At 36.9% G+C, this 72,089-nt stretch overlaps 1 protein-coding gene and 2 non-coding genes across 6 annotated transcripts; all 3 read left to right on the top strand.

The window, feature by feature from the left end:
• Nucleotides 1-24,501: 24,501 nt before the first annotated feature.
• LOC149816966 (NAC domain-containing protein 90-like) lies at nt 24,502-40,058 on the top strand. Of its 4 annotated transcripts, none has more exons than XM_089987831.1 (3): nt 24,502-24,694; nt 34,911-35,206; nt 39,441-40,058. In XM_089987831.1, exons 1-3 carry the CDS (start codon nt 24,535-24,537, stop codon nt 39,528-39,530), a joined length of 546 nt encoding a protein of 181 aa, XP_089843957.1. In that variant the 5' UTR covers nt 24,502-24,534; the 3' UTR covers nt 39,531-40,058. The 4 variants fall into 4 exon arrangements, 3 of the variants coding, with proteins under 3 accessions (XP_089843957.1, XP_089843959.1, XP_089843958.1); XM_089987833.1 differs by lacking the exon at nt 39,441-40,058 and adding an exon at nt 37,782-38,006; XM_089987832.1 differs by lacking the exon at nt 39,441-40,058 and adding an exon at nt 37,674-37,776.
• Nucleotides 40,059-47,575: 7,517 nt separating this feature from the next.
• On the top strand, nt 47,576-47,669 carry LOC149816965 (small nucleolar RNA Z266). Its single transcript, XR_016427767.1, has one exon. It is a non-coding gene; the product is annotated as a small nucleolar RNA Z266 (small nucleolar RNA).
• Nucleotides 47,670-47,850: 181 nt separating this feature from the next.
• On the top strand, nt 47,851-47,946 carry LOC149816964 (small nucleolar RNA Z266). Its single transcript, XR_016427766.1, has one exon. It is a non-coding gene; the product is annotated as a small nucleolar RNA Z266 (small nucleolar RNA).
• Nucleotides 47,947-72,089: the final 24,143 nt, after the last annotated feature.

Genomic DNA, 72,089 nt, shown 5'->3' with positions numbered 1-72,089 from the left:
GCCCACAAAAAACAAAATTTCAATATGAAGGCCGTTGTTCTATGGACAATCAGTGACTTCTCTGCATATGGTATGTTATCTGGTTGGAGCACACATGGGAGGTTGGCATGTCCGTACTGCATGGAGGATACAAAATCTTTTAGATTGACACATGGAAGGAAGTCTTGCTGGTTTGAGTGTCATCGTCGATTTCTACCCAGCGACCATCCGTTACGACGACAAAGGAATGTGTTTCGAGCAGACACAACTGAAATGGAAGGTTCAGCCACAAGTTTGTCTGGCATAGAGATTTTAAGAAGATTGCGATACTTTCCATATGTATTAACAGATGCCCGTAGTTCGACGTCCTTCCTTGGATTTGGGAAGGATCACAATTGGAAAAGAAATCTATTTTTTGGGAACTACCATATTGGCCGATCCTATTGATACGACATAATTTGGATATGATGCATGTGGAGAAAAATGTGTTTGATAATGTGTTCAATACAGTAATGAATGTTAAAGGAAAAACAAAGGATAATTCGAAGGCCCGTATGGATTTAAAAGTAATATATAAAAGACCAGAATTGGAACTCAAAGAGTATAATGGCAAAGTACTGAAACCAAAGGCAAGGTACGTGCTTGGATCTGATCAAATAAAGCAAGTATGTCAATGGTTGAGGCAGTTGAGATTTCCAGATGGATATGTCTCTAACATTGCTCGTGCTGTGAAGATTGACGATGGACAATTATATGGGTTGAAGAGCCATGATTATCATATCTTTATGCAACGATTGATATGTTAGACAAACCTATATGGGGGGTATTGTCTGAGTTGAGCGGATTTTTTAGAACATTGTGCGCATTGGAAGTCGTAGTATCTGATGTAAAGAATCTTGAGGACTCTGTCATCACTACTGTTTGTCTGCTAGAAAAGATTTTTCCGCCAGCATTTTTCGATGTTATGGAACATTTGATCATACATTTGCCATATGAACTAAGAGTTGGTGGTCCTGTGCAATATCGGTGGATGTACCCATTTGAAAGGTATATGTTTTCTTATATTTGTGTCTTCAATGACAGATATTTCAAATTTGAAATGTATATTTTTTACAGATGCATGTTTGACCTCAAAAAAAAAGTTCGTAATAAAGCAAGAGTAGAAGGCTCTATTTGTGAGGCGTACACTTTAGAAGAGATTTCAAATTTCTCATCTATGTATTGTGAACCTCACATTCCAACACGTTACACATGCCCGCCTCGTAACGATGATGGAGAACAAGTAACTGTAGCTGACAAACTATCGATATTTCAACCACTTGGGCATGCATTTGGTAGTTGTCGGTCAAGACTCTTGACAGATCGAGAGCAAAACGCAACACATGTCAATATTCTTTTTAATTGCTCAGCGATCGACCCATACATCGAGTAAGTATATGTAGATGCAACACAATTCTAAATCCTTTTATGTGTTATACATGCATACATGGTTCGGTAATATAAGTATTTGTGGTTTGCAGACGATTTGATATGGAGTTGCAAAGAGAAGTTCCACATCTCACTGATGCAGAAGTATAAAAAGAACATGAAACTAAGTTTGTGGAGTGGTTGAAAGAGTTGGTAAGGACGCTCACATAAATTATGTACTTGTAAACAATACTAAGTTACTTAATTGGTCGTGATCACAATCATTGTTTATGTTTGTGTGTAGGTCCGCCATGGTGATGTTAAAGATGAAAGAATATGTGATTTATAAAATGGTCCAACCAAAGTTGTGCAATGTTACAACGGGTACATCGTAACTGGTTATCGATTCCATATAAAAGACTACGGTATAAACAAATCAATGATGAATAGTGGCGTGTGTGTCAAGGGTAGAAGCTATGGTGAAAATGAACATGATTATTACGGTGTTATAGAGGAAATAATTGAGTTGACTTACTTAGGCATAAATAATAGGGTAACTTTATTCAAGTGTCATTGGTTTGATCCAACTGCAACAAGAGTCGACAAAGCCTCAGGCATTATGGAAGTGAATCACAAATCAAGGTTTGGAACATATGAACCATTCATATTAGCCTCGCAAGCTCAACAAGTTTATTATACTTCATATTCGAGTACAAAAAAGTCAGATAGAAATGAATGGTGTGCAGTTTGCAAGGTGAAGTCCAAACTATACCCTGAGTATGATCAGTTACAAGAAGACAAGTTAACTGAAGAGAGTGATTACTATCAATCAGATGATATCTATGACTTCTCTTATGGTCACGATGTTGCGCATGATATGCATGTCATATCGCCATTGGTCGATGAAACATTCATAGAAGAATGTGATCCGAATGATATAACAAGTGGATGGGCAAACAATGAAAAAGAAGATGAAGAAGAAGAAGATGATGAAGAAGAAGAATATGAAAGTCAAACAAGTGATGAGGAAGAATTATCGAGCTAGTGAGCAAAATCTTGTAATACAAACCTGTATTTGAATGCATTATTGCAATACTAGATTTGAATGATTTGAATGTTGTGAATGTATTATTGCAATACATGATGTGAATGATTTGAATGTATTATTGCAATACTTGATGTGAATAATTTGAATGTATTGCAATACTTGATTTGAATTATTTGAATGTATTAAAATACTTGATGTGATTGATTTGAAACAATTTGAATGTATATTTTAACATTTTTTATTTGTTAGAATATGGTTCGTGGAAGTTACAGTGGTCGATCACCAAGTGGTAGCCAGTCTCAGCCTTCATCTTCACGGGCTCCTTTGATAGGTATATCATTTAACTAATTGGATACTTGATTAGTTGAAATGTGCATTCTGAGAATTTCTAACGTATTTTTTTACAGATGATGTTGCGCCTGTACATAACCCACCTACACCAGTTGATCATACAAGTCAGAAGCCAACACATGATGCAGGGTCTTCTCAGTTTGGCACAAGAAGACTCATTCGAATAATGTATATCGATAATCGACCGTAAGTATTTCATTTTCACTTATTGTATATCTTATAAATATTTTATATTGATATTTACTGTGTATCAATTCATGTGCATCACGAGGTTTGAGCCACAAGAAGTAGTACGCGATATTAGAAATTCACTACTTCAACATCTACCAGGACCGGTCGCTCAATGGAAAGAGTATCCAAAAGAGGTGATAGACAGATTGTGGTCCTCATTCACAGTATATAGTTGTTTGTCATAGTTAATGTGTTTCATATATAATTTTTTGTTATAGTCATGTCTATTAACTTTATGAAAATATATATAGGTTTCGAATCACTTCGCGACTACGATGGAGGAACATGATGCAAGGAAGGTGTGGCAGAAGGTGGTTGCCAATCGATTTGCAGACATGCTGCACAATATGAAGACTGTAGCCAAAAAAGCATCTGGCGGAATAAATAATTCATTATAGTGGAAAGACCATGACCCTATTACTATCAGGAGAGATTATTGGGAGGGAATGCGCGACAAGTGGGCGGGAGATGCATTTCAAAACCGCTCAGTGAAGGCTGCACAAAATTAAGCAAAAATGCCTGAAGCCCATCTACACACAGGTGGATTTAGGACTTTTGAAAGCCACCAGAAGAAAATGGTAACTCATCAATATATATATTGTCAGTTTTATAAGTATTGTTGCAAACCTGTTAACTAAATCTTTTATCATTTCACTTTGCAAGAAGCAAAAAAAGGAGGCACTCTGCCATACAAGGATGTGTTTGTTGAAACACATAAACGTAAGACCACGGGAGAGTTCGTATCTGAGAAGGAGAGAGCGACAACGGTATGTATTTATTTTATTAATAAACATTGTAATAGACAAGTTACTATGAATTACGTTATCACAAATATTGTAATTCTTAATTATTAATTCATATTTTAATCATTACATTGTAGGAGTCATACGAACATCAAATGGTACAGTGATATGGCGATGACTCCACTCAGCATCCGCCTTTTGATCCTACAGCATGGGTGACTGCAACCGGTGAACCCAAAAAGGGTCGTGTGTTCGGGTTTGGGAGTCACATGAACACTACACCAGTCATTGCCTCCTGCAGCTCAGGCTCACAGAGTTCTCCCGCCAGCATCAACTCTCAATGTCCAAATGACCCAGCTATGTCTTGGGATGGTGTTTGTCAGCGTCTTGAGGACAAAATGCAATACTTTTTAGATGAACCCATTCCCAACATTGTCCGTAAAGAGTTGTGCAACTTTTTTCAGGACAAAGGTACTTCGTCTGCATTCAACATGAGCTCCAGTGTCCGACAGGTATACAGTTTTTTTACTGCCTTAGAACACATATGATCATGATAGAATCACATATGAAGTTTTTTTACTGCTTTATAACACATATGAGCATGATAGAATCATGTATAAAGTTATTTTACTGCCTTAGGACACATATTAGCATGATAGAATCACATATACAATTTTTTTATTGCCTTAGAGCACATATGAGCATGATAGAATCACATATAAAGTTTTTTTACTATCTTAGAGCACATATAAGCATGATAGAATCACATATACAGTTTTTTTACTGCCTTAGAGCATATATGAGCATGATAGAATCACATATAAAGTTTTTTTACTACTTTATAACACATATGAGCATGATAGAATCATGTATAAAGTTATTTTACTGCCTTAGAACACATATTAGCATGATAGAATCACATATACAATTTTTTTTCTGCGTCAGAGTACATATGAGCCTGATAGAATCACATATACAGTTTTTTTACTATCTTATAACACATATAAGCATGATAGAATCACATATACAGTTTTTTTACTGCCTTAGAGCACATATGAGTATAGTAGAATCACATATACAATTTTTTTACTGCCTTAGAGTACATATGAGCATGATAAAATCACATATACAGTTTTTTGCCTGCCTTAGAACACATATGAGCATGGTAAAATCACAAATATAGTTTTTTTACTGCCTTAGAGCACATATGAGCATGATAGAATCACATATACAGTTGTTTACTGCCTTAGAGCACATATGAGCATGATAGAATCACATATAAAGTTTTTTTACTACCTTAGAGCACATATAAGCATGATAAAATCACATATACAGTTTTTTTATTGCCTTAGAGCACATATGAGCATGATAGAATCACATATAAAGTTTTTTTACTACCTTAGAGCACATATAAGCATGATAGAATCACATATACAATTTTTTTACTGCCTTAGAGCACATATGAGCATGATAGAATCACATATAAAGTTTTTTTACTACTTTATAACAAATATGAGCATGATAGAATCATGTATAAAGTTATTTTACTGCCTTAGAACACATATCACCATGATAGAATCACATATACAGTTTTTTTACTGCCTTAGAGCATATATGAGCATGATGGAATCACATATACAATTTTTTTACTACCTTATAATACATATAAGCATGATAAAATCATATATACAGTTTTTTTACTGCCTTAGAGTATATATGAGCATGATAGAATCACATATAAAGTTTTTTTACTACCTTAGAGCACATATAAGCATGATAGAATCACATATACAGTTTTTTTACTGCCTTAGAGCACATATGAGCAAGATAAAATCACATATAAAGTTTTTTTGCTACTTTATAACACATATGAGCATGATAGAATCATGTATAAAGTTATTTTACTGTATTAGAACACATATTATCATGATAGAATCATATATACAGTTTTTTTACTCTCTTAGAGCACATATGAGCATGATAGAATCACATATAAAGTTTTTTTACTACCTTATAACACATATAAGCATGATAGAATCACATATATAGTTTTTTTACTGCCTTAGAGCACATATGAGCATAGTAGAATCACATATACAGGTTTTTGCCTGCCTTAGAACACATATGAGCATGATAAAATCACATATACAGGTTTTTGCCTGCCTTAGAACACATATGAGCATGGTAGAATCACATATATAATTTTTTTACTGTCTTAGAGCACATATGAGCATAGTAGAATCACATATACAGTTTTTTTACTGTCTTTAAGTACATATGAGCATGATAAAATCACATATAAAGTTTTTTGCCTACTTAGAACACATATGAGCATGGTAGAATCACATATACAGTTTTTTTTTTTGCCTTAAAGCACATATGAGCATAGTAGAATCACATATAAAGTTTTTTTACTGTCTTAGAGTACACATGAGCATGATAAAATCACATATATAGTTTTTTGCTTGCCTTAGAACACATATGAGCATGGTAGAATCACATATACAGCCTTTTGACTGCCTTAGTGCACATATAAGCATGGTAGAATCACAAATACAGTTTTTACTGCCTTAGAACACATATGAGCATGATAGAATCACATATGAAGTTTTTTTACTGCTTTATAACACATATGAGCATGATAGAATCATGTGTAAAGTTTTTTTACTGCCTTAGAACACATATGCGCATGATAGAATCACATATAGAGTAGGCTATATTTTAGTATATTTTGTTTATCAATACTGACATTTCTTTTCTCGTGTAGGTTGATGGCGATAATCAGCGTAGTGGCGCTGAAGGGACAGATAGAGACATTGAACAAGAGGATGCACAAAATCTTAGCGATGATTAGATTTATGTGTTGAATTTTTTCTACCTTCTTTTTGTTTTGAAAAATGTAAATGTTGAATTGTAAATAATTAGAACTTGCGAATTTTAAAGTGGATCGATTAATTGTTTTAGTTTCCTTTTATATGTATTTTGATGTGTACTTTGTTTTTTATTCACAGAAAATATAAATTGTATAGGAGATATAAATTGTATCACGAGTAATTTTTTCTCGATATTTGTTGAAGATATCAGAACAAGACATTTCAGGATATAAAAGAGTTGATGAGGCATTAAGGAGACAATAAAAATAAATAAAAGATGAATATGAAAAGAAAAAAAATGATTGTGTAATCAATATACCATTTTCAAGCTACCAAGAAAATGCTTAAAAAAAAGAAAAATGGATGTAAGAGGTAGAGGAATGATGCAAACATCATTCAATATATATGAAGGGAGCATATGGATAGATAATTAAGGAGGTATTTTTATTTTATTTTACTTTCATTTAATGCAGCTAAAAAACTTTTTTGAAATGATTTAATTATTTCACTAGCAAATTGTAACTTGAGTAACTATGTACCTTCAAAATCAGGAAAACTATGAACGATAATTCTTGTAGAAGAGAGGATAAATGTTGACATGTTGCTAGAGATTAAGAAACTAATTAATTTCATTTCTTCTTCGCTTAGTGGGCCAGTATTCTTGAAAACAATTGATGCATTTAGACAATATAAAAATGTTAAGTATTTGAAAAGGTTGTTTATAGAAGTAGTAAAAGAAGTGAATAATAATAAAGTAGTACAAATTATCACAGAAAATGCTATAGTTTGTAAAAGTGCATCATTGGGTTTGAAGAATAAATATTATAACATTTTTTGGACTCCCTATGTAGCACATAACTTGAATTTAACCAATATTTGCAGTCTAAAAGAGGAAGAAGATTCACTTGCATGTACTCTATGTTTATGGATTGAGGAATTAGAAAGAGATGACAAAAACATTAAGAATTTTATTGTCAACCACCATCATGCTAATGTCATATTTAATAGGCATTCTTATCTAAAATTGTTGAATGTTGTTGAAACCCGTTTTTTATCCATTATTGCGATGGTGAAAAGAATCAAGTCAAGAATGCTTTGCCTAATATGGTGATTAATGATAATTGTATATTCTATCATGTTGATGATGTTGTTAAGACCCAAGAAATTAATAATTGCATTATTGATGATGAGTTTTGAGATAAAGGTGTGTACTTCTTTGAGTTTACACAACCTATTTAGAAAATACTGATAGAATTTGACAAGGATGAACCCATGCTTCACAAAGTTTATGAAATATGGAATAATTTAATTAAAAAATTTCAAGTTATAGTTTTCAAGCATGAGAAAAAAGATCCTGCACTTTATGATTTAGATTTTTTTAATTATATATATCCAATTTTAGTGAAAAGATGGGATAAGAGCAACACACCTTTGCATTGCATAATACATTCTCTCAATCTCAAATATTATGTAAATAAGTGAAAGGAAGGAGGTGTTGGTCGTGTCCATCCAAATCTAGACAGAGCTATCAAAGCATAAATATATGTGCATGAAAAAACTTTATTGAGAACAATATATTATATATTAAGCTACACAAGATTTTGAATTTTTTTTCTCAGGGAGATTATATGGATAAACATTACTAGCTAGAAAAGAGGATATGGGTCCTATCACATGGTGGTCAACATATGTATCATAAACACCTCTTCTTCAATGTCTTATATTGAGATTGCTATCTCAGCTTGCTACATCATCATGTTGTGAAAGAAATTAGAGCACATATGCATAAATTTACAACATCAAGATAAACAAAAACTCACCAACAAGTGTGCAAAGGATTTAGTCTTTGTTTATTTCAATCTGCGATTACTTTTACGAACCAGTGAGGAATACATGTGCTATTTTTTAATTGATATCTTAGTTATTTGACTATTTCTTAGTTTTCTTATTTAAATATGCATGTATTTAACATTTTAAAATTTTAATTGTAATACAAACAAGGATAATCCAAATTTTAAAATGTAAACCCAGAGGAGTGTGACTTGTACGGAAGTATGATTTCACCATTATAAACATGGACTTAACTGAGTCTACTCTCCATTCTTGTAATGAACTTGATGATGAAGCAAAAAATTATTAGGATGATTACCTCATTGTCAAATACATTGTGTATGATATACTTTTGGTATGCAATTATGCATATTGTTTTTATTAGTATAATCTATCTTTTTTTGCTTGACTTATTTGATTGTTTCTTATTTTCTTAATTCACTTAACATAATCATAATATATTTAGGTTGATTTAATTATAGTGTTATTTTTTATTGATGAGGAATGGCAATTGTAGATTGTTAATTTGATTTATTGTGTGAATTTATTCATGATGAATTGATGATATGATAATTGATTTTATTTCATTAGTGTTAACTTAAAACTGTTAAAAAATTATATATATACTCTCCCTGCACCCAAGTTTATTTAAAGTACAACATCGCTTCATCCACACCTGCACCTCTGTGACATAGGTCATAAAGTAAGCAATACAAATAACCAATAGTAGAACTGCAAATTGCATTTCTTGACTCTATCTAACTCATGCCAGAGCCTAGATGTAAAAGGGGTGTTACCACAGCTAATAGTATACCATAGCAAGGTTTTGCACATGAGGTGTCCAATCATAATTAACAACTTATTTTCTCTTCACCACACCACAAATAGACTATGATAGTTATCATAGATTCTAGAAGCAATCTTAGTTGTCAAAAGCCGTGCCTAAGCTCTACCTAGGCGGGCTAGGCACAAGGCCACTGCCTAGGCTTATGGGTATAAGTGGTAGGGGCTTGTTTTTTGACCTAGGCTGCCTAGGTGGTGCTTAGGTTGTGCCTACCTAGGCTGCAGGGACATGGTTGTTATTTTTTTTCTCATTCTTTTTGTTTTCTTTTTCTTCTTCCTCCTGTCTCAAAAGTTTTTTTTTGTTTTCTCATTTTCTTCTTCTTTTTCTTTTCTTTTTTACCTTTTTATTTTTTTCTTTTCTTCTTGCTTCTCATTTCACCCCTCTAGCTTCTCTTTTTCTTCTTCCTTTTCTCCTTTTTTTATTTTACTTTTTTTCCTTCTTTTTTGTCACATGAACACACACATATAAAATCTTATATATATATATATATATATATATATATATATATATATATATATATAAAAACAGGGTTCATCCTATCCCTTTTTTTTAGGAAACCATTAAGACCCTCCAAATATCAAAGTTTTAGGTGTTTTCAACTTTAATCATGCACAAATGAAAAAAAGAACAAAGATTTTTTTTACCTTAACCCAATTCCTTGAGTGAAAACATGGTGAAAATGAACTCTTACTTGAACAAACCTCAAAAACCCTTTCCCTTGTGCACAGATCAACCTTCAAATCCCACCCACGACTCCTAGAGAGTGTGTGAATTCCCCTCTAGTGACCTCTACACAAATGAGAGAGTCGGCCCTTAAGAGGTATTTAAAACCTAAAATAAAAAATTTATGATTTAGTCATTTTTAGTACATCAAAGGTGTATTGTACGATACAATACAATATAGGGTTGTATTGTACAATAAGCAAGCTTTGTTTCAAGTTGATTTGATGTAAAAGTGTAAACATTTTATCATAAAATTTTAGTACAAATATCAACTGATGATTTTTTTTACCTCTTTAAAATATGCATATGAGCATAAAGATGTTTAATCAATTACATGTTTAAACACATCTAATGGTTCAGATTGAGTATAAAATATCTAAAAACTATGGTTTTTGGAGGGTCCTAACAGTGACATAATGAAACGGGTGGATAATCCCCTCTCTCTCTCTATATATCTATATATATGTGTGTATATAGAGTAATTGGATGGTGTACCCCAAGTTTTGGTGTATGTTCAATATTATGCAATTTTATGAATTATGTGATATGTTACATTGAATTACACACTTCATCCATAGTTACAATCATATGTTTGTTATTAAATTTAACTATTTATTATAATATTTTTTGCTTTTCTTGATGTTTTATAATTTATTTTTTTGGTTCTGCCTAGGTTGAGTAGTCCCACATAGGCTTCGACCAGTCCTTTTAGGGGGTCTTCCGCCTAGGCTTGGATTAGTGTTTTTAACAACGAAGGAAAGCAAGTCAATGTTTACTACAGCTGCACAATGAACGACACTAGCTCGGGATCAACCTGTTTAAGTTCGGCATGAGTTCCTCTAAATACATAAATGAGACGAACTTGAGCAAAGGCTTAGGCTCAGCATAAGCAAATGAGCCAAGCTTGATGAGGTGGTTGAGCTTGAATAAGCTTGATTAGCTCGATTAAGCTCGGTTAGTGTGGTTATGTAAGGGAAAAAACAGGATATATAACACATTTGTTTGTTAAATAAGCAAAAATAATTGTTGTATCCCAACGGTTACGGTGTTTGTCCAGGCTGAAAGTAGTCAGGTTTGAATCCCACCACATATACCACACTTTCTTTCCAAAAGAGCTTTTGAAAATTTTGCCAAGCTCAAGCCGCGCGAGCTTAACTTGAGCTTGACTCAATCCGTGTTCGGAGAATAGCTGATCAAGCTAGGCGGGTCCCTACCGGCTACAAAATAGTTCTCAGAATGAGGGAAAAACACAATAGGGTTCACCCTCTTTAGAAAATGGGCTCGTGAATTGACCAACTTAATCCATCTTATACTCTTAATGTTTAGATCATTTTCCCCATTACTGGAACAATAAGATTTGCATAAATGTTTAGATCATCTTATACTCTTACTTTATCACAATAATCAGCATGAAATGACAACCCACCTTTTAAAATTAAAACTAGAAGACACAGTTTGTGCGTATCATCCACAACAGACAAATCATGGAAGATACCAAAGAAAGTGCATGTGCCAAATAAGAAATTAGGCCATTAATCTACTGCAGAAACCACTAACTATTTCCTCCAATCGACACAACCCACCATTATTTCCCCAAAAAACACATAATGTTTCTGTTCGACCATTTGATTCGATACAGGTATAAGCACTACAGATCTATCACTACTTCATGCGTAAATTAAAGACCAAAATGAAACATAGAGGAAAAAAATCAATTCCAATTGTTTTGACATAGAAGAAAAGGATGCAGCCGTTACTTCTAGTAGCAATAACAGAATCGAAAAAATAAGCCACGGAGAGGGAAAACCAACAACACATTACGAAACAACAGCCCTATGAGCCATGATTCAAGCACAGAGTTTTCTACGAGGAGTCAGATGGATGAGGAACGAATGAACCACGATTGAGAGAGAGCCGAAAGAAATTCAACATTACCACCACTCACGAAGATCAACAAAATGTTGAACCCATGAACTGAACAAGAGCAAAAGCCAAAACAAATAAAAGAAAGTAGAAGAGAAAAAGAACATCAGACAGACAAAACGGACTCACGCAGGAGCCGCTGGGCCAGAGTGCGGCAAAAGAGAAAGAGCGTCAGTAGGAGGGAGCAGAAGATCACTAAGATGCATACGCAGGATCGCATAAACATCTACCAAGATTTTATGCACCAGGTTATGAATGTTAATCAGAATTTGACAAAAATGAGCATCGTTTCGCACCATCCAAACAAACCACCAAGAGGTAAGCAACCACATCCGCTAGATCAACCTCCACCTCATGCTACGCCTAATACAAACCGGACCTAAGATCAGATCTAGCGCAAAGGACTCCTCCTTAACAAATACTTTTGGATGCCTCCAGGTCCTGCTGAAGAGTTTCACAAATATTAGGCAAGACCAGAACAAGTGAAACGTAGATTCTTCCGCAGCTTGACAAAGCACGCACCAACTCGGGGGCTGAATACCCCACTTCTTTAAATTACTGTGGGTCTGGATCCTATCATGCAAAATTAACCAAGCCAGGACTCGAGAACGGGGAGAAGGCCCCTTCGCCCAAAGCACATTCTCGGGCAACCAATCAGCCCCCGGGGGGAGCAACGATCTATAGACTTTTGAGGTGATGAACTCTCTGCTTGGCACCAGCGCCCACTGCAACCACTGACCAAAATTTCTGGAGTCCTCAAAATAGTCTCTAAAGAAGGCTAAAGCCCTCAACCACGATTTACATAAGTGCGAGAACGCCAATCCCTAGGTTCCCAGATGAACCAAGATAAGAGCAGGAGCCTCATATTTAGCAAGAAGCAAACGAGCACAAGGGTTATCCGGTTGGTGGGTCAACCAACATTGCTTGGCAATAAGAACAATGCTCCACAGTCTGGGCGCAGAAATGCCTAAGCCAGCCATACGCCGAGGTATGACCACCGAACGCCAACCAATCAAGTGATGCTTACCCTTAAGTTGACACCTAAACCATAGAAAACCTGCCAGCAAGCGCGTCAGCTGCTTCTCTACTCCCACAGGCATCACAAATATAGACATGAAAAATTCTGAAATAGTGGAAAGAACATGCCTGACTAAAGTCAGACGGCCAATGATGGAGAGATAAGATGACTGCCACGAAAGTAATTTGCACTTCACTTTTTGAAGCGTCGGAGCCCATGCAACAAAAGAGAGGTGCTTCACTTGTAACGACAACTCTAGGTACATTATAGGCATGTCAGAAATAGTGCAATTAAAAATCCTCCTCCCAGCTGCAAGCATATTGGACTGAACATTGAACATGGTAAGAGAGCATTTGGTCTCATTTAGAGAAAGCCCAGATAGAGAGAGGAAGAACTGGATGATAAGCTTGAACCTAAGCATCTGTTGAACATTTGCATAACAAAAAACGATCATATCATCAGCATAAGTAAGAATATGACCAGGGAAGTCCAGAACCTGCAAAGGATCAATAAAACATGATACCGCGACCTACTTAAGCAAGACCACGAGACCCTCAGCAACTGCATTGAATAACAAAGGCGAGAGGGGGCACCCTTGCCGCAGACCCTGCCCAGCTTGAACCGGTCTCCTCTAACACCATTGATATTTAACATGGCCTGGGCATTTGAGACCAGCTCCCTCACCCAACTAGAAAAATGATGACCAATACTAAAATTTGCTAACATTTAAAATAAGAAGGGTCAATGCACAAAATCAAAAGCTTTATGAAAGTCTAATTTAAGGACAAAATAAGGCTGACTGCTATGCTGCAAGGAATGAACAACCTCGGATGCCATGATGAACGAGTGTTGCACCCTCTTATTACGGTTGAAGGCGAACTGAGAGTCTAAAAAAATCTGGTGAACCACCGATTTCAGCCTATTCGCCAAAACCTTGGCAAACATCCGACAGAGAGCACTCATAACTGAGATTGGGTGGAACCAAGAAATATCAGTGGCCTCATCATCTTTCAGAATGAGCGAAATAATAGCTACATGACAATGATAAGGCAGTCTGGAGTTATGATAAAACTCATCAAACATGCTCACCACATTCGATTTAACACAGTCTCAAAAGATTCTAAAAAAGTTGACATGAAACCCATCAATGTCGGGCGCTTTCCAACCCGACAGATCCTTAATGGCCCTAAAAATCTCATCTTCAGAGAACCTTCTTTTGCATAGATTTGACTTGCTCATGCTGAATTGACTCAACTAGGACATTACCAAAGACACCCTCCGCAGTTAACGAAGCAGAATATAAAGCTTTAAAATATAGCAAAACTGTCGAATTAATGTGTTGATTGAGATAAGAAACACCCCCAATGGAGATAGATGAAACAACCTTCCTCCTATGACGATGGGAAGCATATGAGTGAAAAAATTTAGTGTTGCCATCACCAGTCGCAAGCCATTTCACCCTAGACCTCTGCTTCCAACGAATTTCTTCTTTGACCCTCCAGCTTTTCAAGAGCATAGTTAATTCTAAGGACCTTGCCTGACGACTGAGAAGTTGCAAATCAGAAAGAGAGTCAGGAGAAGACATAGACTGATATAACGCAAAAATCTCATGATCCCATGCAACCATTTGCTGAAATTTCTCTACATTACGACTATGAAGCCAAGCTTTGATATCCTTAGCTAGACGAGAAAGCTTCTTTTGAACCCAGAACGCTGCCCAATGCTCATCAGAAGGTTTGTTCCAAGAATTAGCAATAACCAAGAAAAAAATTGGCTCCTCAAGCCACCATTCTTCAAACGCAAAGCTCCTAGTGAGATGAAAGTCATCCCCCCAATGAGTGATGATCTGCCCATGATTTGAGAGTGAGGGAGCAAGCAACACACACTTAACGTCAGGAATGAGGTCCAATAAATTAGGGGTGACAAAGACCCTGTCAAGGACCCTACAGCACGGGCGAGACTGCCTATTCGACCAAGAAAAATGCTCCTCAGTTAAAGGAATAGGGTAGAGGAGATGCCGATGAACAAAGTCTAGGAAACCTCACATAGAGGGATTAGGAATGACGAGGTTATTAGAGTCATGAATCGATAGCAAACAATTGAAATCCCGCATAAGAATGTGACACTCTACACTAGAAATGACAACCCTATCTAAATCATCCCAAAATGCGGGCCTCATGAGAGCAAGATCAGGGCCATAAACAACATAAACCACTACCCTTCTACCAACTGCTTGCAAATTGAAAGCAACAGACAAAGAGAAAAGACTCATATGCAGCTGAGATAAATTTAAAGATAGCTTCTCCAAGATAAGGATACCTCCGGCATGATTGACCGCAGGCTTAAAGAAATAGTCAACTCTCCGCCAAATGCTAGAGGCGACCATGAGCGGGATGACCTCCATTTTAGTTTCACATAAAGCAAGTAGGTCGGGCTTCTCCTCCCTTACCCAATTAGCCAAAAATAGGCATTTCATGGGACAATTTAAGCTCCTAATATTCCAACAAACAGTCTTCATGGCACAAAATCTGGAAAAACCTGGGGCTAGTGGTACCGAGATAACCTTCTTGGGGATCTAGCATCAGTAGCCAAAACAATTGACATAGGCCTCCTCCTTCTTCGCTAACCATTTATGATTTGCGACACTAACAGACGACCTCGAGTGACCATTGAAAATGCCCAGCTGCTCACAGTCTGCTCCACCGAAGTGGCAAAGGGAGTCCTCAATAATAGCAGAGATAGCTGAAATTGTAGAATCCATATCAGCAGGTATATCTTGCAGCTGCGAAGAGGAGAGAGAGATATCCAACAACTTAGCTGCATCAACAACCTCGACACCCAGGGGTTGCAGACTGGGATGCTGCTGAAGCAAAGGCATAAATAGATGGCTACCCTGACCCCATGCTGGACTACTGGATGAGACACCATTTGGCGAAAGACCGAAAGATTTCGCAGATAAAAAACCTTAGAGACATAATGTGATACAGGAAGAGGACGCCGAACCGAGAAGCCAAGCACCATGCATCTGATTGCTAAGTTGGTTCTAGTATTAAACACGATAAGATTGATAACCAAATAATCAGAGCGTCTGTAGGGAAAAATAATAAGGGGCGGTGGCAAAATCATCTTTTGCCCACCACGCGCAAGCATACCTAACTGTGCCTCCAAGCTGAAACGGGAAGGGGTACAAATAAAAGCAGACACTGGCCCCCCAACATGAGAAATAATGAGCGACTGAACTCCAGTAGAGAACACATTGATAGCAGGGCCAAATTTTTGTGAGCCTACCCTTGGCAAAACTTTTGATGGCAAGGACGACAAATTTATTCTATGCTCCCCACGAGCATGCCTACCCAACTGCCAGTCTGTCTCGAGAATCGGTACAAAAAGAATCAAACGTCTAGTTCCATGCAGGATCAATAATGAGCGATCGATCTATAGGAGAGAAAGCATTGATAGCAGAGCTAGATTTTTTGGGCCCACCTCTGGCAGAACTTACGACGGCTGAGAGATGCCATCATACGCCAAAGATGGGGCTAACATAACCGAAGCAGCTGACGGAAAAGAAATCTCGAAGTGCTGCTACCAGACCAAAACCCAGATAGACCCAATCTTGACCGCATGGAATGAATTCGCCGACTTTTGAAGATTGCCAATCTGCGCCCATGGCGAAAAGGATAATTTCTGGGGAGGCCGTTCAGGATTCTGACTTGCATGATGACGCCCCAACCTAGAAAAATCTTGAGTGACTAGATTCTGCCCCGACGAATGGGGATGGGAGGGGCTAGATCGCCTTCGCTTCTAGATTGGGTAACGATGAGAGAGAAAAGATGAGCCACACTTATGACAATCAAAGTGTTTCTGGAAGTTCAGAGAGAAACAAGCAGCACACCACCAATCCCCTAGCCTGACATGACTCAACTAAGATCTAGAGCGAATGGCATGGAAGGAGCTTTGCCAAGGAGATGGGTCATGTTGCCATCCCCGATCAGCAACCCATTTTGGAAGTTCCCGAATGAAGAAAGGCGAAACAAGCATTGTCTTAACAGAGCATGCTTTGAGAGGCTCATGTCTAATCGCTCGCAGAAAATACCTGATGTTTGAAATACGAAGAGAGCCCACATCTAAGCAAGATTGGAGGGACTCTGAAAGCTTAGAGAAGAACCAATATTTGAGTTTGAAAGGCAGGACTATATCCAATCCCCATCGACGTAGCATAAAGGTTGCACCCCAGTCATTCACAGCTTCCTTAATTAAATGGAGGGCTTGCTGGTTGACCCTCAACGGGAGATCAGAAGCAAGCCCCCAAAAACAGCTCGATGAGGGGCGCATAACGAAACCACGAACATCGATGGAGGGGCCTACAGAACTCCGAAAAATGGAAGAGACGAGAGAGAGGCACACCTGCGAGGGTTAGGGACTCTGGCGATGCTCAGCTCTTTCGACGAAACTCGACACAGGCTAGGGCCTCCAGCGGTGTCCATTGCACCCTCTAGATAGGGATGGCAGTGGAACGGGGGAAAGCGGGGCCCCGCCTCGCCCCGTTTGGACAGGGGATGAAGGGTATGAAACGGAAATGGAGGCGGGAACGAAGGTTAAAATCCATCCTCGTTCGAGGATGGAGGCGGGAAGGGACGTACCCTTTTCCCTGCCCTGCCCCATCCCCGCCACTTTTCCCCGCCTCATCCCCGCCCCGCCCCATCCCTGCCACTTTTCTCCGCCTCATCCTTGCCTCATCCCCGTTTGAACCAAGGATGGAGGACATGAAACGGGGATAAAGGCGGGGGTGGAGGTTCTAATCTTGAAGCGGGGCGGGGGTGGAGACCTTGTCCTCCGCCTCGCCCCACTGTCATCCCTACCCCTGGAGAGGGAAAGAGAGATGGCAACAACAACATCACTCACTGTTGGAACTCTGAATCTTTCACATCGGTGGCCAAAATCCTCCAGGCTTTTCGACAGAGACCGACGCGCCCCCGAGTAGAAGGGAGCAGTAGAGATGACGCTGACAGGTTTGACACAGAGGTGTGGGGGGGGGACAGAGAGAATAGTGTGGCCGAGCTTCAAGTCTGCCTCCGGAAACACAGTCTATGATGCCTTCTTCAGTCTTTGATCAAGCCTACTGCCGGAATCTAGTTGTTGATGCCAGAAAATAGAGTCGGAGCGGAGGGGGGGTCGCAGGCGCCGGTGGACCGGCGAACCTAGGAAGAAGGGAGCGAGGGAGATCACAGGGGGAGAGCGTTGTGGAGCCTGGGTTTACAGGGGGTGCCAGCGAGTCGAGGGAGCAAAGAGGCGGGAGACGTAGGGGAGGTTGGCTGGGTCGGGTGTTTAGTGAGGGGGGTTGGAGGGGGAACGGGGTCGGGCAATGGACGCCGGAGAGGGAACGGGGTCGAGCGATGGTCGCCGGAGAGGAATGGAATAAAAAAGAAGGAACAAGGTCGGGCGATGGTCATCGAAGAGGGAGGTTCGCCGGGTCGGGTGTCCAGTGAGGGGGCCGAAGGGAGAGAGAGAGAGAGAGAGAGAGAGAGAGAGAGAGAGAGAGAGAGAGGAACCATTGTTGTGGATGGGATGAGTGACACGGTTGGTTAGCTTTTGCACAATGAAAAAAAAATTGTGGGTCTTAATCGAAACTCGGGTCGGGTTAGGATCTGTTATAAAATTTCACAAACTATACTTGAGTCCATGTATTAATCAGACCTTTGGGTCTAAACTCGGTCTTAATTGGGTCTTCTTGTTTATCAGGGTTCGGTTCGGATCAGGTCAGGTCCAAGTAAACCAAGCATGTTAACACTTCTAGGTGCAATCACATTGCGTGCAGCGGCACACTAAAGTGTACAATGTGTTTGCACTTGATCTGAGAGAGAAAACACGTCCCTGTCATCGATCATGGATATCATTTATGCAAGTTCTGACCTATAGATGCTGGAAGCAGATCACTGAATATGAGTTTTTTGCTCATGAAAACATCGTGGTCGTCTGTTTGCATTTTGGATGAATGCCACATAACATATAACTGTTATGTAGACTTTTTAACTCTTCAAATTACAAAATGGACCGCCACAATATTGGCATGAGCAAAAAAACTCATGTTCAGCATGACCTGATCTGCTTCCATGGATGCTATCCATTCAGTGAATAATGGCACTTAAGTAACCGTAATCTGACCTCCATGCAAGATCTTTTTTTGCAATTAAAAAATCAACCTTATAAAATGTCAAAATAATGCAATCTAAGTGTTGATTCTTATCAAATTGACCATTAAAATCCTTATATGGGTATGATTTCTACAAATAGCTAGCATCAATGAGATCTGGATGGGGTATGACGTTTGGGATGATACAGGTGGAGCTATGTCATAGGAACATGCCATTTTGGTGGTGTGTCCCTGGTGAGACAAGTGGACACACTCGGACACATGAACACTATTATAGATAATGTTTTACCATTGTTTTATTACTTTAAAGTTTTATTTCAATAAAAAATACGTTGTTAACATTAAAATGCCAAAAATTAGTTTTTATTGGTTAAAATTTAAAAAATTTCGTATCCTTGTCTTATTTTCCAAAAAAGTTTCAAACATATGAGTTAAACCCACATCACACGCCCAAGGGGGAGTGGTGCAATGGGGTATGGCCTTGGCTGCTAGACGGACAATCAAGGTTTGATTCTCATGGGCATCGCCCCTCTACACAAACCAATGTATAGCATAGGCCTCGGGGGCAGGGGTCCTAGCCTTAGAATTTTATGTTGTCGGCACAGTAACAGTAGGTATGGCAAGTTGAGCCAGTGCAATCAAGTCTTTTGTGGGAGGTGCGGTTTCTTGGAGTTATAAATTAAAAAAAAAACCACATTAGCATCATGATGTCAATGTGTCTTTGAGAGAGAGAGAATTTACTGTCGTACTTTGTTCATGGCTTCAAATTGAGTGGATTGCTCGGTATAAGTTGTTGGGCTCAATCAGGAGAGGGTGGTGTATGTTCACCCCCGATGATTCACTGAATCCCACATCTATGTTCGGGGGTCCCAAAAAGCACCACGTATATAAGCACATGGGGCTCGTATTCTCATGTATGTTGACATCACTCAACATTGGAGTCTGGTTCGGTTGCAAAGACTTAAGTACCCTTTCTTGCTATTCTTGCCATAAAACGACGATTTGAGAAAATGACAAAAATGTCCTTCATTCAAAAAAGGAAAACAAACGGTTCAAAAAAATGACAAACATGTCCTTCATTCAGAAAGTCGATGATGATGTTGACTCTTCAAAGTCTACACAGTAAAACGAACCTTAGTTGACGATCCGATGGTGATCCGGTGAAACGATAGTGAGCCAACGATCTGATGGTGAGCCGGTGGTCCGATGGTCATCCGGCGAAATGAACCTGAGCCATCAAAAATGTATGTTTGAACTTTTCATCGTCATCTTCTTCTTCTTTCTTCACCGTAAAACACTGTAAAACACACACACTCTCTCTCTCTCTAGAGAAGAAATCAAGGGAGGCAAAGAGTTTCCCTTGGAGAAGGCCATGAACATCAACCCTCTCACTCTCTCTCCCTTCTCTTTCTACTTTTGTGCACATCCAGCAGACGATCCTACATTGCTCCATCAAACACCGACTGATCTGCGCACTGACTGTAGCATCGTTCAACTTGATTCATTATGGAGCCTGATTTAGAGTTTTTGCCCTTACAGGAGGGGGGTTTGGGGGCTCCTCCCAACGTGGGTAGCATCGTTCAACTTGATTCGTTGTGGAGCTTGATTTAGAGTTTTTGCCCTTACAAAAGGGGGGTCTGGGGGCTCCCCCCCGCGCGGGTTCCGCCCCTAGCGGGGGGCTTAGGAGGCAGCACCCCCCGGACCAATTTTTTGGAGGGATTTGTATAATTTTTTTATTTTCTTTCCCTCTTTTAACTATCGAAAAAGAGCAATAAAGTGTTTTGTTTAATCATGGGGCTCATGTTTCCTTCGGTTGTTTCTTGCGCGAGGTTTTCATAACACCCCTTCCCACGATTTTTTTATTTTTCTTTTTTTGTTTCTTTCCCACGATTTTTTCAATGACTCCCCTACAGTGATTTTTAGTGTTGTCGGGTCTCCAACGAGCCCCGCATCTATTTATAGTATTGTTCGGTCTTCCAACAACGATTTTTAGTATTGTTGGGCCTTCTTGCAGCGATTTATAGTGTTTTCGGGTCTCCAACGAGCCTCACAACAATTTATAGTGTTGTTAGATCTCACTACATTGATTTGTAGTGTCTTCCACAAATCACTATAGCGATTTATAATGTTATTCAGTAAGCAAATTGTTGTAAATCGCTACCCGAATTATGACCAACTTGTCAAGGCCATATCTCCCTAACCAAAGGTCATATTCCAAATCCGTAAAAAGTGGTGTCTTTGTTATTGAGTCTAGTTTATTCTTGTAAATTTTTAGTGATTTCTATGGTCATTTCATTTTCCATTTTAACTCAAAACTAGACCCCTATTATTCTATGTTATTTGAGTTGCACAACACTACAAAAGTGTAGGCACTGCGAATGTACATGGAAGTACACTTGACTATATTCTGGTAGAAGGAATGCAGTTTAATATTAAGGAATCTGCACATAAATTTTACAATGATTATGCCTTAAAAGTTGACTTCAGTGTGAGAAGGTTTTCTAGTAAAAAATGGAGATTATGCCTTAATAGGGGTCTAGTTTTTAGTTAAAATGGAGAATGAAATGACCATAGAAATTATTGAAAATTTACAGAAATAAACTAGACTCAATAACAAAGACATCACTTTTTACGGATTTCGAATATGACCTTCGGTTAGGGAGATATGGCCCTGACAAGTTGATCATAATTCGGGTAGTGATTTACAGCGATTTGTTTACTGAATAACATTATAAATCGCTATAGTGATTTGCGGAAGACACTACAAATCGCTGTAGTGAGATCCAACAACAATATAAATCGTTGTGAGGCTCGTTGGAGACCCGAAAATACTATACATCGCTGTAGGAAGGGCCGACAATACTAAAAATCGTTGTTGGAAGACCAGACAACACTATAAATCGATGTGGGGCTCGTTGGAGACCCGACAACACTACAAATCACTGTAGGGGAGTCATTGAAAAAATCGTGGGAAAGAAACAAAAAAAGAAAAATAAAAAAATCGTGGGAAGGGGTGTTACGAAAACCTCGCGCATGAAACAACCGAAGGAAACATGAGCCCCACGATTAAACAAAACGCTCTATTGCACTTTTTCGATAGTTAAAAGAGGGAAAGAAAATAAAAAAATTTATACAAAGCCCCAAAAAAAATTTGGTCTGGGGGGCGCGGTCCCCCTGGACCGCTGACCGCGTAGCGGGACCCGTGCCGGGGAGGAGCCGCCGGACCCCCCTCCTGTAAGGGTAAAAACTCTAAATCAGGCTCCACAACGAATCAAGTTGAACGATGCTACCCACGTTGGGAGGAGCCCCCAATCTCCCCTCCTGTAAGGGCAAAAACTCTAAATCAGACTCTATAACGAATCAAGTTGAATGATGCTATCCACGTTGGGAGGAGCCCCCAAACCCTCCTCCTATAAGAGCAAAAACTCTGAATCAAGCTTCACAACTCATCAAGTTGAATGATGCTACCCATGCTGAGAGGAGCCCTCAGACCCCCCTTCTGTAAGGGTAAAAACTCTGAATTAGGCTCCACAACTCTTCAAGTTGAATGATGCTACCCACGCTGGGAGGAGCCTCCAAACCTGTCTCCTGTAAGGGTAAAAACTCTGAATCAGGATCCATAACTCATTTAGTTGAATGATGTTACCCACGCTCGGAGGAGCCCCCAAACCCTTCTCCAGTAAGGGTAAAAACTCTGAATTAGGCTCCATAACAGTCAATGTGTAGGTCAGTCGGTGCTTGATGGAGCAATGTAGGATCTTTTGCTGGATGTGCACAGAAGCATAAAGAGAAGGGAGAGAGAGAGTGAGAGGGTTGATGTTCATGGCCTCCTCCAGGAGAGATTTCTTTCTCGGATAATCCTGCAGTGCAGAAACCGAGTCTTAAATAATCATCTTCGGGGCACTTAAGTCTTTACAATCACTCCTTTTCTAGAATCGTTATTTTTTTTGGCACCAATGGAGGAGAGAGTACTTAAGTCTTTGCAATCGCATCAAACTCCAATGCTAATTAATGCTGACAAACATAGGGATACGAGACACACAAGCTTAAATACATGGTGCTTTTTGGGACCCCCAAGCATGAGATGCCCTGTTCGGGGGGGGAGGGGGGCATATAACCTGCTTCGCTCAATCAGGATGGGCTCACTAGAGAGGGCGTGCGCAAAAGAGAGAGAGAGAGAGTTTGTGGTTTCTAATTGAGTTGATTGCACGTGGGAACAAGCAATTTATGATATAAATGGGATGGGTGCAGAAGTCTGTCGCAAAAGGCTCAAGCTTAGCTCATTAAGATTCAACTTGGGTTAACTTCTTGAATCAACTTGGGAACAAGCAAGTTGTGTTTGGGCTTGTTAAGGCTCATTTAAGATCAGTTAGCTTCTTGAATCAACTTCAATTATTGAACTTAAATTTATCGAAAAAGATAAAGATTGCTTCAAGGATGAATAAGAAAAACGAAATGTGTTATACAAAAAAAAATCTTGTAGGATAGTGTATATCTCATTGTTTACCATATGTTATATTAACTATACTATATTAACTCCATGTCCATCAAAACAACACAGTATAACACATTGGAACATATTAAAAGTATGATTAGATGCATAAAGGATCAATATGAAGAGACCTCTGACTGTTGGGAATCAGTATGAATATAGCACAAGACTGGTTTCCTTATGGAGAGGTTTCTGATTGGGTTTCACACCTGTAAGTGACTTCTGATCATGAGTTGACCTCTCTGACTGTTGGGAATCATGTGGAACTCTGTACCCACCTTAGATCCGGTATTTGGATATGGATCAGCTGCAGGATTCATTTCCTTAACATTTCCTATACTAGCAGAAATATGGTGCAGGCAACCTCCACGAACATTCCAGAAAAATCTGGTAGAGAAGGTACAGAAACATCTCAGCAAGGAGTGTGGCATTTCCATGTGGTCAAGTCAGAGTAAGATACTGCTTTAGTTATATATACGAGAGAGAAGTTTCATGGCAGTTTTCCAGAGGCTTATATAAGCCGGATACTGTCCACCCCAATGCATGGAAATTGGTTGGGGGTGGGTCCCCTTGAGAAAATGGATTTTAAGCACAAAAGCTTCGAGTGCAATTCTACTCGAATCTTAACCGTGTCAAGGTGTCACAGAGCGTCTGATTAAACACGCACTCAAATAGCGTGTCACTATCTACGCGTCGGTCCGGTCCGTAAGGGGTCTTCACGTAATCTTCAGCGTGTGGATCGTGGTCGTTTCATGGCTCCTTCCAACCGTGAAAGCAACAGCTGCTGTCAATTCATGAGCTGTATTTGAAGCCATCCCTTTGGGTCTTCTTCCTCCCTTTTCTGATCGACCCTCGGGACGCTGAGAGAGAGAGAGAGAGAGAGAGAGAGAGAGAGAGAGAGAGAGAGAGAGAGAGAGAGAGATGGGTGAGCAGCTGTTCCCGGGGTTCAGGTTCTACCCGACGGAGGAGGAGCTGATTGGGTTCTACCTCCATCACAAGCTCGCCCACACTGGAGACGATAGATTCTCACATATTATACCAGACGTCAACATCTACGAGTACGATCCATGGCACCTCCCAGGTTCCAACCTCTCCCTCTCTCTCTCTCTCTCTCTCTCTCTCTCTCTATATATATATATATATATATATATATATATATATATATATATATATATATATTGATGGGTAGGCGGTAAATGAAATATGCTAAATGATACAATTTATGAGGAATCACATCTACATCATGTTTTCGATGAAAAAATTGATATTTGGAGCCTCTAAAATTTATAGAGATTTTAAACATTTGATTTTTTTTAACCTTATAAAAACTCACTCATGGGTCTGAATTGAACGCTTCAAGAGCTGATACTTATAAAATCAAGTACATAGATCATACCTGTATGGTCAAAATTTAAAAATAAAATAAAAATAAAACCTGAAAAACTCATTTAGCATATTTCATTCAGCACCTACACATTACTATATATATATATATATATATATATATATATATATATATATATATATATATATATATATATATATATATTGTTAGGAGCAACTTTTGGTTTTCCGGGCAAGGAGAATTTAGGGTTTCAATATATTCCAGGATACCTTCCACTGCCGGAACAAAACAAGGGTTTTGGATAAAATGATATTGAAAATTACCAATGATAGTGATTTTTAATTTTTTTGCACCGAATCCCAAATTCCTCAAAATTCTTTTGAATGGAGGATTTGCCAACCAGCCCTTGATCTATCAAGATGGGCGATGAATATTGAAAATCACCATTGATCAATGGTGATTTTCAATATCACCTGATCCTATCTCACTATCATTGCACCATTTAGATACATGCACCTCTCTCTCCCTCTCTCACGCACACACGAATGCATATTGGCTCATGCACAACAGTTAAGCAACACCATACACTATTCCCTACCACCTTGTTATTTCATTAAAGGAAGTAGACATGTTAGATGACAACACTAACTAACTTCCTTTCTTGCTAAACATGTGGTTCAAGAAGTATCTTATGTTCTTGAGGTGATTGATTTAGTCTATGTTCTCACCGTCCTCTTCTTATCTTAACATTTTGTTTTCTTTCATTATTAGACAACAAATTCCCAAATAAGAAGCATGTCCACTACAAGAAATCTGTAGATTAGCGATGACTCAATTCGTTGCTAAACAGTTTAGCGACGGATAGCTTTCATCGTAAAATTATAGTCGCTAATTAGCGACGAAAAGTATCTGTCTTAAATTTCATTGCTAATTTGCGACAAATTAGTGAATGCCATGATTCGTCGCAAGGCCGTCGTTAATATATGAAGATTTTGGTTTTGCGGCGGATTAAAATTTGTCGCTATTGTAGCGACGGACTTAGTGACGAATTAAAATCTGTCGCAAAAACATTGGCAGATTCACATTTGCGACGGATTAATATTCGTCCTTAATCTGTCGCTAAATTGGACGCCGATAGTAAATAGCGACGGAAAATATCCATCGCAAACAAGAAAAAAAATTAAAAAAAAAATAAAACATAAATATCAAGAAAAAATTCTTGTGATACAATTTATATTTTTTGTGTATAAAAAATAAAGTACACATAAAAAATACATATAAAAAGCAACTAAAACAATTTATCGATCCACTATAATTTTTGCCAAGTTCTAATTATTTACAAGTGAACATTTACATTTTTGAAACAACAAGAAGGTACAACAAATTCAACACATGAATCTAATCATCGTTAAGATTTTGTGCGTCATCTTCTTCATTGTCTCGATCTGCCCCTTCAGCTCCTCTATGTTGATTATCTCCAGCAACCTACAAGAGAAAAGAAAGGTTAGTATTGATAAACAAAATATAATAAAATAAATTATATGCAATGCACCTAAATTAAGGCAATCAAAGTAACATGAAATCTAACGACATGCAATACATCACATGAAACTTTTATACCTGAGAGGCACCTGCAGACGAAGTTCCCCTGTCCCAAAAAAAATTGCACAACTCATTACGGACAACGTCGGAAATTGCTTCATGTAAATAGTCACGCATTGTGTCCTTAACGAGCTAGCGTACACCATCCCAAGAATTAGGCGGGTCAGTCGGATGCTTGGAGTTGATGCTGACGAAAAAACTCTGTGAGTCGTGACTGGAAGAAGCAATGACTGATGAGGTGTTCATATTACTCCCAAACCCGAACACATGACCCTTTTTGGGTTCACCTGTTGCAGTCACGCATACTGCAGGATCAAAAGGTGGATACTGAGTGGAGTCATCGTCATATCGCTCTACTATCTGTTGCTCATATGACTCCTACAAAGTAATGATTACAATATGAATTAATAATTAAGAATTATAATGTTTATGATAACTTGTATATTATAATATTTATTAATACAATAAATGCATATCATTGTCGTTCTCGCCTTCTCTGATACGAACTCTCCCGTAGTCTTACATTTATGTGTTTCAACAAACATATCCTTATATGGCACAATGCCTCATTTTTCTACTTCCTGCGAAGTTAAATGATAAAAGAATTATTTAACAGGTTTGCAACAATACTTATAAAATTGACAATATATAGATTGATGAGTTACCATTTTCTTCAGATGACTCCCAAAAGTCCTAGATCCACCTGTGTGTAGATGGGCATCGATCATTTTTGCTCGGTTTTGTGCAGCCTTCGTTAAGCAGTTTCGAAATTCATGCCCAGCCCACTTATCACACATTGCATCCCAAACATCGGACATGATAGTAGGAGGTCCATGGCCCTTCCACTCCAGTGAATCATCTATTTCGCCAGATGTTTTTCTTGTTGCAGTCTTCATATTGTGCAGCATGTCTGCAAATCAATTGGCAACCACCTTCTGCCATACCTTCCTCGCATCCTGCTCCTCCATCGTAGTCGCGAAGCGATTCAAAGCCTACAAATATTTTCAGAAAGTTAGTAGACATGACTATAACAAAAAATTAAATATAAAACACATTAACTATGAAAAACGATTGTATACCATGAATGAGGACGACAATTTATCCAACACCTTCTTCAGGTACTCTTTCCATTAAGCGACCGGTCCTGGTAGATGTTGAACTAGTAAATTTTTAATCTCTCATATTACTTCTTATGGCTTGAACCTCGTGCTACACATGAATTGGTACACATTAACTATCAATATACAATATTTATAAGATAAGTATAGGATAAGTGAAAATGAAATACTTACGGTTCATTATCGATATACACTATTTGAATGAGTCTTCTTGTGTCAGACTGAGAAGACTCTGCATCCAGTGTTGTCTCATGACTTAAATGAACAGCTGGTGTAGGTGGGTCATGTGTAGGCAAAATATCATTTGTAGAAAAATGAGTTAGAAATTCACAAAACGCGCATTTAAACTAATCAAGTATACAATTAGTTAAATGATATACCTATCAAAGCAGCCCATGAAGATGAAGGCTGAGACTGACTACCACTGGGTAATCGACCACTGTAACCTCCACGAACCATATTCTAACAAATAAAAAATGTCATGCAATACATTCAAATATTGCAATACCTTTAAATCATTCAAATCATTGCAATACATTTAAATACATTCAAATAATTTAAATCATTCACATTAAATATTGCAATATATTCAAATCATTCAAACACGTTACAATACATTCAAATCATAACTCTATACGTATCGAAGATACATTCTAGCAAATAAAAAATGTCATGCAATACATTCAAACATTGCAATACATTCAAATCATTGCAATACATTTCAATACATTCAAATAATTCACATCAAATATTGCAATACATTCAAATCATTCAAACACATTACAATATATTCAAATCATAACTTTATACGTATCGAAGATACATTCTAACAAATAAAAAATGTCATGCAATACCTTCAAATTATTCAAATTATTGAAATGCATTTCAATACATTCAAATAATTCAAATCATTCACATCAAATATTGCAATACATTCAAATCATTCAAACACGTTATAATACATTCAAATAATTATTGTATATGTATCGAAGATACATAATCAAAGAATAAAAAATGTCATGCAATACCTTCAAATCATTCAAATCATTGCAATATATTTCAATATATTCAAATAATTCAAATCATTCACATCAAATAGAGGTTTGTATTACAAGATTTATTTCACTAGCTCAAGAATTCTTCTTCATCACTTGTTTGACTTTCATATTCTTCTTCTTCCTCCTCCTCTTCTTCATCTTCTTCTTCATTGTCCGCCCATCCACTTGGTATATCATTTGGATCACATTCTTCCATGAATGTTCCATCGACCAACGAAGATATGACATGCATACCATGCGCGACATCGTGATCATAAGAGAAGTCATATATATATCATCTGATTGATAGTAATCACTCTCTTCAGTTAACGTGTCTTCCTGTAACTGATCATACTCGGAGTATAGTTTGAACTTCACCTTGCAAACTACCCACCATTCATTTCTATCTGACTTTTTTGTACTCGGATATGAAATATAGCAAACTTGTTGAGCTTGCGAGGCTAATATGAATGATTCATATATTTCAAACCTTGATTTATAATTCATCTCCACAATGCCTGAGGCTTTGTTGACTCTTGTTGCAGTGGGATCAAACCAATGACACTTGAATAAAGTTACCCTATTATTTATGCCTAATTAAGTCAACTCCATTATTTCTTCTATAACACCGTAGTAATCATGTTCATTTTCATCGTAGCTGCTACCCTTGCCACACACGCCACTATTCATTGTTGATTTATTTACACCGTAGTCTTTTGTATGAAATTGATAACCATTAATTACGATGTGCCCGTTGTAACATTGCATAACTTTGGTCGGACCATTTTGTAAATCATATATTCCTTGATCTTTAACATCACCATGGCGGACCTACAAACATAAACAATGATTGTGATCACGACCAATTAAGTAACTTATTGTTGTTTACACAGAGACAATTTATGTCATCGTCCTTACCAACTCTTTCAACCATGCCACAAACTTAGGTTCACGTTCTTTTTGTACTTCTGCATCAGTGAGATGTGAAAGTTCTCTTCGCAACTCCAGATCAAATTGTCTGCACTTATCAAATACTTATATTACTGAATCATGTATACACGTATAGAACATAAAAGGATATAGATTTGTGTTGCGTCTATATATACTTACTCGATGTATTGGTCAATCGCTGAGCAATTAAAAAGGATATAGATTTGTGTTGCGTCTTGCTCTCGATCTTCCAAGAGTATTGACCGACAACTGCCAAAGACATGCCCAAGTGGTTGAAATATCGACAGTTTGTCAGCTACAATAAATTATTCTCCATCATCGTTACGAGGTGGGCTTGTGTAACATGTTGGAATGTGAGGTTTAAAGTACATAGATGAGAAATTTAAAATCTCTTCTAAAGTGTACGCATCACAAATAGAGTCCTCTACTCTTGCTTTATTTTAAACCTTTTTTTTGAGGTCAAACATGCATCTGTCAAAAATATATATCTTGAATTACAATAAATTTCTCAATAGCATTGAAGAGACAAATATAAGAAAATATAAACCTTTCAAATGGGTACATCCACCAATATTACACAGGACCACCAACCCTTAGTTCATATGGCAAATGTATGATCAAATGTTTCATAACATCGAAAAATGTTGGCGGAAATATCTTCTCTACCTGACAAATAGTAGTGACAACAGAATCCTAGAGAATTTTTACCTCAGATACTACAACTTCCAATGTGCAGCCTTTATATTAAAATTTTGTTTTTTTTGGGCATCGTACGTGAGAACACTGTTATCCCACAGTACTTTCAGTTCATCAATCAATAGTCTTAAATATACATCAAGATTTTGGCCCGGATAGGTCAGACCAGGGATCAATAGAGACAAAAAAAAAATTTGACGCTTCATACACAATCTTGGAGGAAGGTTGTATGGAGTTACAAATACTGGCCAACATGAGTATGGAGTTGATCTACCCCCAAATGGATTAAATTCATCTGTACATAAACCGAGTCTAATATTTCTCACTTCCATTGCAAAGTTCTAGTGAGTACGATCAAAGTGCTTCCAAGCTTCTGCGTCAACAGGATGTGTGATCTTGTCTTCATCATGTCGAACTTTATTTGCATGTCATCTCATGTGTTTAGCTGTCCTCAAAGACATATACAATCGTTGCAATATAGGGGTTAGAGGGAAGTAGCAGAGCGACTTCCATGACACTTCTTTTGACCACGTGCTACCATTGCCTCTTGTTTTTGGCTTGAACCGAGGATGCCCACATGACGGGCATGATCTACTATTTTTCTGATCTTTGAAATACAACATGCAGTGATTTGGACAAACATCAATCTTTTGATACCCCATACCTAGAGCGTTGACCATAACCTTCGCATGATAGAAATTTTGTGGCAATTTCTCATCTTTGGGCAAAATACTCTTCACAATAGAGCACAAACGGTCAAAATATGATTGACTCAAATTAAACTCGAACTTCAAATTCTGTAGTTAAAGAACTACAGACAAGATAGTGTGACTCTCACAACCATTCTAAAGTGGCTCATCAGCATCTCTAAGTAAATCATAAAATTTGTTAGTTGCATCGTTTGGTACTTCTTCCTCTATCTCAGTTGCTACATCACTAGGACCCATAGCAGAACCCAGTTCTGGTCCTGCAGTATCAAATATCAAATCCATATAAGGATTATCGTGCACTACATCCACCCATGTGTCAAAATTATTCATAAATTCTTTACAATGAAACATCCAATTCTGATAATCACTCACAAAACCCTTCCTGTATAGGTGATGTCTAACGCCATGAGGTTCTACAAATCAATTGTTCTTACAAATCTTACAGAGACACCTAATCTGACCTGTGAGATCCACTGTACTAACACTTGTCGTTGCAAATTCAATAAAACTTTCAACACCATCCATATATTCAAGCGATACCTCATTGTCAACTATCCTACGATACATCCATTCACGGTTTGCAGTCATTTTGTCGTATGATGTTACGAATATTATCCTAACCAGTTAAAAGAGAATCATCAGAATTCTATGATGAAGAAAATATCAAATTTATCATGCATTCGTGGTAGATGTAATGATTTGATATATATCACACACACACACACACACACACACACACACATATATATATATATATATATATATATATATATATATATATATATATATATATATATATATATATATATATATATATATATATATAATGTCATACAATCACAAGAACTATGATGCATGCATTGATAACTTAATATTTTCATGTGCAAACTATTTATAGCACGATACATTCATTTGAAGCATGTTTTCATAATATAATTTTACATTGAAGTTATAAACAAATTGAAAGTAACTTCATGCAAGCATGGATACAATCACATCAAGCATTCCAATACATTCAAATCATTCATATCAAAACAATGTCAAACATGTACCTGCAGCAAACACACTCCAATATCCCACTAACTACTACCATGACTAACATGGAATTCGAACTCTAAAAATAAAAACACTTCTATTCTCATACATTAAAATCATGCTCAACATGATCTCCGAACTCCATCAAAGTAGTTCTAGATATCCACAACTAAGTGAGTATGTGAACAGAAAAGTGTTGCATCCAATAAATTAAATAACATGTGATGCGCTTGCATCACTTACTCACTACGAGTATTTACCCGATTTGCAGTTTTCAAAGTCCTCGTGTAGTTTTTCCCTACCTTGTGAGGTTGTGACGTGCTCGAGTGTCTATGAGTGTAAATGATACGGGGCTCGAGACGCGAAGTCAAAAGGCGAATGCTGCATAAAACTGTAAAAGTGTGAAGACTTAGAAGGTTTTAGCCATACTAAAGAACAGAAAGTGACACAGGTACGACCCATGTCCGTCATTCTACTGTCGGACTCCCGGCAACCACAAAGAGAGAGGGAGCAGGGGGGCACCGGCCTGGATTTGCTAGGAAGGAGGGTGTCGAGCACACACACACACACACATATATACACACACACACACACCCCACCACACTCTGCTCTTTTTCCCCTGCCAACCTGGTGCGGCAGCTGAAGCCGCAACCCACCCCCTTCTGCCTCCTATTTTTTTCAGCCAAGAGGAAGCGTTGTCTGACTCTTCCCCTCATTCCTTCACTTTGTGTGAACATAGTGGCCAGACGCCATTGTCCCTTCTCACAGGAGCCCCTCACCTCTCATCCCCCTCATTTTTCTTCCTCCCTGATTTATGGCAGACCGACTTATCGTGGGTCGTGCATGTCCCCTGAGTCACCCTATCGATCCGAGCTCGGTTTGAACTGAGCCCAGCCTGGTTCGCTTAGCTGAAGGGCTCAGTCCCTTCTGAGATAGGGCCCTCCGGCAACCACATGAGAGAGGGGGCGGGCCCTCCGACAACCACAGAGAGAGGGGGCGAGATGCGGCATAGGCCCACCAGCCTCCTGCCGGCCTCCCGGCAACCACAGAGAGAGAGAGGAGAGGGCACGTCAGGGGTCGCTGGCCCTCCGGCAACCCGAAAGAGAGAGAGGGGGGGTGGGCCCTTCGGCAACCACAGAGAGAGAGATAGAGAGAGGGGCGGGAGATGCGGCAGGGGTCGACGGAAGGAAAAAGAAAAGAAAAGAAGAAGAAGAAGATAGAAGGGTGGGGGGTCACTTGCAGTTGTTGGACGGGAGGTCAACATGTGGTGGGCGAGCGACAAGAGGTCGCGGAGCGACGTCGGTGGGCGGGCGACAAAAGAAAAAGAAAGGGAAAAGGGGCTCGCATTAGGGATTTATGGGAAATTTAGCGACAGATTAGCGACGACCAAATTTTGTCGCATACTTCGTCACAACTTTGTGACGGAGTAGCGACAAAAAATTTCTGTTGCTGAGTCATCGCGCATTTGCGACGGAGTTTGAGACTGAATTTGGCCGTCGCTAACTCGCGACGGATTCACGACGCCATGTTTTCTGTCGCTAATTCTACAAATAATTTGAACGTTAGCGACGGATATTTTTCTCTCGCTAATCTGTCACAAATGGGTGACGAAAAAAATCTATCGCAAATATCCGTCGCTAATTGAAGTTTTTCTTGTAGTGGTCTGAATTTGTTGAACAATTTCCCTTGATTCATTGCTGCCTTTGCAAATGAAATTTGTGTAACAAAGTTACTGTATCTGATGCTTCACATGAGTTCTTAAATTTTTTTAAAAACAGGATACCAAGACGGGAGTCACTAGAATATGAGAACTAAAAATATGGGCATTTTCAACACCTTTTATTGTAAATCAAACCATGTGGATGTGATTGTCGTGGTGAATTTGCTAGGAATCAACCATTGAATCATGTATTTTCTATGAAAAAATGTGATTTTTGAATGCTTGAATACTTATGAAGATTATGAGCTATTGATTTTAAAGACTTGAAAAAATACCGTTTATGCATTAAATTTGGATTATTCAAGGGCCAGTTCTTATAAAACCAAGCACGTAGATCACATTCGTGCAGTCAGATTCAAGAGAAAAAAAAATCCATGAAAATTGTGGTTCACACATTACATTAGTGGTCATATTCTAATTCTAGCTACTCACCAAGACAGATTAAAGTTATTTAATCAATAAAACTATTTTTGAAATTTGGAAAAATTACATTATAAGCTTTATTTTTTCCCTAATTCCAAATATAGACCTCACTTTTTTGAAATTTCAAATATGAGCCAAACTTTTTATGAAAGCTCTAACATAGAGACCTCAGGTCGACAACTATCATCTTGAAAATGTGATTCTTTTTTGGTATCCTGAAATGTCCCTTGAAAATTAAAAAATACTCATTCATTCTAATTAAAAAAGAAAAGAAAAAGTAAACAGTTTGAACTCTTAATGATGAAGGTTATTATTATTGTAATTTTAACTGTGATTTAACGAGCAGAACATTTAATAAATGCAGGTCCTTGTTTAATAGTTTCCATGAAAACAGAGGCTCATATTTGGAATTTCAGAAACATGCAGGTCCCTTTAATATATGCAAATGTAATTTTATTGAAACATAATAAAATTTGTTAAAAGATATTAAAAATGGTACAATAATGTTCATACGTGTTCGGGTCATGTAGCCAAAATGGGGTGTCCCTGTAACACAAGATGGAATAGACATCTTGAAAACGTACGATTCCATTTGTCTGGTGTTTTGGTGTCTTCTCAAATGCTATGACAGAGGTTTTGTTGCACTGTTTTGGATGACAGAAATGGCAGGAGTAGCCAACTATACGGACTCAGAACAGTGGTTCTTCTTTTGCCCAAGGCAGGAGAGAGAGGCCCAAGGTGGAAGGCCAAACAGGATCACCACTTCTGGCTATTGGAAGGCAACCGGTAGCCCTGGCTATGTCTTCTCTTCATTTAATAGGAAGATTGGTAAGAAGAAAACACTAGTTTTTTATGAGGGCAGGGCCCCTGCTGGTAGGAAGACTCAATGGAAGATGAACGAGTACAGCTCTATCCCCGATCAACAGCCCAACTCCTCCGACCATGCAAATTTGGAGGTAAGATAATAGTGGCAAATATTAGCTATATATTTGAGAAAAAATGTGGAAAAAAGATATTTTAGTTGTAGTTTTAAACAGCTAAAATATCGATATTTTCGTTTAAATGACAATATCAAGATAGTTACGTTCGTATTGGCTATTTCTTGGGGAAAAGGATCTCTTTTAAGTGACAATGTCATTATTTTATCACGATAGTTATGTTTGTATTGACTATTTCTTGGGAAAATTTCACAGTTTTTTTTTATATTAATTATTATTATTATTCGTTTTAGGTTACTTTTATTGAATTTTTGGTTAATTTATTTTTAAGATGAAAGATCCAAGAAGCACAATTGAATTTCAATTTCTTGTGAGAATTTGATTGCCATTTTTTTTTTCTACTTTTGCCCCTATTAAGATCGGTGCAACCTAAAGTTAGTCTCACACAGAGGTGTCTAAGGTTTTCCTACCACTTTGTTTACAACCAACCATGTTTCTATAAACTCAATTTGCAAAATTAGGGCATGTTTGCTTGCATCTCAGGTGATTTAAAATCACATGGTGAACAATATGATTTTGAATCGCATGGGAAGCCAGTAAAATGGCCCCTAGTGTAATTTTCTATCATATGAGAGATTCTATACCGTGCAAGCTTGTAGGTAAAAAATGGGGGCAAATGAGAGTCATTTTCTCATGATAGAGATCAGAAAACAAATTCCCATTTGGAGCTAAGCAAACGTCAGTATCATGATGTTTCAAGCCCAAAAGGATAGAAGCCTAACTTTTGACTGATTCAACCCTTGCCCAAATGCATTGGTTTGCGTGTTTCCTACTTAAAATTATCATGGATTCCTTACCGAGATGTCAAGTTATGAAGATCAAGACTTTGGTCTGACAAAGTCCCACCTTGGGGAGCTGTGGGCAACAAAAAATGATGTGAGGTATTGAAACATGCATCATGACATGCATATTTTTTTTGTCCAATGTGTAGTCAATGTTGGTTGTATCGGAATCGGAGCTGTATAGTTTGGCCAACGGTTCAGGTATATTGGTCCGATATCGATACTCAAGTGTTTCGTCCTGAATCGGTAAAAAAAAATAATTGAAAACTATTAATCAAAACGTGACACATGTTAAAACTATTAAAATAATATTAAAAAAGAGAGATACGTACTCTGCCGGGAGTACCTACTTTCACATATTAAAAATCATGGTTGTAGGTTGTATCTTCGCAATTAAACCTTATGGATGTACTAAACATAGTTTATTTGATAGGAATCATGCTTTGAATCATGTTTTTTGACATAAAGTTAGGATTTTTTAAGTCATGAAATTTTGATACATTGTGAGTCATTGATTTCTAAAAGTCTTAAAAAACATACATATATAATTATTATATGATCCAAAAATTTGTTTTCTACTAAATGATGCTTATAGATCATATGTATGGGGTCTGATCAACTAAAAAAATTTCAAGAAATTTGACAATCTAAAGCTTCTATTAGGAGGGAGTAGGTACTCCAAGAGCAGGGGCGTAGCTAGGATTCATGTGAGGGGGGGGGGGACAGGGGTGTAGCAAAAAAAAAATGGTGTGATAGTTGGGGGTTCAGGAGCAGCGCCCCCAAAATAAAAAATTAGATAAAATAAAAAATGGCTACAATTATTAATAAAAATCTATTTCATATGGACAAATCAAACTATCTGCTGCAGTCTTTCTCAACCTCAACGGAAAGTTCTTAAACATTTTCAAATGGAAATATATAACACTGGTGCGATAATTTGAAGTTCATAACAATGCGTAAATTTTATTTATGACAAAATAAATCAAAATACAAAAGCGCCGCACCAATGTGACATAGATGAGGAGAGAAAACTCTTGGTTATTGATTTATGTTTCATAGTTGCTGAATTTTATTTGTTATTAATGTTTCATAGTTGCTGGGAATTCTTGCTTTTCTCATTTCCTTTTTCTTTCCCTCAGTTTTTCATAGAGGATCATTTCTGTATAATTAAACTTTTTTCAACCTAAGGACCATCTTGCAAAAGAATAAAAGCTGAAAAGATTGCCAGAGATTTCTGCAACATGATGGCTTCTTCTGCAAAATTGTAAACTATTCTAGCATGATTTCAAAGCATAAAGAGATAAACCCTTACAAGATCATTGCAACCACATACGCACACAGAAAATGTACTCTAAAATAAACAAGCATAGTGGGTATTGTATCTAGATTTGCAGCAAAACTATCTAGATTTCATAGGGAATACTTAATTAACATCAGAGAAATCACAACCATTGACACCTCATACGATTGTGCCATCACAAGTGTAGATCCTTTTGTAGTCAGAATTATCGTTGCTTGATTGTACCAAATTCTTATAATAGTTCAAAATTATTGTTGTTTGATTGAAACAAATTCTGCACAGAATGATTGTTAAGCAAGTCTGACTTGCATCTCCAGTTTGATAATTTGTTTTTTCTTTGTAGATAATTTATGTTTCCATTAGCTTCAACATTTAACACAACTTGGTCCTTAAGATCTCTTTCATACTCGATCTCCTTGTTCTTCTCATCATTGTCTTTCTGCATTGACAGAACAACTGAATAACTAGGTATTTCTGCAACTGCAGCACCACAAGGGTATTTCTTTTTGTGATTCTAAGAGTTCCTGCAACTGGATAACTAGGTCATCCTCTGAATATATATGTCTATTTGTGGACAGTATTGTTATAGATTTTATTGTTATTCATGTTTATATTCTTAATGTGTATATTCTTTAATGTTTTCACTATAATCTTTTATTATTTTCACTTTTATTATTTTGCATAAGTCATAGCCCCAGTAATGTTGCTTTTACACGTGACATTTTTTCCCTCCTCATTAGGGCTGGGCTAGGACTGTTTTTTTTTTAATTTATTTATTTTTAACTGCCCGCCCCGCTCCGCCTATGTCCGAGAGCACCACATCATTACTAATTAAAAATTAATTTTAACTTATTTTTACATTTATTAAAAAATAATCTGTCCAGATCAGTATCTTGATGAGCCGCTATACATCACATGGCACACTTTAGTGTGCCGCTGACCCGACTCACCCTCCATATTCTATTGGACCCTACGGATGACAGGTTGTACCTCAGAAGGCAGTCATCTGCGGAGGTACACTCAAAGTGTGAAATGTGATTGCACCTGATCCACCCTCTCTTTTGTCAAGCACTAGACAAAAATCAAATGAATTGGTTTCCAGAGCCTATTTTTGTTTCAATCCAGGTCATCTCCCAACTTAATTTTTTATTCCTTCCTCACGTTTTCTAGTCAATTTGATAGCAATGCAAGTGGACCTCTGGATCCCATACGCCATCAAATTTACATCATTTTGGATATTCAAAGCCATCCAAGTCTCCCAAGGTCAAAAAGTTTTTTTTAATGGAAATTTAGATGACGACAAATCCATGTTAGCCGGTTCGTACTTTCTCATGGATCATATTTTCATCATAAAATGGATAAAATTATATAATTTCTTAAGGTAGTAAACAAGTTCTATGCATAAATGATAAGAGGTTAAAAGATGATTATTAATTTTTAAAACCTTTTTGTCATGCTCATAAAGTGTCATAAGTTACTTTTTGATACATAAAAAGGTTAATGAAGCAATCGGAAGATGGTTCTGAATTATCAGAGATCATGTGCAGTGGTTCTCTATGACAAAACCTAAAGAGACATGCTGTCATTGTTTATAGCATAGACTCATGTAAGGTATAACGTAAAATTCTTGGCTATCAGAAGCTTCTGACAACCATGGAAGCTCATTTTATAAGACCCACCACATATTTCTTTCAAGCTTACAAAACTTTATGAGAAACTCATTTCATAAAAATAAAAATATTTCTTCTTTAAATATGAAAATGAACTTTAGTATTTGAGTGTTTCTCATGTTAAAAGAAGTGTCCTTTTCTTTCTTAACATCCATGTTTTTCATAGTGAAATCTACTTATCAAGATTTATGCATTGCTTCTCTTAGTAGCTTCTTAGTCTGGTAACTACAGAATAAGTAAGAGAGAAACACAACGGGGATTGGTAATTAAGCATCCCACTGTAGAGGATCTGCTTCCAGGTTTGGAATGAAAACAATAATGTGCTACTTTCTCATATATAGTGTGAGATGGTTTTACTGGTAAACTTCTTCAATGGTAGTATGTTAACCACAAGAAATTTATGTTAACCAAAAAAAGTGAACTCTGCTCGTCTTTCGCAGATCCAACATGATGAGTTCAGTCTGTGCCGAGTGTACGTGAGTTCAGGATGCATGAGAGCCTTCGATCGACGACCAGCCATTGGTGAATGACGTGCAAATTCGAAGATCAAGATGAAGATGAAGATGAAGGTAAACTCAGACAGTGAAGGGCTTCGATGTGACAAAGTTTCTAGGTGAAATGCAAAGAGCAAGATGGCACATGTGCATGCCAATCTCATGTTGAAGGTATTGACATAGTATTAGGGATCATTAATTGATGCATGATTTGGTTATGATAATCCATCACCATATATAGTCCTAATATAGCAGGCAACCAACATCATCCACCTTATAGATGCCCAATACTCGAGTGGTAGATTTTGATTCTTCCCTATTTTGTGCACGGTCCAATATTCACTAGAAAAAAAAATTTGTGGATGGGCAAACACATGCATAACAGAACTCCATTTTGGGCATGGATCATGAAATCGGCACTACAATGTAGAACTCTTTAATATATAAGATGATGGATCTTTTTAGAAGTTTTGTGACTATGTCCATCGATACAGATGCAGACAAGGATGTGATATGGACAGAGACATGAATTCTCGATTTCTATGGAAATTAGGAGAAGAGACCGTATGCTTTTGTTGACTTTAATAGATAAGAAATCCTAAAAAAAATTATTGCTAGATAATATTGACTTTTCAAGTATGCCCATATGACTTAATATGTAAACTCAAACTTATTAAGAATAAAAAAACAATCATAAATAAATATAATAAATCTTAAAAAATATTAAATATCTCTGAGGCTAAAAAATACTACCCTTTTAGATGTGTCCCTAAGGGCATACTTGATGGTTTGTTTAGTAATAATTTTGCCAAGTTCAAAGTTTGTTTGGACTCGGATGTTGTGTTCCAAATATCCACTATGGCGATAAAACCAGACAGCGATCGCCACCCTTACCTACCCTTACCTCCATCGGTTTGTGTGAATCTATTTCTTTCTATTCCTCTGGTTTTTTCTCGGCTTTTTCTTCCTTCTTCTCGACTTCCTCCTTTTTGGGCAGAGGGCTGGGGGAGATGATCTCAACCTTCTTCTTCGTCTTGGATTCCAACCCTTCCTTCAATTTGAGCCCGTCCATTGTTGCCCACCACTGTTTATCTTATTGCTGCTGAAATCCACCTTCACGTCCTCCACCCCTAACTCAACACCAGCACCCCCAAAAACCGTCAAAAATTTTAGAAAAAAATACAAAATCAAGAAAAAAAATTCTTATTTTGGGGAGGAAAATCTCGTCATTACCATCGTTTTTCTTGATGTAACGCTCCACTCGTCTTGCACAGCATTCACAATGCAAATCCATCTTCATGACCATTGTGAACCCTGCAACTCCCTCCTTCTCCTTGCCCTTCTGCTCTTTCACCTCGCTCTTCTTCTCCTCCTTCCCTTGCTTCTGCATTCACAAACCCAGACAAGAAATTTCTCAACTCTCGAAAAAGAAAGAAGAACTAATTAACTAATCAAAACAGGGATTTTCTCACCAAATCTTAGTTTCCTTGGTAAATAGAGAAAAGGAAATGCAAAAAAAAAGAAGGAAGAAGAAGCGAGATCTGAGCCATTGACCTCACCCATTTCTTTGTATTTCAAAGGAGAAGAAAAGGCCACGTGATTCCGATCGCCGCCCTCACCTCCGCCGGCCCCTTGGCCTGACCGCTGCCCCTCCGCCTCCTTGGTCGCTGCACAGGAGAGAGAGAGAGAGAGAGAGAGGGGGCGCCTGTTGATATATTGTTTTTAACTTGTTTCTCCCGTTCATCTACTGTTGATGACCATCCATCTCAACACTTATTTAGAAGGACACCACACCCATCATCTCAAGAAATCCTGGGTGCTTGTCAAGCGGTCGCTGCATGCCCACCGTGCAGCAACGCTGTATATAATGTGTACTTTTTCTTTTTTTGGCTCCCACTGAGTAAAGGTGTCAACGGGTCGGGTTTGGTTCGGACACAGGTGAAATCAGACTGGGCCCCGATATTCGGGTATGATATCGGTTCCAGACTCAAGACTAATAGGATCTTTCATAAGATAAACCAGACACAGACCCAATATGAACTACATGAACCAGACCCGAACCATGCCTGATAAAATCATATTTTTTTTATCATTAAAATTTATTGGTTTTAGTCAGTACTCGGGTCGGTCCTGGGTCTGGTATAAAATTTTACAAACTATACCCGGGTCCATTATTAATCGGACATTCGGACCTATAGAGTTTGGTTCGGGTCAGGGTAAATGTGACCCATTGACACCCCTACTTGTGAGCACCACTAAGGTGGAACACCTAAAAGGTATCGTACAGGAGCGTCTGTCTTTTGGGTGAGGCGCAGACAGTAGAGTTGGCACTGCTGCCCGCACAACCAAATGGCCCTTCCAGACCAAGAAGTGCCACATTGACTGCACCTCTGATTTGGATGGCTGTGCTTCTTCCTCTAAAGGCAAAGTACTGGTGTTCCGTTTCACTCATCCCCTATGTCATCCCCATCTTTATACTCATTTTAAATCTTATGACCTTATAGATATGGATTCAGCATTGTCGATTTAATAAAAATTGACCCTCGAATCATATTTTTTTAAAGAAAAAATATATGATTATTTCAATCACAAAAAAATTGTGTTTTGTAGACTGTACATTGATTTTTTAATCATCAAAAAATCTCGCACACAAAGCCGATGATTTAAATATTGATTTTCACTAAATATAGACCCAGATTTGATAAGCTTGCAACAGTGAAACCCAAACTAAGGGTACAAAGATAGGGATGACATAGGAGATGAGTGTAACCGATTTCAAGTACTGAGGGCGTTGAATCTTTTACGAGTTAAAATATTAATACTTCATCCCGTTTCTGAGGGACCACAACAATTTCTTTTTTGTTGTTGTTATCTCCAATCACTCGTTCAAGTCGCAGGAGAGGGTGTTGTGTGTTCTCCCCCAAAGATGCATTGTTTGCTACAGTGCGTGTTTGGGGGTGTGAATGAGTGCCACGTATATAAGCACGTGGGGCTTGTATCCCTGTGTATGTCGGCATCACTTAGCATCGAAATCTGGTGCGGTTGCAAAGACTTAAGTATCCTTTCTTGCTATTCTCGTCAGGAAACGATGGTTCGAGAAAAAGACAAAAATGTCTTTCATCCAAAAAAGAGAAACGATGGTTTGAGAAAAGAACAAAAATATCCTTCATCTAAAAAGTCGAGGATGATGCGTTTTATTTGCACCATCTGCTGTAACAATAGCTTCATTTGACGACACACTCTTTACTGTGGTCTGCTGTCGTCGGAGCACCCTTTGTCGTCGTCTCGAGTCCAGGTTCTAGCCTTGGTTTTCAGCTTGTATTACAACACATTGCCAACTTCTTGTTCATGCATTGTGTTACAAAACATTCTCGGGTTTGTTCCTACCTCATGGAGATAACTATAAATCGATCGACTGGTTCGATCATTGGTGGGCGTCATACGAGCATTTGTCGACCATCTCTTTTTACAGTCTTTTCTTATTTTTCAACTGAGTCTGAACCATTTGCATACATTGTTCATTGAAGACTAGGCTTGGACAGCTGGACACCGGCCATGATGTATTGAGTTTAGGGTTCATGCCCAGTTTAGAAACCCGATCAACTCCAGCCTAGCCTGGCTGTTTTGTGTTCAGGTCCGGTTTAACCCAGCCCAACTCAATAATACATGCAGTTGAGTGGGGAGCTAAATTTATTGGACTTGGGTCAGATATCATCAGACACAGCCTAATCAGATCCAGTGTTGGATCCAGAGTCAGATGGAGAAAGTACTTGCCAAACTCTGATCCAATTAGCTATATATCCTCATTGGATCCAAATTAATATGTACTTGAAGTCGGATATGACAGATCCAGTGTTGTATCTGCAGGGGATGTCGATGGGTCAGATGTAAACCGACATCTGAATTGAATCCAAATCCGATTAATCTGATTTAGTGGCCAAATTTGGATCCAATTAATAATGAGATCCAGACTCAGTGTTGAGTTTTGCACCCTAATTTGATTTTGAAACTGATTATGCATAAATATTGGATTTTAAGCTAGTCAGATCCGGATTCAGTTTTATCTGATCCCATCTGAATCCAATTAGGTTGGACTCGGTAATGCCTAGATCCGGATTGAGCCCAACCCATTCACATCACTAGTTGTATCTGGGTTTGGACTCGAACTCTGATGCAAAATCACATAAACAAGTCCAATAAACTAATTGGATCTGCTTATACTAATTGAATCTGACAAAGGATTCAGATTGGAACAGATATCCAACCCAAACTCATACAGTTTACATCCCTACTGGGTCTTTGCCTTGGCCTGATAATATCCAGACCCGGCCCAAGCCAATAAATGATTGGGGCTAGGCCATGCTTGTGGTGGGTCAGGCCATCCTGACGGGTCTACCTCTAATAAGACTAGTGCAGTCGCTAATAACCAACCCAACTTGAGCCCAACCCACCCAAGTATGTCGACGACAGATCCGGTCCAATAGTATTTGGGTCCAGACACACTAAAGCAAGTCAAAGTAGCTAATCAAATTAGATTCACAAATCTGGGCAACAGATGGATTTGGGTCTGCTTTTTACGCAGTTAAATGGATTTCCAGTTCCCACTCAAATCTGGTCTTATCTAAGCAAGGTCCGATCTGAATAGACACTGTCCCACTTAGAGATGTAACTGGGTAAGGTATACCCAACCCGACCTGACACCCGAACTAATTATACCCGTCCAAACCCGATTTTAGTAGACCTATGGGTTCCAGTCAGGTTCAAAATATGGACCCATAACAATAATGGGTCCGGTCTTGGTATTATAAATAAAGACCCAAACTCACTTGGACCCAACCCAAATGATCCAACATAATGTAAAACTGAACCGACCCAAATCCGAACAGATTATATATTTAAACCCGGTTTTATATATAATTGAACTGAACCCAACCCAAACTCGCTTCATATTTGAACCGACCTGAACCCAAACCAATTATGTACTTGAACCCATTTTATACGTGAAGCAGCGACCCAAACTGAACCAGTTAAAACCTGACCCACTATTATTTGAAATAACTAATAAGCTTCTCATTTGTTAATATATAATTTTCCTAATGAATAGCTGATTCTGTTAATTTACATATCTTTCCGTGGCGGGTAATTAGGTCTAGAATAACTGGAATTGAAACCTGAACCCTTTAAAACCCGAATTGATCATACTCAAACCTGTTACCCTAAAATGGTGGACCTATTTTTCATTCATACTGAGATCCGAACCTAGACCTGATTCATATTGGGTTGGGTCTCGGTCTAATTTTTATATCCGATTAAAAAATGGGTCTATTAAAGACCTGACCGTACCAGAACCCGTTAACCCATATGGGTCAATAATTTCAAGCCATACTTGAACCTGACCCAGTTATACCTTAGGGCACGTTTGAAAGTAAAGATGTAGGAAAAGTGATGCAAAATAATAATAAAATCTTTAAAGATTTTCTGACCCTTTCAAATAGGGATGGCAGTGGGGCGGGGCGGGGGACAAGGTTTCCACCCCCGCCCCCCCTCAAAATTTTATCCTCCACCCCCGCCCCGCCTTCGCGGCGGGGATGGATTTTATCCTTCATCCCCGTTTCATGTCCTCCACCACGATCGACGCAGTCTGCGCCCGGTATGCCTCCTCAAAGGCGGAGTTGAACCGCCTGAAAGCCCGCCTCGCGCTTTCGGCATCGATCACCACCGGCATCTCCGCCATGACCGCCACGACCTCGCTCCACGCCATGCGCTCGTAGTTAGCGACGTACTGTCGAAGCTTCTTGGTGTGCATTCGCACCCAAGCATCGCCGAGGACGAGTCGGAGATCGGCGACGGCCAACGGTGGAGGCCTCCCCCTGCGACGGCCAACGGTGATCGGCGACGGCCCGGCTACAATGATAATGCGGATGGGGAAGGGGAAGAGGCGACGGCCCGGCTCGGTGGCTCTAGGGTTAGGAAATTAGGGTTAGTAAACAGTAAAAATATAAAGGCTTGGGGGCGGGGATGGGGCGGGGCCGGGACGGGGATGGGGCAGGGCGGGGCCGGGACGGGGATGGGCCGGGGGCGGGGCGGGGCGGGGGAACGTGCCAGTCCATCCCCGCCTCCACTCCTGGACGGGGATGGATTTTAACCTTCGTCCCCGCCTCCATCCCCGTTTCATACCCTTCATCCCCGGTCCAAACGGGGCGAGGCAGGGCGGGGCCCCGCTTTCCCCGGGTCCACTGCCATCCCTACTTTCAAACGAAATAAACTTTTTTGCTGAAATAATTTTTTTAAAAAATATAATTTTTGATAGGAAACATTCCTCCACCCCCACCCATCTCGACACCACTACCCATCTCACCACCACCACCGCCACCACCACCACCATCCGATGATGGCCAGCTCCGTCTGCGTCGAGTGCGATCAGTTCGAACGGGTCCCGATTGTCAATAAGCTCGAGGACATCTTCGTGCAGCTGGGGAGCTCATTGATGATCGACCTGCTGCAGGTCGTCGTTGTGTGAGCAGTCGGTGCTTGAGGTATCCGGGTCCGGATCCATTCAAATCCTTACAAAGTCCAATCAGCTGACTGCCCTATGGCCTATACCGAATCTGAATACATTCGAGGCTTCGAGGATATTAACCGTTCATCTGAACACACGGACGGTGGTTAATCTTCACTATTTTGCCCTACCTATCCACGTTTATAAAACCGAGGTTTTATCCAAAGGTCCTAAACTGGTGTTTCAGCTCACCAGAGGGCAGCTTTTCCCCTTGCTTGCCTTCTGTTATTGGTAATCTCATGTTTCCTGCAACACCCATCTTCATCTTCCTTCTCATTATGCATGAAATTTGGTTGTTTTCTTCAGTTTCATGTGTATTTTGCAACGCCCAGCTTCGTCTTCTCCTTCATTCTAGCTCATTTATGCATCTTAGGCAACCCAGGAAATTTGTGCCTCGTGAATTGAATCCATTTGCTTCAAGTGTTTGTTTTTTTGCATGAGAAAGAAGCACAGCCCTTGAGATCGCCTTCCTTGTGTCAGTGGAAGCGTTTCGAGTCATTGTTGTGCAATATTACATTGAGGGTTTCTTGGGGTTCACCCAATGGAGCTCTTCCCCCTTTTCTGGTGTTATTTGTGTAATAGCTCCTTGTTTGGTGTATATTATTCTTCAGGCATCCTAAGATTAATGATCCATCTTTTTGTGTTGTTGATCTTCTGGATTTCTGTATAATATATTGCCAATGCATCACTTGGCTATTGCAAACCAAAAGGTTTTGGCACATTGTTATTTGCAAAATAAAACATGAACTTGAGTTTAATTTGGATACCCATTTTGTATTATTTTCCAATGGTAATGTTTCCTTTGGGATTTTGAGACCCTTTTGGTAATTCGTGCTATGGTATTCAGATCATAAATGCTGGAATCCAACTTAATCTAGAGCACCTTTTTCTGATTTGGTATTTTTTTCTTCTCAATTCGAATTGCTTTTTCTATTCTTACTATTATTTACTAGTGAATATGTGTTTTTTGGTTTTGATTGAAATGATGGATTTTAATAATTTACTAGATGTATTTGACAAAGTATTAGTTTGCTCTGAGTTGTGTTTTTATCATTGTCATAAATTTTAACTGTTTGGCGAAATTGAATATCTCAGTATTATGTCCAAAAAGAAGTTTTAGCACGTAAAAGTGATAAATCAATTAGTTGTGTGAACGGAATTCTTTTTTATCATGAACTTTGATACTGGTTCTGGATTGCACCTTATAAGAAATGCTGTGTTTTATAATGGTTTTCTAGGATTTGCGACTTGAATTGTTTTCTAGAATGGTTGGTGGTAGGATTTTCCTTCAACAATTTGGTTGGTCTTTTTGTTAGTCTACATTATGTAGACTTTGGTGAAGCTGAATCTTTTATTTTCATTTTTTCCTGATTTCAGAGCTATATTTGGCACATATTTTGGATGTGCAAGAGTGAAATCAATTAGATGTGTGCAATGCAAAGTAGTTGTTTCCTACCGTTTGTGATCTGAATATCTTGATTTACCAAGATGGTTCAGTTATGTTGTTCATGCGGTCCAGTAGCTTGTGCAAGAATGATGAACAAATTAGATGTGTGAATGGAGTCCTGCCATAATGAACGGACTCTAGAGGCATTTCAAGTCTCTGACTTGCCATTTGCTACTTGGTTTATGTTGATTTGTTTGGAATTGCATATGCCAACATTCTCTATTCTTACAAACTTCTTGGTGTTGCCTAAGTTGCAATGAGATTGATTGGATACCCAGCAAGACGCAGGTGCACTACAACAATTTAAAAAGGCTCAAACTGCGCTACTCTGTCCATGAAAAGTATGTTCATTGTTTCAAGAGTGATGAACCAATTAGATGTGTGAAATGGCTTCTTCCATCATGAACTGAACCCTAGAGGCATTTCAAGGTTCTGACTTGATTCCTACACTTTTTATGCCCACACTTCATATTTTAATTAAGACCTCACTTTTAAGTCTGCAGTTTGGTGCTGGGGCCGCATAGGAACTCACTTTCATGTTCTCTGTGCTGCATTTGGATTGATTTAATCCTTAATTAGCAGGAGGCTGAGTGATGGCACAGGTTGACTCCAACATCTGTGTGCTGGGTGATCTATTTATCTTATTGATGGGAATTATAAGTTTTTGAAGTGTTCTGTTATGGTTTTGTCCAAGTGATAAATCGTGTAGAATTAATACTTATGAAATTAGAGACTCTTGAGTTCTTGAAATGTTCCGTTTTTTCTTTGGCAGTCAAGTTGTTTTGTGTGGATTTTGTCCAAGTAAAATTGTCACTTGCAAGATTAGATGTATGGTTTTGAATCTAATGCAATGTAAGACTACTTAATATCCAACATAGGGCATCATGGATTGCAACTTATGCTGCATGTTCTTGCTAGACATGGCTGCATTTTTTTTATTTTGTATCTTTTTTTTTTAAATAGGCAAGCTGTGGGATAACCCTTGTGAGATTCAAACCTAGGATCCCTCAATTGTGATAGTGCTCATTTCCAAGGCACAAGTTAAACTTTTTTTTTTTGAAAGGCGAGTTGGGATTAGTCTGACCCCTACCAGTTAAAAACTTTACCATTGGGTTTTTAACCTGCATCGTCCCAACACAAGGTGACTGGCACTAGCTGCTCCTACCAGACAAGGGGAGCCCGTGTTGGTTCTATTCAAGTACAGGTTGCTTGTGCATACGTTCAACAGAAAAAAAAAGGGAAGAGCTGAAGATATTTTTAATGGTTCAATTTTGGTGTGCTTGGAGTGATTGGACTTGCATTTTGGAAATGATTCAGCACAATGTATAATACTGGTGCTTGGATTTAATTGATATCTAGGATGTGCTTTTTGGTAAATAAACAAGTAGGCTCAATTTCCAACCTGAATTTGTCATTCAAAATCGTAGATATCGTAACAGAATTCAACACTTCCCAACATCCAAAGTCTGGTTATAAACTAGCACTACAAAATGTTTAAACTCAATTCAATTACTGTGGATTTGCCACGGTACAATATCAAATGTTGCTGATCAACTTTATTCAGAAAAAAAATGAAAAAATGATGTGTTTTTTAAAAATGCCCTACAAATTCTGTTACTAATTCTGTTACTCTTCTAGTATCACAAATATCTGGTTTTAAAGACTTTTTACCTCTTGCATATGTGATTTCTTAAATATGTGACTATTGTTTGTAGACTAGTCTATGTACTTAGATCTTTGATTCGCCGTCAAAAACTTGTGTTTTTTAAGCCTGTAATTTTTTTGTTTTGATTCAGAGTTGAAAACTCTTTGTGTTTTTGTTTTTGAGCTTCAAAACTGGAATATAAATATGTTCGGTATACTAAAGCGCCTTATATGTTTTATGCTATAATTCAGTCACATGCGCTGAAAATTGAGAAAAATAGTAAAAATGGTAGAGATAAATATGCTTTTCAACGCCATTAATATCATCTTGATCTGATGAAGGATTGAGAAAAAATGGCATATGAAAGATAGATTGTTCTGTTGTTTTAGTATGTAGAGTATGCTTCTATTTCGGTGTTGGAGCTAAAAACTTTAACTCAAAACAAGAAAGATATAAGATCTATGTCTCAGCTTTTTAACAATTGTAAAAACATAAGCTTTTCACATTGAAACATAAAAATACAGATTTCTGGACATATATTGTTTACATAGAAATATATATATATATATATATATATATATATATATATATATATATATATGATTTTCACATATATTTTTTATGATTTTTTCTTAAATATATGCGGAGTTGTTTCTATATATGTGATTTTCTCTTAAATATATGTGGTTTTTTCTTATATATATAATTTTTCTCTTAAACAAGCAATTTTCTCTCAAATAAGTGATTTTTTGTTAAATATATATGATTTTCATGAATAAATCATATATTTTAAAAATTTTACATATATATTAAAAAAAATTACATATATAAGAGGAACTATATATATATATATATATATATATATATATATATATAAAAGAGAAAATTATAAAAAATATATAAGAAAATCATATGTTTAGGAGAAAAATCACATGTATAGAAGTAAAATAGCACATATATAGGAGGAACGCTACGTATATTTAAGAGAAAATTACAGAAAATAAAATTAAAAATTATATATATATATATATATATATTGCATAATAGTTTCTATTCTCAAGTTTGTATCTTTTTTGTTTCAACATCAAAAACATGTATTTTATAGTCGTTGAAAAGTCGAGATATATGTTTATAACTTTTTTATTTTGAGTCAGAGCCGAAACTCTATTAGAGTTTTTGTTTTTGAGCTTCAAAACTAGAATATAAGCATGTTCATATTGATATAACCAATAACCAAACAATATATTTTTTAGAGGATGTTTCTTTCAAACTGATCATCAGATTAAGTTGATCTTGGTGATGTTGGAAAGCTAACGTTCTGATTTATCTTTGATTTTTTTATTATTTTTTTAATTTTTAGTGTATGTAGATTGAAAATATCATAAGATAGAAAAGGTCCCGTCGTTGTATGTTCTAGTCTACGAAACAAACTTCAATTTTGGTTTAAGAATGTTGAAATAAAAATTTTAAAAAAGTTTTCGATTTTGACTCAAAACAAAAAAGTTACAGCCTTATGTCTTAGCTTTTCAACGACAATAAAAACATGTTTTTGATGTCCGATAGAACATAAATTGTTATGTAAAAAATAATCACATATTTGAAAGAAAATTCATATATATTAGAAAAATCATATGTACCAAGAGTAAAAATATATTTTTAAAATCAAATATTTGCTATTTTAGATGACGGGAGAATAACAAAAATTGTAAGACATTTTGAAAAGCATATGGTATATATTTATTGTAAGGTCATTTTAAAAAAAAAAAAATGTTGACCAGGTTATTAGTAAAGGTTGGGTGAATATCGCACTTTCATGTTTTGCCCATGAGGACTTTTATATGTTAGGGGAGATTCATGAAAGCACAAGTTGAAAGTCACACGTGAGCTTAAAGTTGGGTGCCCTTTAGCCATGTTTTCAGCATAGGAATAGGGTTTGGCTGAATCAGCCAAAAATAAATTAAAAAATATTATGTACAATTAGAACGTGACATATGTAAAGCCATTAAAAATATTTAAAAATTAATTTTAAGCTATTTTTATATTTATTAAAAAATAGCCGATTTAGGTCTATCGATTTTCTAGCTCGATACTGACAACACTGCTCTATAGTGGTTAAAGGTCTCTTACGATTTGATGCCAATAAACTCAGTCAAAAGGCAGCTTTTCTTTAATTACCAGAGAAAAAAAAGAGTAGCACTTTTTTTTCACAATAATTTCATGGTTGGCGAATAGTTTTTCTTTTCAAAATCCACCATATAATACAATCCACCATATTTGGCATTGTATGACCACATTTATTAAATAACATTAATATTGTGGCTTACTTGATGAACAAGCAACACGTTAAGTTTATCAAGGTGTTTTCTATTCAATATAACAGAATAGAATGGGGTTACATTCAAATTGGACTAGATGTGGAGAATTGGATCGAATGTTCTTATATGGATGAACTAAGCAGGTCGCCTGATCTGGTGGAATAGATCAGCTCTACTGATATTGGGCATTTTTGGGGGGTTGGGTCATGTAACCCAACATTTGGGCATTTTTTGGGGTTGGGTCATGTAACCCAACATTGGATTTGAATACTGTAATCCAACTTTAGATTTTTTTTATATAGAACTCATGGTACAACTTGGATGATTTAAATTGAGGTTCTACTTAATATGGGTGAGTTTAGATCCAAATTAGCATGATGGGATCCAAAATTATTTATATAGGCATAATATGCATTGAATGGTCTCTCTTTGGATCCTCCATTGTATGGATCAAGATTTGGCCATGTTGCCATATTAGATCACAAGTTATGAGATAATGGACATGTTAGATCTGGTTGGATATAATGGATTAGACCATATATGTTTACCCAAACCAGTTTAGATGCAGATTATAGTGACTAACCCTAATGGGTTTGAATGAACCATTTGAATCAGATCAGATCCAGTCAAATAAATTGGAACTGGTGGGACCTATTTGAAACATATCGATCTAGTTGAACCAGAACCAAAACTAGATCAATTCTCAATGTGGGATGTATGAACCGGTATGATGGACTATTGCTTGCATGATATTAAGGTCAATCTTCAAACTTTTTTTATTATTTTAATTTATGATTAGTATATTTGTTTGAATGTGTTTTGAGGTTTTTTAAGTGTTGAGTCAAATAACTCAACAATGGATTAAAGTATTGAGATCTAATTTTGGAACTGGTTTTGACTAAAAACTCATGGTGTGATATGTATCTAGTTATGGTCTGAATGAAATTTGTATATGATTTGGATCTATATCGGCACTATGAGATCCATGAATGTTTTGGTCTATGTTTAAGATTCAGTTGATTTTCATTTGATTCAAGATTATGTGACAGGTCTAAATAGTTAGATTCTTAATATATTTGGATCAACGTATATAATGGATTTGGACTACAATCAAATCCTATGACCTATGGTTTTGCTTAAACTTACTTATAGATTCTTTTTTTTGCAATGGATCATGTTGGACTTGATGATGATGATATCTCGAGTTGGTTTTGGATATGAATTCATATAAATCCAATGAATTTGGATATAGATTTTTGTTTGGTTACATTAATGTTTATGAACTTTAAATATTCACATGCTTATTGTTTGATTGTTTATTATTGTATTTAATAATATTAAAGCCTTGAAAAATAAATGGGCTTATTATGTTTGACATATCTGAATGGTAATGAGATAACTTCTTTGAATATGGATATGGTGCACATCTAAATTGAATATAGGTATGAGGACTTAAGCTTTATTACTAAGGCATATTGCTTCTAGTTTGTGATGCCCTAATGCACATATTACACAATTGTAATACGTTAAAAATATAGGAGTTGAATATTATAATTTACACATGTGAATATTTATTTGCATATGATCATAAATAATCATCATAAATCATGTTCTTTATGCTTTGCTTCTATAAATACTTGAAGGGATGTTTTCATGCTTTGAAAGTTTTATGCATGGTATGCAATATGGTTGTATTAATAATTTTTTTAGTAATCATATTTATGATTGTTTGGATCTAAATATATCGATCCAAAATAATCAGGTGGTGATTAATACGATGAGAGATAAAATATGTTGCATATGATAATGATACATATAGATAGTGAGAGTATTGTCTATGGTGAAATATGAAAACATTTGTTATATTTAACATATCATAATTTATCATGAATCCATGAGTTAATGAAAATTCATAGTACTCTACTAGCATGCTTGAGGACTTTGTGCAAGGTTATTAGCACATGATGATGCTTTATGGTATGGTCATGAAAAAGTTATATCAACCCTATGACTAACTAAAAAAGTGAGACCCACAATATGATGTATTGAAAAGAATATAACATTGCACATTAAAAGATGATTGAAATTTTGACAAGACAAAAGACTTATATAATTATGTGAAATAAGTACATGAAATGATCATGATGAAAAAATCAACCTAATTTATGAATATTCTCATGATAGGGATATATCATGAAGAAAAAATTCAACTAAAACCTCATAATGTCATGACTAAATCTATACTATATGTGAAAAGAACCATAACGCATATAATGATGAAAAGTGTACATAGTTATGTGGAAAATAACCTATAGTATGTGTGAAAAACCTCATACTTGTGGTTCTTGTTTTTTTTGCCAAGTGGGAGATGTTGGATCTAGGTATTAGATCAATATGGCCATAGGATCTCGCAAATGAAATTCCAAGAGCCACAAAATGTAGTCTTATTAAGAATATTTATGCAATTTAATTATATGAATTAATATCACTTTAATGGTTGCATGTATAACCTATACAATGGTTATGGATGGATTATTGAGTTTAATAGGGTAATATCTCCATGTTTATGGTGGAGTTAATCACAATCCTCTATGTGGATACCTATATATAGGTCCATGGCCATAACAACATAAAATGCATAGTCATGAATTAGAGAAGAGTAAAATAAGCTCAAAGTGGATTGAAGGAAACCTATCATGTGGAGAGGGCTGAAATAACTCAATTGAGAGAGCATGTGTTTTCACATAGATGGAGGTTTAAATCTTTTTTCTAACATATGCCCCATTAGATTCGTAACCTCATCCATATTGGATTTAAAAACCATCGAGTTCCAACACTAGCCAGATGTGTAGAGCCCATTTGATCTACTTCACTAAAAATTTATTTAATCGAATTTCAATAACAAAAGCGACTTTGCTTCACAGGAGGTTTTTGTTTTGTCTGAGGAGCCAAGTTTCACTTTCTACACAATGTTCTCTAATATATTTCAGATCTTCCTAGCTCTTAATATGTTGAAAGGCTATTAATAGGCCCAATTTAATCATAAAAGATAATTTGCTTAGGAAAAAGGTTGTAGAAAGAAAAACATGATTCAGAAACAAAAAATATTACAAAATGAGAGCAGATCATATGCTCTGCCAAATCACAATGGGAAAATGCTAAAAAATCCCTACCATCCATTATGTATATTAATGGCCGCCAATGATAACATCATCGATACTTTTTTGGTGGGCCCTACAACTTGCACACACGAAATATGGTGATTAGATCAATGGACAGTCAAATGTTAGAGCATTTCCCCACCATGATTTGGCAATACGCTCTCTTGGAACATAGTGTGCCACCTCATGGGGACATTGAAGTTCAACTAGATTCAACTGACTAGACCCTAAGAAAGACATGATTGGATAGGCTTAAATTAAATTTGGGTCGATATTCAATTTATGCATAAAACATTATTTAAAAAAATGATCATACTATACAACAAATATGACGTATTTCTCATAATATCTCATAATTTCTGCTCTTCTCCCATATTCTCCCCATGTCCAAAATCACAAATATATGATTTTAAAAAGACCTTTTTACCCTTTCCACATGTGATTTTCAAAATATATGTGAATTTTTTCTCAAATATATTACTGTTTTTTGCACAACAGTCTCTATTATCATATTTGTATCTCTTTGATCTGACATCAAAAACTTACATTTTTAGAGTCATTGAAAATCTAAGACATAGGCATGTAACTTTTTTGTTTTAAGTTACAACCGAAAATCCCTTTAGGGTTTTTGTTTTTGCATTTCAAAACCAAAATGGAAGAATTCTCTACAGACTAGAATAAGCGTGACTACACTTTTTCTATTTTTATACTAATTTTCAACCATATGCACTGAAAATCGAACAAAATAGAAAAAATGACATAGATAGATTATGATGTTTGCTTTCCAATATCACCAAGATCACCTTGATATGATGAGCGATTAGAGAGAAACATCATATGAAAGATAGACTATTCAATTGTTCCAATCTATAGAGCATGCTTCTATTTCAATTTTAGAGCTAAAAAACAGGAACCTTAGAGGAGTTTTCAGCTCTGACTCAAAACAGGAAAGTTATAGGTCTCAACTTTTCAACGATTATAAAAATGCAGGTTTTCTACATCAGAGTGGAGAGATATAGACCTGAGAACAAAGATTATTCTGTAGAAAATATATATATGATTTTCACATATATTTTCTATAATTCTCTCTTAAATATTTGCAGAGTTTCATCTATATATGTGATTTCTTCATAAATATATATGTTTTTCTCCTATATATGCAATTTTTCTCTTAAATATATGTGATTTTCTCCTATATGTATATAATTTCTCCTATATATATGTAATTATTCTCCTTTATATATGATTTTTCTCTTGAATGTATATGATTTTTATGAACAAAAAATCACATATTATATTTAGGAGAAAATCACATACATATAAGAAACTCTATAATTTAAGAGAAAATCATAAAAATTATATGCAAAAATCACATGTTTATAAGAAAAATTACATATATAAGAGGAACTGCGCCTATATTTAAGAGGATAATGCATAAAATATACATAAAAATTACATGTTTAGAAGAAAATTTACATCTATAAGAGGAATATTGCATATATTAGAAGAAAATAGCATATATAGGAGGAACTTCGCATATATTTAAGAAGAAATCGCAGAAAACATATGTGAAAATCACATATATAGGAGGAACTCCAAATATATTTAAGAGAAAATCGTAGAAAATATATGCAAAAATTACATGTTCAGGAGGAAATTTTCATATATAGTAGAAAAATCGCATATATATGTGAAACTCCGCATATATTTAAGAGAAAATCACAGAAAATATGTGAGAAAATCACATATATATTTTATGCAGAACACTTTATGTTCTCAAGTCTTTATTTTTTTGCTCCGACATCGAACTAGAAGATAGATTGTTCAGTTATTTTAGTCTGTAGAACATGCTTTTATTCTGCTTTTAGAGCTTAAAAACGTACCCTAGAGGAGTTTTCAACTCTGACTTAAAACAAGAAAGTTATAGGCCTATGTCTTAGCTTTCCAACGATGTTTTCAATTTTGACTCTAAATAGAAAAGTTACAGGTCTATGTCTTAGTTTTTCAATGACTATAAAAACAGAAGTTCTTGACATCAGATCAAAGAGATACATATCTGAGAACAATGACTATTTTACAAAAAATAGTCACATATTTGAGAGAAAATTTGCATATATTTAGGAAATTTCATGTGCAAATGGTAAAAAAATCTTTTTAAAATCAAATATTTATGATTTTGGACATGAAAAAAACAACAAAAATTATGAGGTATTTCACAAAATGTTTCATATTTGCCATATAGTATGATCTTTTTTTTTAAATATTATTTTAACTACACTGAACTAAGTTGAACAAATGGCACAGACTGTAAGTACTTGATACAGTAATTTTTGTCAATTTCAATCCAATCCTGAAGGGGTTTGGGAAAGTGGGGTGGGGCTTAAGCCATTAGATGGGTGATTGAGGTTCAATTCCTATGGGCCTTCTTTGTGCAAGGTGACGACCAACATAGACCCATGGTCGAGGATCCTAGCCTCAAAGTTTTATGCTTTTATGGCAACCGTTAGTATGGCAGGTTGGGCCAGCACGACCAAGCTTTCTTAAAATCATTAATAAAAACATGATAACATTATTTCACCCAATCTGACCAAGTTTCTTTTGGATAAGCCCAATGTGACCAAGCTAGTAAGACATATCAATGGCAGCTACTATGATTCAAACATGAGGATTGTGTTTGGAAAAGGTTGACACCATTGCTTGGTTACAACATTGTCAAACTAAAGTGGATTTTGGGAGCCACCGTGATGGGGGATTTTTCCCTTGGATTATCCAAAAAAAATTATTTAAATCACAACCTTAACATAAAAATGAGGGCGACAAACATGTCATGGTGGGATTTAGATTGACCTTTACACAAGCTGAATCTGACCTATTGACAGGCATGTTTGGAAGCAAGCAAACTCTCATAGGAAAAGAAAATTTTGCCTATGAGAAGTTTTGATATGATAATTTTTCTAAATGAAAATTTTTCACTTGTTTGAGTAGCAAGAGAAAAATAAAATGAAAAATCTAAAAAATTTGACGGAGGAGGAGGGAGTGGTGGAGCTTCTCTGGTGTGGTTTTCCATAAGGTGGGTGATGATGGGTGGTGGTGGTGGTTGTGATATGGATGGTGGTTGGTGGAAAATCATCATGGCAGGTGGGGTGGTGGTGGTGGTGGAGGTTCTCCGGCTTAGTTTTTTAGAAGGTGGGTGATGATGGGTGGTAGTGTTGGTGTTGATGGATTGTGGGAAGGTTGTTTTTCATGAGGTGGGTGATAGTGATGTTGGTGGTGGTGATGGTGGTAGTGGAAAATCATCATGGGAGGTGGTGATGGTAGTCGTAGATCTTTTTTGACGTGATTTTTCAGAATGTGGGTGGTAGTGGTGGTGGTGAGATGGATGGTGAAAAATCATGGGAGGGCAATTTTTTGGGAGGTGGGTGATGGTGTGTAATGGTGGTGGTGAGATGGATGATAGTGATGGTGGTGGTGAAGATGGATGGTGGTAGGTGGTGATGGTGGTGAGATGGAGAGAGAGCCCACAATTTTTTTCTGGAAACATTCCTCTACCCCCTTGAGGAATGTTTTTTTATCAAAAAATATACTTTTTAGAAAAACCTTTTTCAGATAGAAATTTTCTCTTGTTTAAAAGGGTTAGAAAAATCATACATTTTTTTTACTTTGTATCACTTTTCTTACATCTTTCTCACTTTCAAATGTACCCTTAGTGAGATCTAAAGAAAGACCTTATAATGTAGAGGTTATTAAGGCCATGCTAAGGAAAAGAGATAATAAGAATTTCAAATATAGAGTTTGTGTGGGTGCCTGCACATGCATACAAGAGGGCACATACATATAAGGATGTAAGGAGCTTGATTTTGGATCAAATGTGGCCAATACCAAATCCAACTAGTCAGACATTCCCTAAATTGATTTGAATTCGAACTCGAACTCATGCTTGGATGGTGAGAAACTCATATTATATTAGTTTTTTTACATGTAATCCGTTTATATATCCATATGGTTGGCCATTGGATTCGGTAGATAAAAACCAAAACCATATTTGCATCTGATTATAATTGGATATGTTGTCATCTTACCAAATCTGACTAAACAAAGTCATATTGATCTTGAGAAGAATGAATTCTCTTTAATGGGTAGCCGATGAATGAGATTTCATGTGAAAATACAATTGCATGCATTCTATATAAGGTCAAACTAATAAAAGATTATTGCAACAAATACTTTAAAGTTGATTCATATATAATTGCATATCATGTATTCTTATGTTTTCTAATGGTGGATAATGTCTCATGCAACCCTTTATTGACTCATATTCTAATATATCCATCAAAGTCGATGCATAAATCAAGGCGACATCACGTAAAGAGACAAATAATAACATCAAAGGATCTTGTGACATACAAGTGTAATGTATGTGATGAGGTTGGCCATAATAGACGAAAGCACACATAACAATATGTTTGAGTACTTGTTGCTGAATGTGTGTGTATTTGTATGTGCTTGTATGTATAATTAATGAGAATTGTTTAATGAAATACTTATATGTATTTATCAAGACTCTTTTAATGAATTGTTCCAATGTTTTTATTGAGAGATGATGAATTTATTGCTTATATGTCTTCTATGTATATCTTAGGTCTTTCGCAATATGGATAAAGTACCTAAAGGAAAACATAACAGAAAAAAGGTTGCAGTCAAACAACCAATTGAAGTAAGATACATAAGAAAATAAGTTGTGTGTGTATACATTTATTTGTAATACATGTACATATTTATATTCAATTGTAATTGGAAATGAAAATAAGTATATGAGAACCAGTTAGATGAACAATAGGAGCACAAATATGATTTTGACATAGACACATTATTAAGCAGTGCTATAAGTATTAGGTTTGTATGGTTTTTTAATTGCATATATAAACTAATTTAAATTTAATATGAATGTATAACAAGTGTTGATTATGTATCATTTAAAAAAATCATAAATAAAATTGAATGCATTCATGTACGAGACCATTCAACAGAAAAAGAACTATCAAAGACCATTTACCTTAACACGTGGTTCTTAGTGAGTCCCAAAAGCAATAGTCCTATTTTTCTCTCGATTCACAGGAACTACTTAATGTTATTATTTATAATAAAAGATTGGCAAACTTGATGAGTGATTTGGGGTTTGTTCTTTTTTGAAGAGTTATAACTTGTGGTATTCTTTTACGAAATGTGACATATATGTCATAGTGTATTGGGTCTATGTTATAGTGCATTCTTACATATATATTTATACTACATATGATGTGTGCTTATTTCTTCTACCTAATTTATGTTATAGATTTTAATTTCATATCAATTGAGGCAATCAATACTAGATTCTTTGGGAGATTAACATGAATGCAAAAGAATTCATGTTGTACAATTCAATTGGGACCACAATGAATGTAGACAATGACGATATGGATCTAAAACAAAATATTAACTTATTTAATAATGTCTTTAGTTTGTTCTCATATTAAGTATGATTATGTTGGGTTTCAGGTATATTATTTTGCAATGCAGTTTGGCTATGAAGTCTATACTAAATAACAAGTCTATCTCGGGGAAGTGATTCATAAAAAAAATGAGTAATTACTTTCATATATGATTGTTAACTCAATATGTACATGTATACATTTTTTGCAATACAATTGTTACATGTATGATTGTGGCATATTTGTGCTAATGTATATGAAGTACTTGAGAAAATTGATGGAGTTGACATTCACACAAGTACACTATCATGTATAATTTTGTTGGGTGTTTGGAATATAAGCTAATTATTTGTTAATAATCTTTTCAGGATGATATAAAATATATAAGGATGTCCATAGTCTGATACTATAAGTCTGAAGAAAAAGAAGGTGATGCAAGAAGAGGACAAAAAAATGCGAAAACAACCATGACAATTACTCCAATAGTTAGTCAGGATAAGCAGAAGGATTATGATGAAGATACTTTTGAAGAAATGTGAAATGATTTGAGATGATTTTTTTTTGTATTTTAATTCATAAGAAAACATAAAAAGTTTGTAAATAGCATAATTTTTTATAATATTATAATTCTTTATGATTTTTTTATAGAAAAATGAGATTTTATGTAGATAATAGGACTTTTATAATGTGCTTGAATATATGGATGTATATATTGTGTTTTAATACATTGATGCAATATTGCAGGGTTTCTAAGAGTGAATGTTTATACTATGTTTGAATGTGTGAATGTATTGGTAGGAATAACGGTGAAGATGTGAAGGAATGAATTTATTGTCAAGATTTTAATGTATTCAAACAAAAATATCAGATTACATGTAAATAACATATTTTTTATATTGTGTTTGAATGTATGAAAACATGATAAACATGACAATTTTTTACAGAATCATTGAATTTTTATATAAATAACATGTGTTCTATACTGTGTTTGAATGATGATGTTCACATATCAAATTGTGCGAACATCAAAATATTCACACAGTCACATATTGCACATCAATAATTAAATAGAATACTAAAATCAATTTATTTTAATAAACTAGTTACAACTACACACATTAACAAAAATATGCATGAAATCAGTCACATATCATACATCAATAATTGAATATAACACTAAAATTAATTCATTTTAGTAGACTAGATACAACTATACACATTAATAAATAGTTGATTCATTATTGCATACACATCAATCATTGAATACATGATCATAAATTGCAAAATATAATTGCTTCCCTTACAAACATGTTTTACACACACTCACATAATATAATTTAATCATTGAATATATAACACTAAAATTCATTCATTTTAGTTTACTAGTTACAACTGCACACATTAATAAAATATTGATTCACTATTGCATATACATCAATCATTGAATATGTATCATGAATTACAATATTCGAATTGATTATCTTACAAACATGTTTCACATACACTTACATATCATAATTTACTCATTGAATATAATATTAAAATTTATTACATTTAAGTTTACTAGTTACAATTGCACATATCAATAAAATATTGAGTCAATATTTCATACACATCAATCATTAAATACATTATCATAATTGAAATATTCAAACCGATTATATTACAAACATGCTTCGCACACTCACATATCATAATTTAATCATTTAATGCAACATTAAAATTGATTGCAAACATCTTATGAACATGTTTTACTATTGCATATACCAATAAATTAAGAAAGTGTTTGTCTACAAGCATTGGACCGTGTGAACTATTGTGACCTCTTCGTGAGAGCATGTACTTTCTCCTTCATGGGATGATCTTCCCTATTCCCCTTCTTCACACTCTTATCAGTGTCATCATCTACCTCAACCTCCTCTCTTTGCTGAGGATCCTTCTCTACCCTTTCATCAACCACACTCTCACTCGACATCTCAGCTTTCGCCTCCTCTCTTTACTGAAGTTTCTCATCTCCCCTCTTACTACCAACAACCTCACTTTTTACCTCAATATTGGCCTCTTTATTTGCTTGAGGCAAATCTTCTCTATTCTCTACACCCTCCTCCACCTCGAACTTAGCATTCTCACCTTGTTGAGGTTCCTCCTTTGCCCTATTCATCCTCACAGTGTTTATCCTCTCCTTCTTTATCTCATGATTGCCACTGCAACTAGCTATGTCTTCTGCTTCCTTCAGTCAGACCTATAGGTGAGCAACTATCAAGGGATCTAAAATTGATTGCTCCTTATAATTCTTAACCACTGACTACTCACTAACATCCCTATCTTTAGATGCTTGTTGGATGGGAGACATAATTGTACACAAATGCATTAATATTTTTTAAAGCAAAATTTTTTCTTATTGAATCCTCCTTTTTCAGTGAATATGTCTAAGGCTTCTCGACCTCATCATACTAATGTTGTATTTTTTATGAATTATTTTAAAACCCATACTCTTAGCTAAATAGTAGGTTCTCTATCTATCCATGTATCAAGCATCTTTCGTACCTTATAGTATGAACCATCAACCAGTGGGTATTGTTTTAAAAAAAATAGTATTCAAGAGAGAGCAACTTCAATATATTACACAAGGTTTATGACAGAAAGAACACATTCAAATGGGATTTTGTAGCATGTATATAATCTACCTCTATCTCTAATCCATTAGTAGGTATTGGTGCCTCCATGATACTTTCTTCACTCGGCATCTTTATAATAATACAAGATAAACAATTTCTTACACAATCAAATTTGAGGATAGAGGTAAATAGACAAGCAAAAGAGACTCATATGAAATAGAATTACAAAAAAAATAGAGTAGGCTATTGAAAATGTAAAATAAAAATTAAAATGATGTCATTATTCTACAGTCATCTTTATAAAACAAGATAAACATCCAAATTTGAATATAGAGGCATAACAAATTAAGAAAAAAAATGGGCAAAGGCGACTCACATGAAATTGAATTAAATAAAAAAAATAGAACAGGTTATATGCAAAAATAACTTGTGAACCATGCCATTATTTCACAAGATAACTTATTTATGTCATTGTTTCAAAAAATAACTTATTCAACTGTTACAATGAGCAAAACTTGTGCTTACCGAAATATCACATTGTCAATGATGTGCTAGATGCTTAAAAACTCATCACCGATTATGTGTCGCTGCTTGACGAAAATAAGACAAGAAAAAATGACACCTCACCAGAAAAACTTATTGAGAAAAATAGGTTGGGGACTACAAAACCCTCACTAAAAAGCTCTAATTTTATGCGAAAATGATCCTTAAATGTGAAACTAAGCTTTTACACATATGAAACATCACATTCAATGCCCATATAGATGTTCACTAAGGTAACGCACGAGGATAAGGAGATGCGCAAAAATGTCTGGAGAATATCTGCGAATCACATGTTGAATATGTGAATATTCTGAATGTTTGCAACTGAGGCCAGAAGTTTTGCATGTATGGAGAATGATCATGAATCTTCTCACAAATGTCAAGAGGACATCACAAATATGTGGAGGACATTCATGTGCAAAGGTAAGGATATTCAAATCTTAATTATATTTGTTTTGCATTAATGTGAATCTCATATATAACACTTGTGAATGTGAGACTTTTGTGAATGTCTTAATTAAAGAAGGTTCTCATAACATCTTCGTGAATGTCAAAACTACTGCAAATGTATGGAGTAAAATTCCCAAGCTACAACTTTTCAATTCTATAAGGTTCACATCAAGCTTGTGAATCTTAGTTAATGATAGTTTGTATGGTATCTGCAAGAAAATCACGACGTCTAGAAATTGTGACAAACATGCAAATGTCACACATTTACATACATCCAGACTTTATGCAAGTTTTTAGTTAAAAGAGGTTCACATAGTATCTGTGTGAAGGTCATGATGTTTACAAATGTGTGATATGAGCCAGCAATCAATAAGCATGCAAAACATGTGAAGGTAAAGACATTTGCAACACATATTTGCAAATATCATATATACATATGTGAATTAAACATCTTGATTTTAAACAAGTTTTTAGTTGGAGGAGGTTTGTGTGACTTTATAGCGAATGTTAGAAGTACCACAAATGTAATGCTGAGCTCAAACTTTTAAATTTTAGAAGGTTCAAAATAGGACTTCAAATAATTAAAGATACGCACATTTCATGGGATTCAAGTAAGTCAAGTTCACAAATTTTTTTATTTGAATTTCATCGGGTCTGCAAAATCATGCAAATCTCTTTTTTATTGAAATGTTGCGACTTTCGGATTATGTACATATCTATCACACAAACATCAACAGGTTCGCTTGTGTGAAGGGTAAAAATATCTCAAAAATGTCAGGATAAAAAATTGAGCATGAAGAGGAGTTCAGTAAATTGTAAGGCATTTATGAAAACAATCATTTTCCATTAACAAAAAGTAACCCGAGCAATCATAAATTCACCATAGGTCAACAACTAAAAAACTAAATGAAGTCAAGAATAAGGGTGTGTTTGATGGCGGGGTGAATTTCTCCTGAAAAGAAACTTTCGATTTTCTAGTGGCCCCATGCATGCCATTTAACACACTTTTTTTCTTAGATTTCTGCTTTTTGAAAAGTATATCTCATCAAAAAGCCCCAGTTATCTTCTCCCTGACATAAAATTTGACCATATGTGGAAACGCATCCTAAAAAAAGGCAGGGAAATTGTTCAGGATTACCAAAAAAGGTCACATAAGCATCCCTCATATATAATTTCCTCAAGAAGTGAAACATGAAGATAGATCTAAATTGGATGAACCTTAGAAAAAATGCCCGTATGGTTTTCCTAGTAAGCATAGAGATCATTATGCTGAGAAAATTACCTCTTGATTTATGGAAAAAAGGGCATACACAAGCTGATAGTGACCGAAAGTGGCAATCAAAATAGATCACATAAATCAACAACAATGAATGCAAATTATTGGAAGGGTATAGACAAAGAAAACTATGAAATATGATATACTTCAGCCTCTGTGAACTAGATTTCTGAAGGGAAAATAGAAGAGTGAGCAAGAAAAGGGCACCACCGATTCGAGCTAAATAAAAAAAAGCGAGCATTTGTCAGGCCAACTGCTGTCAAGTTATCTATTACTAATAATACTATTTTTGTTGTCTTGGAAAAACTGCAGTTACTTAACCACAAGAGCTCCTCTCATCTAACAGGGGTGACCTGTGAATGCCACAAAGTCGACGGGACGTCACAAGTTCGAAACCCATAGGTGGCATCCTTTGCCAAGGTTGAAGCTAACCTCAAGGGTTTTACCAACTGGAGGCCAGCCAATGGGTTACCGACGATAGGGTTTTTCCCTTAGATCATAAAAAAAAACTGCAGTTACTTTTGGAAAGCTATAAACATTTGCAAGAAAAAATAAGTCACTGTATACACGCTGACACATAAGCGCTCCTAAGGCCTAATGTCTATGACATAACAAACATGGGAAAATTAGTAAATGACAGATAACGTAGTCCATCGTCAGTTTCTTTTCGAGAAACTATATCATTGGTCGCACATTAGCAGGTCTCTGGATGGTAAAGCCCCTGAGGTCTTTTCCGCCCGCTAAAAAGTACACCCAGTTTTCACCATGTTTGGATTAGGTGCAATCACATTGCACCTAATCCTGCCTCGTTTTGACCTTGCGGTTTTGACCACCTTGCATTTTGAACCGTGGTTGTCTCATGTTAGTGACAAACCAGGGTTACCCTGACCAGTAAGGAAAATCCATCATGAGCACGTGGTTAATCGTTCCCAATGCACCATTCTTTATATGTAAGTATAAAAAATCGAAGCAGGTTATATGCCCCCCCCGAAGATGCATTGTTTGCTATAGTGCGTGTTTGGGTCCCAATGAGCGCTACATATGTAAGCATGTGCGGCTTGTATCCCCATGTTTGTCAGCATCAGTTAGCATCGGAGTTTGGTGCAATTGCAAAGACTTAAGTACCTTTTTCTCCATTGGTGCCATAAAATGACGATTCTAGAAAAGGAGCGGTTGCAAAGACTTAAGTACCCCGAAGATGGTTATTTAAGACCTAGTCCCTACACTGCAGGATTATCCGAGAAAGGAATCCCCCCTAAAGAAAGCCATGAACATCAATCATCTCTTTCTCTCCCTTTTCTTTCTGCCTCTGTGCATATCCAACAGACGATCCTATACTGCTCCATCAAGCACCGACTGACCTGCACACTGACTATAGCATGGTTCAACTTGATGAGCTGTGAAGCCTGATTCAGAGTTTTTGCCCTTACAAGAGGGGGGGTTTGGGGGCTCCCCACGATGCAGGTCTCGTTGCACGTTCAGCGGATGGAGGTCCAGGGGGGCCGCCCCTGACGGGGGTCTCTGGGGGGCAGAGCCCCCCAGGAGAATTTTTTTTGGGGGCCTTGTATAAATTCTTTCTTTTCTTTCCCTCTTGTAACTGTCGAAAAAGAGCAATGAATTTTTTCCTCTGGGCTGTCATGGTTTTTTACTCCTCATATTTGAGGGGAGGTTTTTCCACGTAAATCTGTGTGTCGTTGTGTTTTGTTTGATCGTTCTTGTTTATTGTTTCTTTTGGTTGTTTTTTTCTCATATTTTTTATAACACCCTTTCCCGCCATTAGTGTCATGAAACGATGATTCTAGAAAAGGACAAATTTTTTTTTGCAACGTGATTGGTGTTACGAAAATTGCGTTGTGATTTGCCTTTTTTTTTTGCAACACGATTTACGAACATCGTGTAGCGATTTGAAATTTTTTTTTTGCTATGCAATTTTCATAAATCATTACTCCATGTTATTGATTTTATGTTTTTTTTGTTTTCGCTACACGGTTTTCGTAAATCGCTACTCAATTTAATGATTTGCCATTTTTTTTTGCTATGCGATTTTCGTAAATCGCTACTCGATATAGCGATTTACAAAAATCACATAGCGATTTACAAAAATCGCTACTCGATTTAGTGATTTGCCATTTTTTTTTTGCTACGCGATTTTCGTAAATCGAGTAGTGATAGCGATTTGCCATTTGTTTTTGCTACGTGATTTGGTAAATCACTACTGTGTGTAAATCGTAAATCGCAATGTCGAACTCCACCCCCTTGAGCACGATATTCGTTGTGATCAGGCTGTAGTCGCCAGCTGTCCCGATGGTAGTCTTGAGGTCCGTGACGAAGAAGCCGAAGAGGAACGTGCCATTCCCGACATTGGCGGGGAGGTGGGTCCTATTGGAGAGCACGACACCGGAGGTCGAGATGAGGACCTCGCAGTGCCAAAACCTGACAAATGCCCGCTAGGATTTGAGGGTACGAACGCTCGTGTTGAGCAGCGTCAGGGTGCCTAGAAGGCATAACCCTGATCAGAAGTATTGCCGATGTAGGGGTAGATGGATTGTACTTTGAAAGACTCTATTGTAGTTGTACTGGAGGAAGATTCTGTTGTAGGTGTCCCTCGAAGGTGGTCGAGGGGTTGTCACAATCGGTTGCCTGTTGGACGAAGGCAGCATTCCTGCCACTACTAGCAAGAAGAGGATGACGATCGCCATCGGATCACCAACTCTTTGCCTCCCTTAATTTCTTCTCTAGAGAGAGAGAGGGTTTTACAATGTTTCACGGAGAAAGAAGAAGAAGAAGATGACAACGGAAAAGAGAGAGCGCTTCAGGTTCGTTTCACTGTATGGACTTTGAAGAATTAACATCATCCTCAACTTTCTGGATGGAGGACATTTTTGTCCTTTTCTTGAACCATCATTTCATGGCAAGAATAGCAAGAAAGGGTACTTAAGTCTTTGCAACCACACCAGACTCTGATGCTAAGTGATGCCGACACACACAAGAATACGAGCCCCGCATGCTTATATACATGGAGCTCATTTGGACCACGAACGTGTTGTAGCAAACATTGCGTCTTCAGAGTAGAAGACACAACACCCTCCCATAAAAAACGTTACATTTTTATACGGTACATTCACGTATTCACATTCCATTGCAAATGTATTACTTCACAAAAATGTTCTAACCTGCAATTAGCATACATTGCCAAGGAAAACAAAGAGCACACACACACACAAAAGCAATGGGAAACCTAAGTATATGTGCCATCTCCCGTGCACATGCTTCATGCCTTTCTCTTCCCATCAATATGATGATAACAAATTAGCGTTAAAAAAAACATCTCCTTTATGAGCGTTTATGCCCCCTTTCATGAAGGTTGAAAAAAAAGAGAAAAAAAAATCATCAAAGACAATACCTGCGAACAACTAGTTTGTTTGGCAAAGTACTTCAAAATTGATCAAATTTGTAACACCCAAATCAGTCGATCAAAAAATTTTACAAGATTAAGCGGTCGACACGACGACCATAGATATGGCAGGCTGAGCGAAGCAGGTTATATGTTCCCCCCCGAACAAGGCAGGTAGCTACATCTCATGTTCGGGGGTCCCAAAGAGTACCATGTATGTAAGCATGTGCAGCTTGTATCCCCATGTGTGTCCGCATCACTTAGCATCAGAATCTGGTGCCATTGCAAAGACTTAAGTACCCTTTACCCCCATTCTCTTCCTGGAATGGACAAAAATGCCCTCCATCTAGAAAACTGAATCGTCGATTCATGAAAAGGACAAAACTGCCCTCTATCTAGAAAAGTGAAATGACGCATCTTGAAGGCGCCAAAATTTTTAGCAAAGTTTGCATAGGTAGGAAGGTTTATCTCTAGTATTTAAAAAGTCCAAACAATTCCTTTTTGCTCTAAGCAGAAAAGTCTATCGGAGCATCATTTGCCTTCTTCTGTTGTCGCCAGAGCATCCTTTGCCTTCTTCTGTTGCCGCCAGAGCATCCTTTTTCGTCTTATGCGCAGTGACAGCATTGTTGCCACCATCTATTTCGTCTACCTTCTGGGTGTTTCTTACTCCACTGTTGGATTACCCAAACTCCTATCGTTTCGGTGAGTTTCGTTAAAGGTTTCGTTATGCAATCGAAATGATTTATAAATTTGAATGCTAAATCTTACAACTAGGTGGTCGTCTTCATGCTAAATAACACCTAGTATCATACAAAAAGAAATTGATTTGTACATATCCACCTTGTGGGCATCAAAAAATTGTTTGCACGATTGGTTCTTACGAAGGCCAAACCTTTTAACGATATGTACTTATGAAGGTTGTGATTTATACAGTGATTTGTAAGTTTGAATCTACAACGATTTATACATTCAAACCAATAGCGATGTGTATTTATGAAGATACCTCGATTTGTACTTAGGTTTGCTAAATCTTACAATGATGTTTACTTATGAAGCCAAATATTGCGACAATTTGTAATGATAGTGATCGTTTAACAAATGGGATCATTTGTATTATGATATACTTGGGGAGGTGGTTGTAACGTATAATGATGTGGTTAAATTAATGTGTTGTGCAGGTTAGCAATGTTTGCAACTCATCAAAGAAGAAATACTCTAACGTTCCATGGGTTGTGTATTAGAGAAGTTGTCTGCCAGTCCCATCTATCTGAGTGTTTTAAAAGGTACCAAAATATACTGAAGATTGAGAATGATAAAGACAAGGAGAAAGCGTTGGAATTGTATTATGCAGAGGATTATCCATCAGATATTGAGGTTGAAGACCAAAGGAAGAATGAGCAAGAACTAAAGTTGAAGAAGAGAAGGATGACGAAGAGAAGAAAAAGTAAAGAAATAAGGAGAAGAATGAAAAACAAAGGCAAAGGAAGAAGGCAGAGGAGAGGGAAAGGCAAAAAAAGAACAAGGAGGACAGAGAAAGGCAATTGAACAATATAAAGGAGGAGGCTAGGAGGGAAATGACAAAGATGTTCATGGAGCATAAAGCTATGCGAATGAGGGTAAAGCAAATGAAGGAGACGGAGGAGAGTGAAAGGCAAAAAAGGAATAAGGACGTAGAGGAGGAGAGGCAAAGACAATTAAAAAAGTATGAGGAAGAGAAAGAAATGAAGAAGCTTCAGGATGAGGAACAAAAGGAAAGGCGAAGGAGGAAGAAGGAGTTTGAGGAAGATAAGGAAAAGCAAAGGAAGGAGAAGGAGGATGAGGAAAAGAAAGAAAGAGAAAGGAAGGAGAAGGAGGACAAAGAAAAAAAGGAAAGAGAAAAGAAGAAGCAAAAGGAGGAAGAAGAGCAAAGGCGATGGAAGGAGGAGGAGGCTGAGGAAGAGAAGCAAAGGCGACGGAAGGAGGAGGAGGCTGAGGAAGAGAAGGAAAAGCAAAGGAAGGAGAAGGAGTATGAGGAAGAGAAGGAAATAGAAAGGAAGAAGCAGGAGGAGGAAGAGAAGAAAAGGCGACGGAAGGAGGAGGAGGCTGAGGAAGAGAAGGAAAAGCAAAAGAAGGAGAAAGAGTACGAGGAAGAGAAGGAAAGAGAAAGGAAGAAGCATGAAAAGGAAGAGGAGGAAAAGGAAAGAAAAAAGTATGAGAAAGAGAAAAAAAGGAAAATGAAGGAACAAATTGAAAAGCAGATGACAGAGGTGATGGAGCTAGAGACAGTAGTAGTAGAAAAGTAGTGGGAGGTAGTGGACCAACAAGAAAGGCCTAGATTGGAGGGATGGGTTGAAGAGGAGAAAAGTGCGACCAAGGTATATAAATTCATCATGTCTGTCAAGATTTAATGTGTTAGCGATTACTATGTGTAGCAATTTTTGTATAGCGATTACTGTGATAGATATTACTATGTATAGCGATTACTGTGATAGTGTGTGTGCAATCAATATTATTTATAGCGATTAGTAGAATATTATTTATAAATATAAATGAGACTAATTTATAATTGGTACGAATAATATGCTATGTTGTGTTACAGAGAGGTCAGAAGAGAAGTAGAGTACCAGGTGAAAAGCTCGGAGGGCAGTGTCAGTGGCCTGTAGTTCTGTCGTGGTATGGTCAGCTGAGTGCATATCAGAAAGATCAATTACGAAATATGCACTTCGATGGCCTTCTGGACCAACATTATTTTGAAATGTGTTGGAACACCATGACCCACCTGGTAAGTAAGTGGAATGATAAGATGAACACATTCCAGTTTGATTCTTTTGAGATCACCATGACCCTAGAAGATGTGGCAAAGATCACTGGCCTTAAGTGTGATGGTAGTGTTGTTCTATTACAGGATTCAAACTATAACGCAAGGAAAAAATGCACGGCCCTTCTAGGAATATTGATGGATTACTGAAGTCAATGTATTTCTGGTGGAAGCAATTTCACATCTATGAAAGTCTCTTCTTTCCGTAATAAATGGGAAGGTCGGTCTGCTACATGTGCATCTGAAAGAGTTGACCAAGAGTTACGCAGTTTTCTTCTTTATTTTTTTGGTCTTACTTTATTTTTCAATTGTTCTGGTTCGAGAATAAGTTACATGTGGCTGCAATACCTAAAAGACTTAGACGTAGTCGACAACTATGCATAGGGTGCCGCTATGCTCGCACACTTGTATAGTCAACTTTATTGTGCGAGTAAGGGTACAAAAACCGTCGGGGGGGGGGGTGGCCATCTATTTAGGTATTTGTTTATTACATATTTAGTACTTCTAGACTAATCTCATTGAAGATTGTAGTGTTACTAATATATTGTTTTTGTAGGCTTGGGCGTGTGAATATATTATCACATTGCGTCCTTAGTGTGGCCCTGCGATTTATGGTTTTCCAAAGATCGGTCGGTGGGCTAGAATAAATGTCACAGTGCATAATGCTAAGTTCATTTTAGATGGGCTGCAACTAAATGAGGTAAATGGTCGAAAATTGATTACAATCGGTTCAACATTTATCATTCAGTATTATAAATCGTTGAAATGTTTAACATTCTTAAGTAATCATCGCTGCAGGATTTTGTCTTCGTTAGTACAAATCGTTGTCACCATAGCATTTATCTTTTAGTATTGTAAATATTAATAATCGTAAGCATTCTTAGTAACAGTCATTGTAATATATTCAGCACTCGTTATTAAA

This window comes from Nuphar pumila, chromosome 14, assembly GCF_984573655.1.
Source record: "Nuphar pumila chromosome 14, dmNupPumi1.hap1.1, whole genome shotgun sequence".
Classification (NCBI taxonomy): Eukaryota; Viridiplantae; Streptophyta; class Magnoliopsida; order Nymphaeales; family Nymphaeaceae; genus Nuphar; species Nuphar pumila.
This window is presented reverse-complemented; position numbering and strand designations above follow the sequence as displayed.

Coding starts and splice junctions, on each gene's coding strand:
- LOC149816966 (XM_089987831.1), top strand. CDS start 24,535: ATGGGTGAGCAGCTGTTCCCGGGGTTCAGGTTCTACCCGACGGAGGAG. Junction 24,695..34,910: donor CGATCCATGGCACCTCCCAG/GTTCCAACCTCT, acceptor TTTGGATGACAG/AAATGGCAGGAGTAGCCAAC. Junction 35,207..39,440: donor CCGACCATGCAAATTTGGAG/GTAAGATAATAG, acceptor CGTCTTTCGCAG/ATCCAACATGATGAGTTCAG.